The 72,089-nt window shown below is 42.7% G+C and overlaps 1 protein-coding gene across 1 annotated transcript; it reads right to left on the bottom strand.

Annotated features, from left to right (window-relative positions):
* Positions 1 to 37,567: 37,567 nt before the first annotated feature.
* Positions 37,568 to 71,752, bottom strand: LOC104268690 (dnaJ homolog subfamily B member 6; the record flags this gene model as incomplete). Its single annotated transcript, XM_009869435.1, has 5 exons — positions 37,568 to 37,650; positions 45,022 to 45,228; positions 68,458 to 68,528; positions 70,727 to 70,868; positions 71,621 to 71,752. Coding segments are annotated over 5 exons (635 nt in total), but the record flags the coding sequence as incomplete, so codon positions are not given.
* Between the last annotated feature and the right edge of the window lie 337 nt (positions 71,753 to 72,089).

The following is a 72,089-nucleotide window of genomic DNA, read 5'->3' as shown; positions in this document are numbered from 1 at the left end:
GAAGTGTAGAGCTGCTAACCTTGCCTATTTACTTCTGTCTTGGGAAATGCTGAGTGGTTCCAAAGCCGGTCCGCAGAGTTCATGGATGGCATGGTGGCAGGCAGCAGCAGCAGGAGCTCTGGGTGAGGCTGTGTGAGTCTGTCAGGGTTTGTTTTCTAAGGGGACTCATAAAATGATCCCTGCAGGTCTGTTCCCAAGAACTGGGACCACTGGGAAGTTCAGAGCTGTTCAACACCCCTCCCTAACAGCATCTGCTTAATTCTTAATGAACTCAGATCTGAACGAGGAGGATCCTGGGGGTTGTGGGGAGGAGAAGGCTGTTTTGGGGAACAGGAGAGGAAGCAGGAACAGTTAGACCCACCTCACAGCTGGGTGAGCACTCTCTGCCCATCCCTGCTGAAGTTCACAAAGTGCCAAATCTTGAACCCGAGGCCGTGCCAGAGCGGGTTTGAGCATCCAGGTGAACATTTCGTGCACAGCCCTGGTTCACATCTCTTGGCTGTTGAGGGGCAGTAGGTAAACCACATGGACTCGGCCTCTCCCCTCCCTCTTCAAGGAGTTTTAAATGTCTCTCAGATGCACTCGGGGTGAGTTGGGGAGGGAGGGAATGACCTTTGGATTCTCCCTCCAGAGGGAACCTGAGAAAATGACCTTTTGGTCCTTAGCTCTGCAGGGGCTCGGGAGAGGTCGAGAGGAATGACTCTTGGTCCAATCTCACTCTCTACAGGGGCTGGAGAGGGGCAGGGGGAAGAGAAAGAACTCCAGGAATATGTGATCACGGGAGTTTTTGTCTTCTTCTGAAAAAAGGGCATGTTTACTTCATAGCCCCTCTAAGAAAAATAACCTGCCAATGAAAAACAAGCAAGTCCATTTAAAGCAAGAAAGAGCCTCAACTCGGTGACCTAGAAATCACGGCAGAAAGTAAAAGGTAATAAATAAATAAATAAATAAGTAAATAAAATAATCAGGGATGTCGCACAAAATCAAGGGGTGCCCTCTGAAGAGGTGCAATCAAGGCTCTGAGCCATCAGTTGTAATGGTTTTGATTAAAGAAAACTGTGCAGAAGTAATCTATTTTATTTTTAAATGGCCTGATTTTCCCTCACTACTCTCTTCAAGGCTGAACCTAGAACAACTTGAAGAAGAACATGCAACGTTCAGTGAAAAAAGGCGAGTGAACAGGCATGCATTTAATAAAAAAATAAACCCTACATCTATTTAAGTTGTTTTGGGGTTTTGATGGCACATGTTAAAATTGGCTGAAACCAGCAACACTTTAGTAAAGAGGCCGTCCAAATCCTGACTGATCAAGCCACACAGTTGCATACTTCTTCCACAAAACCTGCAGTATAATTATAGGAGCCGTTGTCACACTGCGTTGGGGATGGGGCCCATCATGTGCTGTGTACCTAGAAGCACAAGGGCTTTTATTTATTCTGTGTATTCTTCACAATGTAAAAAAAAAAACACCTTAGAATAAAAATCTCCTTCATACAAACTTCATATTTATTCACAATTTTGAACTTTTTCACTTGTTTCCATTATAGCTGAAAGCTTCTCTAAGTCTGAAAGTCTTCTGTTCTTCCATAGGGTCAAACATAGATTGTCTTTGCTTGATAAATAAAGACAAATAGTAGAAAAAAAACCTCAAAAGAATCGCAGCTGGGGTGGGAGAGGAGGGAGGTTTACATTTTCTTTCTCAAGAAAGTCAGATGTTTATTCAAGCCTGTCCAAGCCTTTTGAACAGAGCATGGGCTGTACTGGAAATCTCATGAGAGTGGTGTTTCCTCAAGGATGGATGGGAGAGCTGTTTTCAGAACAGCCAGCCACAGAGCCTGACAGTGCCAAAGGTGTGCTGAAATACAGGGTACAGAAACGTAGCCTAGTTCCAAAACAGTTATTTGGAGGAAGCGAGCTGAGTTCTTGTAATAACCTGCATTGTGGCAGCAAGAATAAAGCGTGCCTTCTCTCCTGCCCGTTCTGCTCTGCCCAGCACTGAGACCTCCTCCCAGATAATTTATGTGTTGGAAATGGGGGGAGGCTGTGCCTTTACTTAGGATTTTCCGGGTCAACATTTTTAGTCCCTGTGTTTTTAGAACTTTGAGACATTATTATCAATGCTTGGCCCTTTCCTGTTTGTTTTTTTTTTTGTTTAGTTATTTAAAATAAGCTACATAAAGTGTTAGAGCTTGGAAGAGCAAAAAAGAAGCCAAAACTTCTATGAAGTATGCAAATTTGGTTTGGTAAGTCACATGTTTCAGTGGATCCAGTCACTGCTGAAAACCAGACCTCATCTTGACTTGCCTCTGGTCACATTTTTAGGAGGATAATGCGGATGGTTTTATTTTGACCCTTCATGATGCTTTAAGCTCATGACTGTGTCATTTCCACATTCCAAGCCTGACATACAGACTACTGTACACAGAGAGAGGTATGTTTTCCGGAAGAAAAATAAAAATAATGGAATTTGGCCTATAAAAACATCAACAGCACATTTGCAACACGGCAGAGCTATTTGAAGCTGAATATCTTAACGGTGAGCACAGGCAAGATGCTGACGTCCTCTTTGCAAAGGCAAGCGACAGCGTTAGACAATGCCTGCAGCCACAGCTTCCTCTGTGAGAGCTGGGGGCTGGGAACTCTGATCGCACGATAAAATGCAAGAATCCAAAGAGACCTGCAAGGTGTGATTTCTGTGGAGGCTTGGAAATTATCTTTGGCCACAATGAATGGGCAAAAATCTTATTGTGTCCTCAAATCCCAACTCATAATTAACATTTGATTTCTAAAAGCGTGGCAATTTTGTATGTCCTTTTCAGTAACAGCATGTGCTCTCTATTCATAGGAAATCAAAGTTGTACGTTGTTTACATTTCAGCAGCATGCTTTGTAGAATGAATTAAGTCATTCAAAGCAGAGCTACTTTTAAGTAATATGAGGATAATAAGAAAGTCATGGAACAGAGGGACAAATGAAGTTAACTTTCCTCACCGACTAAAATTACTTTAACGATATGCCTTCTGTTGTTTTAGCTTCTAAGGTCTGGGGCTGAAATAAGTAACGGTCTAAAATAAAAATGCTTAACCCATTTGTGAGGAATAATGTAACGGCACTCATGGTCTTGCCTTCATCTGGACCATCGCTTTCCCAAAGTGAGGCTTGCCCTTCCTAGCTATCTGGGAGCATCCTACCCAGCAGCCATGTGGCACATCTTCTGCTGGGAGAAAATTTTAGATTCTTTCAATCAACTTTTTGCAAGATACTTATGCAATGATGTGCTGCCCGTTCTGAGTGACAGTTATGGGAAAGCACCCCAGGGGTCATTTCTAAGGCTGTAGCTTAAGGCATCTTGGTTATCTGCATAAAAGTGAACCATGCTGTTTAGGTACACTGCTGTGTTTCTCTTCAGGAGAAAATCTACTCCTTTAACCATGAGGAGAAGCTGGACAGAATTTGATTCATCCAGAAAATGTCTTTTATGGCCTCTTCAGGTAGTTCAGGTGATAGCAAGTGACCTTTTTTGCAGGGTGTACAAAGAAGGAAAACAACAGCGAGTTCTAAGATGCACACTCATTTTAAACAAAGTGGAATTCACCACCTAATTTCTCACATCAGCTTGGCGTACAAACACACCGGACAAATCCCCGTGATTATTAAGGATAGAGAGGTTGTTGTGTTGCCTGCTGGGCTGGGACCTGGCTTCAGCTGATTCTCCTCTTGGTTTGTGTCCCAGCCTTGGTCAGTATATGTGAACTCTTTGCAAGTTATGCAGGGATCCCTGGAGCTCACATTCCATATAGTTGAAATAGAGATCCACTGAGTTTTTGCCATTGACAATTGAAAAATGTGTTTAGCATGTTATTATAAAGTGGGAAAAGGCAATGTTTGACCAAAATCCATGCCTTTGGAATCAGTGAAGTCTTTCCCATTAATATTGGTGAGCTGTGGTTGTGTATGTGTAGATGTGCATTTGTGTGAACAAGACTGAAAATAATCAGAAACATGACTGGAACCACAATGGTGTAGGGATACAAATACAGCCACAACTGTTGTACAAGGACTGGTTGCTGTGCCCTTGGCATGTGTTTTCTGCCAAAATACCACCGAGCAACGTGTGTTTGCTGGGTGTGTATTACAGCGCATACTAACACAGAAAGGGGAGGGGGCATTCGGTGACACATTCTGATTAATTGGTTAACAGGAGCTTCCTCGTACTCATTACAGCTACTGAGCCATATCACTTTCTAAATCTGAAGACACAATTTTATCTCAGAGTCCATATGGCTTATCAGGAAACTGTGCATATAGAAAACTACCACAATCCTGAACCAAGATAATATTTATCTAATAGACCATAACAGCTTGGAAAGAGTCAATATGCTCTCTCATTTGAGCATGCATTTTGATATGCATTCTACCTATCCAAACACAAGTCATTTACACTGTGAGCTATCGGTCTGGCAAATCCGTGTTTAGGTAATTCTTATAACGGTGGATTTTTTTTACAAGAGAGATTATAAAGATCACTTGAACGTATTGTAGTCCGTGGACTAATTTGGAAATTACTGAGTATTTGCTGGATAGATTGTAATGGACTCTGATGGAGCTGTTGGCTTTTATCAGCTAAACCCATATTTTGATGTGTAAGCAATTTTGAAAAAGCAAAATATTTGCAGAATAATCAGCCAGGCTTCTCTGCATGACTTGCAGCATCGTGCCTGCTTTGCATCACTGGGTTGGTGAAAGGAGCGGACTATCCGCTACCAGCGCCTGGATCTGGTGGAAATGAGCCATTGCCAAAAATTCTCTCTTATCCCTTCCATTCAGAGAAGCCCAGGAGTATGAAGAGCAGATTGCTGGGCATTAATGACTGAGTAGAACATAAGGAGGTAACCCTGCTCACCCCATCCCATACAGCTCTGCAGAGAAGATCCTGTGGTGAGGCCACACTTGCCCTGAGAGTCCTGAGTGGGTCCCTGGCTGTGTGTTCACAGAGCCTTTAACAGCGTAGTTAAGTAGACTTAATCTTCCTCTCTCTCTATTTTCTGTTCTTTATTCTCTCTGGAAAAGCAAAGGGAAATAAAGAGGAAAAAATGAGAGAAAGCAGGACCATTAGAATATGGAAAAAGAAAACTAGCAACAAGTCATTGTTTAGGTTTTATTTCAGTGTTTGGACACGGTTCAGAGTGAAGGATCAGAAATTTTTCAGAGAGCCTAGGCTTTTGTGAAAAAGACACTTACAGAGAATATTTTTGTCAGGGTTGTTAGGGGTTTTTTTAAGGCAACATTTCTGGCAAACCACAGCCAAGGAAAAGTCTTCCTGAGGAGGCACTCTGCAGAATCTCTGTGCTGTGGCCCCTCAGCGTAAACGAGAGCCCACAGTGGAGGACGAAGGTGTCTCTCCACTGAATGTAGAGGGACCCCACGTGGCTGGTGAAGACTATGTGCCTTACTGTCTAAGCGATTCAAGTTAGGGCACACGAAACCTACTCAAATGCCACTTTTTTACCAAATCCTCTCATTGCAGAAAAATGGAAAGACAGTACCAACCTTTCCAGCAATTTTCTGTAAGTTATCAAAGCGAGTCTCTCCCTTTAAGTAAATTGATTTTGATGATGTGTTTATACCATCTCCAAGTCATTTGGTCGCATTTCCAGAAGAGGCAGGAGGTGCTGGTACTGAGTGGAATAGAGAGTTACTCTGTGTTGGAACCACACAGAGAGCAAGTGACCTTGTGCACTGGGATTTTGGTTGAGTTTTGGTAGAGCAGCATTGCAGTTGTTATCGTTAGGAGGCGATATAAACTAAAACTAAAATTCTGATAAATAATGTAAACCGCAATGCAAATTTTTGTCACGTCTCACTTTTCTGGAGGAGTATCAGTAAAACGGCGTTGACGTAGTGCCAATAAGATAGTGTAATGAGAGGTAGTATTTAATTTCCTTGAAAATGCATTTAGATGTGATTATTGAGGATCTGTCATCAGCTGTTAAGCCACTAGAACAGGCATCAAGACGTAATAGAATGACTACATTACTCAAATCCTTCCTACTAGCTAAATAAATAGATATAATCCATATTCCATTGAAGCTACTGAAGAAGCAAGTTGCTGTGTGGCAGAAAGGAGAGTGGCGTGAAGTAACACAGATTCTGACCATAGAGCCTGCACTTAATCACTGCAGCTTTGCCTCAGGTTTTAAGAAGAGGATTAGAAGAGAAGGTACTGAAAAGAAACGGGCCAGTTTCTGCCTCACCATGCCTTGCCCATCTTGTGAAGCGAATGAGGGGAGGAAGTGAGCTTTACCCCAGTATCCCCCATTTATGTTGCTGTAATATGAGGGTATGTAGGAAGCCCCAGGATTGTTTCTGCGTATTCTGCATGGGAAATACGCATGCTACGTTTAATCTCCATTGAAACAGCAATGCAGATTCAACAGTGCATCTCTCTGGGGCTTCTTACATACTGTTATATCTTGTCCTTCACCCACCAGCCTCAGTCTTTGCTCTTCCTGACGTCCTGCTGCCATCAAACCAGTGACAGCTGTGCCTGATATTCTCAACTGTTCTCCTGCCCCAAGCCCATCATCTCTGGCCATCTCCTGTTGTGGTCTTCAGCCATATGCATAGATTTTGTCTCAGCAAAGTAAATGTATGCATATTTCTAACTATAGGATAATTCTAAGTGCAGCCATCGCATCAGACCTGTTTTAAGGAGGAGAGATTTGAAACAGTTACTACGTTTCGTGTTTGCCATCAGTGAGAGTGGTCCATGTTTGAAACGTATTTAATTGCTTTGCAGAATCAGAGCTCAAATCATGTACGTGCCTCGGTTTCCCCATTATCACTGGGGGAGATGCCATTTACTCACTGTTGTGTGGTGAGCTTCCACTGCGCATGTGCTTGTGATGCATTTGAAAAAATGCCATTAGATTTTCCAAAGGTCTGAATTGGCTCTCTGTAACTGATTTTGTTTGTGACCTCCGATATTCTTTCCCTGTGCATTGTGTCTGTGTGTGCTTTCTTTACTGTTAAAACTGAAATGCATCAGGAAAGTTCCTGAATAACAAAATGCAGCACTCCAGCCTCCTGGAGTTTAATTACATTTGTATACCCACGCCTGTTTCAGTGACTCTTTCAGAGGTTCCTACTCACAGCTGCAACTAAGTGGGCATGTCTTAATGTGGCAGATTGAGAATGTATGTTCAAGTACACATATAAAGTGTATGTAGAGATTTCTGTTCCTCTTTTGTTTCTCCCTCCTGCTCACTGATGTTAAAATCACACACTTGCAATTTAAACCTCAACATACACTGTTATTTTGAAGGAAAAAGAGAAAGAGAAAAGGATTGTTCAGCTTCATCCCTCACCTTTCACTGAATTTCACACATTATTTCCCTGCTTGCTCACCCTCATGCCTGGTTTGACAAGGGACTCTCATAAAGCCAGTGATCCTCTTCTTTGACCATCTCCTTGTCATCCCAGCAGAAGTATTTCCCGCACCACAGCGTTCCCATCTAGGTCTAAGCTGACAGTTGACTAGGAAAGCTTCAGATCCAAATCAGGCTTTGTGACACAGCCGACATGTTCCTCCTAAGGCTCTGTGGAGTCTCATGGCTTGTATCACTTGATATGTCCCTGAAAAACTCAGAGTCAATACTGTAAAGCTCTCGAAGTTTAAGGTGCTTGCAGTGGCGAGGTGAGGGGAGGCCATGATTCTGGGCTTCTATTTCTGAATCTGCTTCAACCACACTTGTGCTGCTTTTGTGTTCGCTTTCTCTGAATATTCATGTGATTGAATACTGTGTCCATTAACATTCACAGAAAGTGAACCTCAGAGCTGCACATGTATTTGCAGAAGCAGTGGTTTACATTTGCACACTTAGGTATTCATAGCTAAAAGAACTCACTCGTGAAACAAAATCACTACTATTTAGACAGCCAGTCCCATGCAAAACTGTTTATTACTCACAAAGAACTGATTTTTGATCCTGCTATAGAATTTTTTTTGCTTACTCATAGAAAAAAAAATGTCTTTTTATAATTCAAGGCAATCACTGCTTTTTCATAGATCTGTGCAATTAGAAGAAAAACTTAGATTATGTATTATAAAATATTTGTTCAGGATTTGGATCCTTCTGCCACGACAGCATGACCTCTTGGAGATGTTAGTGGTATAGAAACTATGACACACAGCTGAGCAGATACAGGCTTTTCAGCAGAGATGTTACACATCCACCTGACACAGTTAATTAAAATGTCACTTCTATAGGAGTAAAGGGAGATGAATGTGAGCCAAACAGCTGAGCAGAAAATTTTGTTTTGCCTTTGAGCAATTCACTGCAATTTTGTTTAAACACAGGGTGGGGTGTTTTTTCCCATTGTATTGATCAATATAAATCTGCAAGATTTACCCTAAAAAAAACCCACTGGCATATTCAAACCATTTTCTTCACAGCTTACACTTAACCAGTATAAAACTTTTCAGCCTGTTTGGTGTGGTGGCCTGGCACAGTAACGTCAGTGCAAAGACCCCTTTTGATTTCAGTAGGAGTTCCAGCAATCTTGCCCGGAGGGTGTTTAGCATCAAATGTTGGACAGAGTGATGATGTGAGGTTAAGTCATCATCCACTAGGGTGCACAAAGCAGCATTGTTGCAAATGTAACTTAAATGCAAATGTTTAATTGGCACAAATGCCAGGAGCATGTTGATGATGCATGTTGATGGCACAAAGCTAGGAGTTGTTCCCAGACAGAGAAGAACCTGTACGTGCATGAGAGATTGCATAGCACTTTGTACTGAAATGATGGAAATGGTGGAATTCATTCAAGGTGCAAAATACTACCAGGTACATCTGGAACTAACATCCAAAACACCTCCTGTAAGATGGGAGCTCATCCCTGGGAAATGACTGAAAGGTCTTGAGTTGATCATCGGGCAGCTGTGAGCCACCAGTCTGGGCACTTGTTCAGTTACATCAGGAGTAATATTTCTACGAAGGCTAAGGAGGTGTTAAGCTAAGTATCAGGATCTGGTGGGCTGACCTAATGGCTCGCTACTGCCTTAAAAATGGAGCTGAGTCTTGCGTCCTTTCCTTACACTGAGCTGCTGCTGTCTCCTGAGCACCTTCTCTACTTTACTCAGACCCTTCTCATGGACTTCTGCCACCTGTCAGCCCAATCTCCTGTAATTTTTAATAGTCAATGAAAAACATGTGTTCTGCTGAGTTAATGAACTGCATCCATTTGCAGAGGGATACAGAGACACCCAGACCTGCCACATGGTAAATGACAAAGTATGTAGCTGGGAGCAGAAAGGGGGGAAAGGGAAAGACATAGGTCCTTCTGCTGGAAACTGGCTGCTAGGGCAGTGCATCTCATTCTGGGAAAACTGATGCCACAATGTCTTTGAGTAAGGCTTTTTTCTGAGTAGGAGCTCACCTGAAACATTGAGTACGCTATGACGGTCACACAGAGATGGATCTTTTGGTGGTATCCCTGCAGAGCAGCCAGAGAAAGGGTGTTCATACTGCCTTGCTGCCCTCCAGAAATGCTCTTGGGCAAGTCAGAGGTCAGGACTTGAAAAAGTATATAATGTCAGGTGGCAGCCTCTGTGAGAGATTTGTTCCTCAATCTCTAGTCTGTGATAGCAACTCGTCAACGAGAAGCAGACAGTGCCCTACCTCCAGGGACGTCTCAGTCTCCCTGGAGTCTGACATGCCAGCACACAAGTGCTGCAAACATCTTCTTGTAAACCTATCAGGGATTTTTTTCCCTCTTCTGAAAACCTTGTCTGGAACTTGATTCCTCCACTCAGTAAAAATCTACAGATTTTCAGTTAAGTGTATTTAAGACCAGTGTACACAGGGGATCAAGTAAATTCACTGGTAAATCAAGAGAGGGGGCAATTAGCAAAATATATGACCAAGCTCTTAGTTACCAGACTGAAAGCAAATGGTCACAAAGAAACAAATATAAAAGGCAAATCTACTCAGGGATGGCAACCAACCTCCAGGACCTAGACTCCCCAAGAGCCTTTTCAGCTACCAGACCTCGGAATCGAGATCTCCTATAGACACCCTGCACTTCAGATGACTCCCTTGTTTCCATTTCTACTTCTGTTCCTGGTGTTTTCCCAGCTTCGGGAGCTGCTGACCTGGTTTTCATCCAATAATCCCTTCCTGGGCATCCCTTCAACATCAAGATCTTTCACCATAGCTGCTTGTGCTGGTTTTAGCTTGGGGTAGAGTTAATTTTCTTCACAGCAGCTAGTATGGGACTGTGTTTCAGATTTGTGGTGGAAAGTGTTGATCATTCAGGGATGGTTTAGCTGTTGCTGAGCAGGGCTTACACAGGGTAAAGGCCTTTTCTGCTTTTCACCCCCCCACACCAGTGAGTGGGCTGAGGGTGCACAAGAAATGGGGTATCCCACACCATATGATGTCATGTAAAGCTGAGGAGAAAGAAGGAAGAAGGGAATGTTTGGAGTGATGATGTTTGTTTTCCCAAGTTACCATTATGCGGATGGAACCCTGCTTTCCCTGAGATGGCTTAACACCTTCCTGTCCATGGGAAGTGGTGAATGAATTCCTTGTTTTGAATTGCTTGTGCACACAACTTCTGCTTTACCTATTGAACTGTCTTCATCTCAGCCCACAAGTTTCCTCACTTTTACTCCTCCAGTTCTCTCCCTCATCCTACGGGACGTGAGCGAGTGAGCAGCTGTGTGGTGCTTAGTTGCCGTCTGGGGTTAAACCACGACAAGTCACTTACTCACCTTTGTCTGAGAGGCTTTGGCAGATGTTTCACAAGTATAAACAACCTCGATGACTTTTTCAGGACCCAAATTTGGGGTGGTGAGAGTCATCCTTTCATGCTTTCCTGTGTAACGACTGTGCAGTAGCTGTGCCGTGCAGCGCTCTCTCCCCCTGCAGATACTCCTTGATTGCTGTTCCCAGATCTGCAGGTCTCAGCATCCTTTAAGTGATGCCTAAGTGGATCCAGCCCGGGGATGAGGAGTGCCAGGGACCAGCGCAGCGCTCAGGAGAGCAGTAGCAAGAGGAGGCTGGGGAAAACACAAAGTATGAGATATTTTCTGTCTTTCAGGAAGAGAACAGGCAAATAGATATGGAAAATAGAGCAGGAGGTGTAAGAGGAAAGATGCGAGAACTGGTTGATTATGTGTATGTACAGATGAGAGAATGAGAAGCCAAGTTTCAAACTGTCAATTGTTTTTTTATTGATTTTAAACTGAAACACCAAGCTATAATTAATAACCTGAGTTTAGGCTGTACCTGTTACATAGAGTTGCTAACACATCTCTATAAAATGTGTTGCAAGGCAGTAGCTGGACATAAATACTGTGAAGCTTATGATTTCCAGCATGTTACCAACTTTCTGTCAAGACGGTCCATTGTATAAAACATGGCAGCAGACATGGCCATGAAGTGCTGCCTGGAAACATCTTTTCCAGTAACCATTTTCACTTTTTGTGTAACATTTTTAAGGTGTCAGTGGCCCATTTCCCCATCTTCTCTTTTATTCTTGACTAAAATAAATGCAACCTATGAAAGTATGTTCAAAGACCGTTAATGCTATTTTCATTTCTGTGTTTGTGGCGTAATTCCCATTTTTGCTTTGGAGAGAGTGATTTATACCCATGATTGTAAATTCAGATTTGGGCCTGGGGCTGTGTGATTTGGGCTGAGTTGGCATCGCCTTGTTTTGACTATGTGGATGGATTTTTTTTTTAATACAAAATTCTTTTGGCTTAACAGGCCTAAAAAGGGGGCAAAAGTACCCAAATGCTTTTCTCTCTTCTTTTACACGTGACTTCAACAATAATAAAAAAAATCATTTTAAAGTGCACTAATGCCATTTTAATCATTTATTGAGCAACTAACGTAATACAAAGGAGAGGATGAAATGGAATATTTGTGGCTGCAGAGACAGATATCATTATTCAAGGGTCGAAGCATGTGAAAGGGTAAAGGGGGTCTAAAGAGATACTCTTTTGTTGTACTTAACACTGATAAATGACATACAAGTCAGGATAACAGGGCAGAGCTCCTGTCAGGGAGACAATGATAAATGTGGAGGCTGGGACAGAAAGGTCCACTACACAGGAATCTGTATATGACACGTTGTACATTTGATAGACTTGTCTGCGTGGTCTGACTAAGCCACGAAGTGTTCCTCTTGGCTCAAATTATGGCCCTCCAGCACATCTTATACAATCACTGAGCTCGTGTTTGTTTTCCCATTTTTGTATGGCAGCAAAGATCAATTCCCCTTAATCAGAGCAATACACAGGGCTAAAAAGCGCGAGGAAAAATGTTCTTATACAAATATAATTGATATCTCTTTCAGGCTAATCATTGTATACTATGAAACAAAAAGCAGACAGACATTTTTATTATTACTGCTGTCTCAAAAAATACTCCTTTTTAAAAAAAAAGCTCAGCATCAGCCTGTTAATCAACAGATTCATTTAAGAGAAAACAAAATCCCCAGTTATTTCCTCATTATGAATAAAACAGAATGTCTGTGATTCATGCATTAAGCTTCCTACGTTCCATGCTCCCATGCAACATGACCTGTACTTCTCAAATGTCCTCATTGTCAAAGACGAGGACAGGGGAGTGAAGAGAGCCAGAAAAGGCATTCATGTCCTCCAGAAACAACTTTAACAGTTCACAAAGAAAAAAAATCTAAGAATACACTCATGAAACATTCACGGTACCCTTTTAACAGGTGACTAAGGCTTGTGCTTTCGATAGGAGCAACGTGCATGAAGGGATAAGTGTGATACTGGGTAAGAACACAAAGGAAGATTGAATGAAAGTAATTCGGCAAGACTGGTGGAAGATTAGAGGCTGGTGGTCAGTTCCTTTTAAGCGCACAGACATTTTTACTGGCATATACCGCCAGTGTCGCTGAGTGCTGTGAATCTGATGGTGTAGTGGAGAATTGCCAAGTTTTAGGTGGAAAAGCAGGTTATGAACATAACGAGTATCATCTCATACCTGAGGTGAAGCTACCGTACGTATGCCTGTGGGTACCAATATGTGCTGACGTGGTCTGACAAAGATGAGTCACAAGGGCAGCGCTGAAACAACTTCAAAGTGATCCAGCTTCGTATCTGCAAGTGCTGGCACCTGAGCAGCAGTTCAGAGCCCCCTGGGGTACCCTGGCTGCTTTTGTCCCTCCCCATCATCTCCAGCACAGTGCCAGGGACGTGATGCACCAAGTGCTGAGACACGTCTGTGCTCCGACCATGATCACCTCTCGCTTAGTGAATTTAGGGGTGGCAGAGCAGATGGGACAGAGCCTGGTCCCCCTCTCCAGTGCTGTGCAAAGGAGACAGAAACAGGAGCACAGGAATCTGTGTTCAGTTTTCTGCTGAAAACTCCCTTCTTCCAAAGTTTACCAGGACTGTGGGAGGGACCAGCAATGGCACTGTCAAAATGTTTTATAGGGAAAAAAAATGTTGGATGCCTTCTACATAAGTGACTTTTTGCTTTCCAAGCATTCATTAAGTTAATGGATGGGTTCTCCAGCCTGTTCTGCAGAGAAGAGGGGCAGAGACCATCTCTACAACCAAGGAGAAATCCCAGGGGGCAGTCCCTGTGAGGGTGGCCAGCCCCAAGCTCTTACCACTTACCAGGGTAGGAAGTGTAAGAGACACAGATTTGGACACAGTGAGGGCCAGGCAGGTGGGCACCCACAAAAAAGCTGCAGATTTGGGGGCAATCTTAGGGAGAAACAAGCCCCTTAAATAAATTCTGACACGTTTGCGACCATTGCTTCACAGAAGCTATGTTCAACGTTAGTATAATACAACCTCAACACTGTGCTGACATGCTAACTGCCTTTGCTGCTATCCACTCCTGTCCTTTGCCTCTGCAGCTGATGTGTCCTTCACACACCAGAAGCAGAGGGAGGAGCGGGTGTGCTTGTTTTTAATGTGACTTTCCTCCTCACTGCAGCTCAGTAACACCAGCTCTTGCAGCGAGAAGGGCTTGTTTACCTGCCGTATTTGCAAACATGTGGTGGCATGTTCTGCATCGTGGCAAAGTCAGGAAGCAACAAAGGTCCGTATGTTCCCAAAACGGCTTACAAAATATCCCCAAAAATGGATAGGAGTCCCTTCAGAGCATCCCTTTTCGTAATGTGTTGCCTGAAAGCCGCAGCTAAAACTAGTTCTGTCTAAACACTGATTTGGGGAGGAAAGGGGGGAGAAGGGAGGAAAATAATACGCTATCCCAACATGCTGCTTTCTGTCTTAATTTCTTTATCATTTGTAATGTGGGTAAGAGTTAGCATCCCGGTACAAAAATCTGTGAGTCCTTAAAATCAAATAGTGCATGAAAATAACAGACCTCACATTCATGATTTTAAAACTATAGTACAAGAGTTTCTCCAGCTAAAATGCATTTCTGCTGCTGAGTCTAAATATTGATTGCAGGCTGGAAAAGTTATCACTGTGGGATGGAAAGAGAGAAATATGCTGCATTTATTAAATCTTAGCTGTTTGTTATGTATATCTTGGGGTTTTCCATTTTATTCCTGTAAATTTTTGACAAAAACGGAAATAAACTCTAGAGGCATATTTTTTGAAGAAGAAAAGTCTATTCAATAGTAATGTAAAATGCAAATTAAATATTTGTTCGGTGTTTTGTCATTCTTCAGAGATTAAAAGAAATCCTTCATCACGACCTCTGTGTTGACCTTCACATCAAATTAGAAAGTTTTAGTGTTTATGTGTAACCATATACATGGTCCCTATAAGCAACTGCAAAGAAGAAATTAATACTTCACAGCAATTGCAATTAGTTTCAAGAATTATTTTGTGAGATATCTGCTTGCCAAAGACTACAATTTACATTTTTTACAATTTCATTTGATGGCCTGACATTTGAGACACTTCTTAATTAATTCTGTCCCTGCCTAAGCCAGCTGTAATAAATATAACACGTGCATACAGGATTACACTGTCGCTCTTAGGAAATACATCCAACAAGAAAAGGTGATGCTGCTGTGATAGGGCATTCATATTAACCATGCTGTAAATGACAAAATTTAAGGTTAATCTGGAATAGCTCCTCTACTAAATAGTTAATAATACCAAATAAGGGGTGGAACATAAACAGCTTAATACATTATAAAACTTTTTTCATGGTAAAAGTTGTTTTTTAGTGTGGCTGTTTCAGAGCTTGGCATCTGTAGGATGCTTGCTCCTAAAAATTTTATTAACTGAAGTCATTCCCATATGGAGCCCATGGGCAGCGGTCAGCATGAGGCAATGGGGCAGGAACGCGGCGGGAGCAATCCCCGGCTTTGTGAGCCAGCGAGGGCAGAGCGTGGGCTGCAGCTCACCAGGGAGGGGGAGATGCTGTGGTTAAAGCAGTCAGAAACGGTCTCCTGTGAATCAGTGATGGATTCTTTTCTAAAATGGCTTTATAAGCAGTAGCTGTGACAACTGTTGACGCGATTTAGAGAGGCTGCTGGACCAGCAGGTAGGGTAGACTCTTCGTTAACTGTGTACAGTTAGTCGTGGAGCTTGCTTATTAACCAATGAATAAGAAAGCATTTTTAAATCTGACAAACCCTCCTGGATACTGCCTTTAAATTATGCACTGCAAGGGTAAACTCATTCCTTGCATCTTCCCAGTAAATATTCCGAGTTCTTTTTTTTTCTCTTTTTGTTCCTCACATCAAAGCAGGGATGTGAAAGGGTACTTTTTCATGCCATAAAAGTTGGGGGTTTTTCCATCAAAGAGCAAAAATCTCTAGAATAAGAGTATTACAGATCTTCAGCTGTTCGTTATTTGCTATATAACAGATCATGCTGTGGAGGAAATAGTAATTGTAACAACTGGAATAAGTCTAATACTTCTAAATTTCTGTTTCTATGGCAACTTTAATAAATATTCTTTTCAAGATAAATTTAGATACTCAGGAACATAAATGTTTCCTGCCTTCTGTTTTAGACCAAAATAGAATCATATCTGCACAGAGATATGTTTTAGACACATTTGGCATGTCTTCCCGAGATTGCCTCTTTCTCTGTGACTATTATGTTTTATGGTGAAGTAGTTGGTAGTCATAAATAGCTTATAAAAAATTGTGGTTTGGCAAGAATCAGCTTGCAGTAACAGAAGTAGACGATGTGAAAAAGGGAAATTCTACAGCTCCTGGGGACTCACTATGAGACAATTCCAGCTTTGCTATGGCCATCACTCCTGAAAAACCTGCAGGAGTAAGAGGAACTGCTTGGCCATCAGAGAGGACTGGGTTACCTAAATGTGTCTGGTGGCTGCAAACTTGTGCTACGGCTGTTTCTGGTGTGTTTTTGCAGCCTTTGCCTGTGTGAGGCGGTCTCTGTTCAGCACAGGGTGCTCTGCAAGTTGAGCTTTGCAGAGACCTCTGATGTCCCCGCCACGAAGTTCTGAGCTTAACATTGGTCCAAAGTGACATGAGCATTTTTTCCTCTCTTTCTTTTCCTCTTATGTCTATAGAGCCAGTAACTGTAGATCATGTTAGGTCTTTGATTTAAAACGAGAAATAACTTGTGACCTGCAAAATAACGCCCGCATTTGGAGTTTTCGACCTGAGTGGGAGCAGGCGCTGGTGAGGCTGGAAGCCCTGCAAGAGGTTGCGGCTGGTTTTGGTTTTGTAGTGGAGGTGTCCCTCCAGTGGCCTCTTAAAAAAATGCAGCATTGAAGAAGAACCTGGTGGTTTATATTGCTGACTGAAATGAGGTGTAATCACGTCTCGCAGAGCTAACAACATGCCTTATTACCTTTGAAAAAATGTCACTGAATTAGGCAAACTTACGTGAACACTTACAGCTCCTCATGGAGTTCACATCCAACCAAGAGGAATTTTAACCATGTCATTCTGCTGCGTGAGAAATGGTTGTTGCCTTCCTTTATTTATTCTCATGATGTATTTATGTCTTCTCTAATAACAAACCGCTGAATGCAGTTCTTGCCCCAAAGAGCTTATAATCACAGGGTAAGGAAAAAACACACAGGAAATATGGGAAATCACAAATAAATATATTATTTAGCATAATATATTCTTGTAGTCTGTCTACTGTCAAAGGTGTTGTTTGGTTTTTTTTTCTTAAGCCTTATGGCAAAGGAGAATTCAAATAAAAGCTTTGAAGGCAGGTAATGATGTAGGTTTGCAGCTGTTTGCAAGATGTCTCTCCCAAGCCCGAGGGCCTGATGGAAGAAAGGAGACAGGTTCTTGTTGGAAAATTTAACAACGGAATGATGGCACCCCAGCAGGGAGTAACCACCTCGACAAACAGTGAAAACTGATGTGGAAGGTAGGGAAGTGGCCAGGCTGTGCCCAGAGAGCCAAGGCAAGGAGCTTATGTTCGGTTTATTTAAGAAAAAAATGTCAGTGTGGAAAAAGAAATGTGAGAGGCGATCCAGGCTAGAAAATTAACTTTGATAGTTAATTGTTTCTCGAGGAAAGATTTACCTGCGTGCATTGCTGGGAAGGATTAGCTGTTAGAGGAGTCAGAAATTGAGAACCACAGAGATTTCGGTAATCACAGCTCAGCCAAATCACAGCTAATGTGATGGCCAGGTTGGGGACCTTAGTGACAGGTAGAACAACATTATCACCTGCAGTGATTAGGAACGGATGTAGAAAGGAGGGAACATGGGAAGGAAAGATTAAAAACTGAACCAAAACCATCTGGACACTCACAAAGATGTGCCAGGTTTTTAGTCTGGACAGCAAAGGTAGGATTCAGGTGGTGCTTAAGACACAGAAGCTGAGGTGTCTGCCAGGGTGGCTGGTGTGTAGGTTACAGTCGATGTCAGTCTGGCCACTGGGGTCCAGGGGACAAGTCAGCTGGCCAAAGGTGGGTCAGTGCTCTAGGATGAGCTCAAATATTCCTGAGAGTCAACAGATTGCATTGACTAGAGCTCCGCTGTCTGCAGTACCTGCTTAGACAGCAGGTCCCTTGGAGAGAGCTCCCTACAGATGCTTGCCACCCAAGGGATCCAGTAATGCAGAGCTGTCAGCACGGAGAGAACACTGGACCTGGGGATCAAGGCCAATGATGCCCCAGAGAGGGATGGAAAAAGAGCTGAGAAAGGAGCGAATGGGCATATAAGAGGAGAATCAGTAGAGGATGATGTCATTCATGGAGCAGGACCAATTTAATATTTAAATATTTGATTCTAGGTCAGCAGAGCTTTGACTGTCAGAAGTATTGACTATTTGTTTACTTTTATAATTTTATGAAGCCTAAGTTGGGATTTTTTGAATCTTAGGTGTTTATCTATGTATTAAATTTAAATCAGACACTATGTTCTCATCACACCATGACCCATCACTGGCCAGGTCAGAGAAACTTTGTCCACAGTTTAGCAAAGCATGCTGTATGTAACTTAAAGATTAGTTCCACATAAAGGTGGGACACAATTCATGCACTTAAATGCATCTAAATACTTCTTCTTTTTTTTTTTTAACCAGAATCACAGAAAAAAACTCATTTAAATATTACCAGGGATCACTCTTACTTTTACAGCACTTGAAATTTTAGCACTTAACATAAATATATAAGCATGGCGATCTTTATTTTCGGATGTGGTTTTACTTTCTTATAGAGCTGCTTAAATCTCTGCCATATTGAGAGTGACATTTGCTATGGATGTCAGCCAATAAGTTCATGAAAGTTTTTCTGGTTCCCTGGAAACCTTCCCTAACATCCCACCCTGTCCAAAGCTTAGACAATGACACATCTCAGCGTTACATACTTCCCATGCCTGAGTCCTGAAAAGATTTTTTCCCCTTAGCTTATGAAGAAGAGCTGACATAGCCTAGATCGGCTTTTGAGACATTCTTGGAATAGTCAAGATGCTCTGTGTTTAAGAGAAATATTTATTTTAGAGTTCACAGCCAAGGGCAGCTGGCCTGGCTCAGAACCCATTGACTCCACTGGGAATTGTCTGAGGCTGACAGAAGCTGCTCCCAGCCAGCCAACACAGACACGACCAACCGAAAGCGCAGACCTGAGAACTGGAGGAATTGTGCTACCAGCTAATAAAAAAAAAATATAAAAAAGAGCTTATGTAGATAACGCGAAGTGAATGATGTTTGGCCTGCAATTTGAAGAGGATTTACCTTCGCCCAAGCCTTGAACAGTTTAGAGAGCCACTGAAATGCAGATCTGGGCCCCAGAGCAGAGGAAGAGACACGTATCAGTACCATCGAGTACCAGACTCCAACCTAAGAGACCCGAGCAGTGGATAAGCAGCCTCCTCCCTGGCAACATCTTCAAAGGGAGTGCACTCAAAACAAAAGGAATTAAAATCAGAATACACATTGGTACTGTTAAAAAAAAAAAACACAACAACCTACAGTATAATGACTACTTTATAATAATATTCTTCAGGCTTTTTCTTCATCTGGACAAGTCCTCCAGTGTTTCCTCAGACAATCACAGAGATTTCCATCAGATTTCCTCACTTCCAGACTTTTTGCACTGTCTCCTGTTTGCAGAGCGTTTGTTTCTTCCAAAATAAGCAGGACTTACTCCTGCTGGCATTATCCGTTTTACACATAAAATAAAAGGGGTAGAACAATAACAAACAGATGTGATGTATGATATATCATAAACTATAACAGCAACATCTCTCTCTAGCCCAGGAGAGTTATTTAATTAATCAGGTTTAACGAGTGTTCAAGCAGTTTATGGCACGTACTGATTCATGCAATCTAAATGCAGCTATGTCGTTAATATCAGATAAATCTTTCTGAGCAAGAATCTGTTCTTTCACACCAAAAATAAATGGTACCTGTGCTGCACCAAGAGCTCATGTTTCAGCAAGTAAATTCAATTGGGATTTAGGCTAGTGGTTTTAAATAAAATTATTCTACACACTAACAGTGTGCTTTCTAATACTAGTTCTGCTCCTGTGCTGGGTCAGTAGAAAGGTGCTGAGATTGTACAGAGAGTAACTAGCTCCCATGAGAATCCCAGCAGATAGATTGGGTTTTGGGAGTGTCATTCTAATAGCGTGAGTTTATTCCCAGTTTGAGAAATCAGTAACCCATACTTAGCAATAAAGCCTGCACAGAGCACATGTTACAAGTAAAGAGACAACATGAGACTTGAATTAATAATACAGTGCTTTCCATCCAGGGGTCAGGGTCAAAGAGCATACTGATAGCAAAATCAGCCGCTGTTATTTTCGTGTGCCCGTGTCTTGTCCACAGCCATACGTTATGCTGAAAGAGCCATGTATACATCACAGGCGGACTGATAAGAGCTCCAGGCAGTGCTCCATGAATAGGCTATAAGGGGCAAACGACAGTTGGGAACTGGCAAATTTCTGTTTTTCTTCTAAGTTTTTTTAAATAGGAATGGATTTTCCGGGGGATTAGGGAGGTACCAGCAAAATATTTCCCTGGCATCAGAATTATTCATTTGAAATAATTCAAGGAAGGCAGTACTGGTCTACCAAATCCTGGTTAGAGGAATTTTTAAAACAGGAAAACTAGGCAGATTAGGGATCACTTTACTAAGAATATAGAACAATGCACTTCTGGATTTTTTTTGAAAGCTTATTATTAGTGCCAGTCATAATAAAATGCTTGAAGCTAAATGTATAAACTTGTAAAGATATGGAATCCATTATAACTAGATATTGAGCAATGAATTCCTTACTACAGCTAGCCTTGCTACAGCCATATGTAGAGCAACAACGTCCTTGAATACTATTTGATAACATAATATTCATATACGGAGGCAAGTGGATTTAGATCTCTTGAGGTTAAAAAGGGACAATGTAAATTCAAGCTGGAGTGATAGCTTCAGAATAAACTATTTTAGCTTGAGTGAGTTACTTGGATTTATAAGCAGAACTTGGGCGCTCTGACACCTAAAAAGAGCACCATTGCAAGTCACGTGCCTCAGAGACTGACATCAAGATAAGGTAAACTGACCTCACAAAGTGTTGTAGGGCAGGGCACTAAGAAAACCCACTTCCATATGAAGCTCTCCTTTGGAGAGGACTCTACTGATAGTAGACATTAAGGTCAAGCCTATTGTTTTTTACAAGATGGGACATCTCAGGGGCAAGAAAATTGCTGGAGACCTATGGAACCCATTACATGGTGCTCACAGGCTGTAGGAGTCTTGCTCACCAAGTCTGGCATTGGGTATATTCTTGTGCGGAAGATTTCCCACACTGCATGAAGTCCTCGAATGGCTGTTTTAAAAATGCCCAATTATTCTCCTCCCTCCAAGAGAAGAGCCTTGTGTACAGAAGCCTTCAAGCAGTTGAGGGATGTGAACCTGCAACTACTCCAACCCAGCAGAAGGTTTCACCTGCTGAGCATGAACTGAGACCATCTTTACGCTCATGGCCCCTTCCAGGGTAGGCTCTCAAGGTGAAAATGGGCACAGAGCACCTCGTTGGTGACTACCAGCAGGAGGGCAGGTTGCTGCATGGACTTAGTGGCTGTGTCAGGCAGAACATGCAGGGTGGTTTAGGGAAATCTCCAAGGAGAACCTGAGGAGGCTTCAGGCTTAGCACACCATCAGGTTTAGACAAGGAAGGGTGGTGGCTGAAGGCTGGGCAGCTAGGCTTTGAGATTTGGCATTGGAATTGCTTTTTTATCTCTTCATGCCCTGCCTGTAGGGAGAAGATAATAGTTTTTCTGCAGCTGGCGATAGAGTGGCAAGGAAAATTAAAAAAGAAAAAAAAAGAAAACGAAAAAGAAAGGGAAACAGTTATACAGTGGCAAAGACTGTAACTAAAAGCTAGGCAGACAGAGACACATTACCTCAACAGCACTAGAATCTGAGGTGGAAGAAGAGAGAGAAAATTGTGTCTGTCCTGGAATTAATAACTTTTAGAAGAGTGAGTTTAAAGCCCAGAAGTAGACTCTAAATTAAAAGCATATCTGTTTTCTCTTCAGGGGAAAACTGGTTAAAGACACAGAGCAGATGTTGGGAGCGGGGCTGAATCACAGTGTGACAGCGAAGGACCAGTCACAGAACACACAGAGCACCAGCTGGTCTGAAGATAGGCAAGAGAAGATGCCCAGTTATGCTGCCCTGGCATAGTTTGCTATAAAATTACTGTGAGAGTCATATAATAAGAAAGACAAGGGATAGAATGGAGGCGAGCTTGTCGGTGCCCCCTGAAAGCTGCCACCAGCCCAATCTGAGAAGCTGTAAGAGCGAAGAGAGGGCTGCAGCTGGACTGAGCCTAGAGGAGACAGTACCTGGAAGGACCTTGTAAAGAACGTGGAAGGAACTTGTAAAGAAGAGGACCAGAGCAACAAGGTGACTTGTGGCAGAGCTGAGGACTACACAGCAGTCATGTAATCGGTCCCCTCCCCTCAATGCTGTGTTGTCTACACACTTGAGCTAAGGCACAGTCTGAAAAGCTGAAGTCCCAGTGAAAAAAAATGAGGAATAAGGAATCATTTGCTCACACTCCAGTAATAATTTGCCCCATTTCTGCTACTTGTAAATACAGTCACATCGTCCTGCGGCAGCGGGCGAGCGCGGTGCTCCTAGCATGGAGCAAACTCACTTGTACCATGTTCTCACAGCGGAGGTCGTGCTAATGTGAGTATGCTCAGGGCATGCCTGGTATTTTTGGAAGCCTGAGCAGATTCAAAATAGCTGAGTGCTGATGTGTCTGGGATCAGGAGCCCAGGTCAGAGGGGATTAGGAGGCAGGATTTGTGGTAGTGTAGGTGCTTCCAGCTCTCCTGCATCATCCAGGAGCCTTCATCACCAGCTATCTCCTTTCCTTCTCACAGCACAGTCACCTCGTTCTCGTGTTCAGCACCATGGAGCATGGGTCTTATAGATTTAACCAAAGGTATAAATGTCTCATGTTGCCTTTGGGGTCACAACAAGCAGAGCAGTTTTATGATTGTTTAAGCTGATGGATCTAGAAGGAGGATGTAGGCACTGGTCCCACTGGAAAGACATTGCCTTAGAGACTGTGTTGTGTACATTCTTTCTTCCAGTCTTTGCCACAGCTGGAAAAAAAATGAAAAAAAACCCCAAAAACCAACAAACCAAACCCACAAAACAAAACTCCAAACCACACCACTTTCTGTTTAAGTTGCTGTAAAAATCCAGCCCATATGTGCTTTGATAAGAGATAGCCTAATCCTCTTCTTGCTTGAGTGAGCTCTCCAATTGCTGCCATAGAGCTGACAAGTCTCTTTGGGTTTATGGTGAAGGAATTTTTTTAGACTTATTTTTTTTTTCTTTTCTCTACGGATTTTACCTCAGGGGAAATCACTGAGATTTTTTTCCACAAGCAAGAGCTTCTTATTTATTTAACTAAGCTATTTAGTTCCATTAAAGGTAGCTGTTTTGGGGGTCTTTTTAAACATTTCTCCTTTTGCTTTGGCTTCCTGATATGTTTGCCTGATATGGCATCTTTTTACCATACTAGTTGGCTTGGACAGCTCGGGTTACAGTAAGTTTGTCTAACAAGGAGGAAAATACATTTAAACATCTCAAAGAGGACAGTTACAGGGTCTGTTCCACTCCAGTGGGACTCACGTCCAGCATGCTGGGGGCAGAGCTGACGCACAGCCAGAAGAGAACAAGTTACATTGCTCCTGCACTATCCCGCTCCCCAAAAATGTGAGTACCTACAAAAGGGCAGGTTATGAATGGAGAAGATAAGTAACAGAAGGAGTTTAATAACTTCTCCTGTGATGGATGGGCTGAAATTTTCTTCTAAATCAAGAAGGAATGTTGCTATAGCTGCTCTGTCACATCCCAGAGCGATGGACATCTCATAGCTCGGGAACAGCTGGATAAAGAGTTATGGGCTGAATTATGCCAAAGGGCAGGAATATGTTGTTCTTCCAAATACCATTTAAGCCGTTCGTTTTTGTTTTCTCTTGGCAAACATGGGATAAACTAATTACATCGGTTTGCAGATAATGGACGGAAGTGAAATAAAACCCCTTATCTCTGGGAAAGCCCTCGGATATGACTGTGGTTGTGCAAATACTTGCACTGTAAATACACTTAGGCAGAGTGAGAGGCGATGCAATGAGAGCCATGGGCAGAGCGGGGCACTTACAGACCTCACCCATCGCCATCTCTGGTGTGCCTAGATGTCAGGGAGAGGGAGAAATGTGTTGTCTCAGTATTAGAACTAAGGGGGAGCACTCTGTAGGGTTGAATTTAATTTTTGTAAGCTACAGTACTGTTTAATCTGTATTGCTCCATTTCTCTGTGTGCTTGCCTTGTGAAATAGCATGACTGAGTTCCTGGTCTGAAGAATTAAAGAGCTAAATGGATTGAATGAAGTGCAAGAGAAAGGGCTTAAATTACCTTATTTTATACGTGGGGAACAGAGAGATAGTAACCATTGACTGGTATCCATTTCAAGACTGACTCAAGAAAGCAGAAGCAAAGAACTGTGTGCAGATCTTCTAAGTCCCGGGCTACTCTCATAACCTTGAAGGCCACCTTCTCAAGCAGAGTTATGTTTGTAATGTGGCCATGCATCATACATCAAATCACTTTCTGCCTCCAGCCCACCTTCATTCCAGCAAATTTCCTACTTCGAACTTCGTATCTGTAAAGACTGATTCCTCCAGCAAAAATTATGCTTCCATATTAATATTCTTTGCAGCCCCAAATTCTCAGGAATCATAGAAAACCAGAAGGGCTCTACGGAAGAAAGTGTAACAGATTTTTTTACAGAGCTGATAAAATAGGCAAGTGTGCTAGGAAGTTCAGCTGTATCAAAAATGAGGATGGGGTAGCTTACAAAATAAAAAGCTCTTGACTGATGCAAAAAAGCTGTTTTGGTAACGGTTTCAATTTGATGAGAGAGTCAGGAACACAGCCACCTCTTCCTAGGGCGAAAGCAGAGCACTGCTTTATTTATGAAGTCAGGAACTCGATGGGAGTACATTAAGCTTTGTGGAGCAAAGCTCCTTCTAGGCTTATAAATGATAACAGCTTTTGGGGGTTTACTGTGTAAGTATTGGAGTTAACTCATCACAGTAAACTGTTCCATGTTTGGAGCCATACAGATTAGTTGGTAAAGGTAATGTGGGTTGATAGTTCTTCACCACTGCACTTGGAAGGAGGCATCATCATTTAATTCACTGAATATTGGTATATATTAGTGCAAATAGCACAGCAGCTGCCAGCGCTAAATTAAAGAATGATTATTTCCATTCAGAAAAGCATTGTACACTCCAGAAGATTTAATTTAAATAGGAAGACCTTTTCGAGATCTTTTATATAGGACACATCCTGGTAGTGTCATCAAATTAGGGCCAGATTCTGAGGTAGCAACATGGTGCTTCTGTTACTGGGCTAGTCTGTTTCGTGATCAAAATAAAATAGCCTTTAAGAGTGAGATTCAGTGTAATGATACATGTAGCAGTGGCTTCCTTAATGTTACATATGTGAAGCCTTAAATATATCCAGAATTTTACCACAGACTCTCTGTGTTGCTGTAACTAATGTATAACACCTCTTCAAGTCCATGTGTCATTATCCCAGTAAAGTAGTTATCACTAGAAATACAGAGCTAAAACACACAGGGCTGAATCCTGCACCCATAGCCAGTTGAGTACACACAGATACGTCCCCTGCAAAGTGGGGCAGCAGGAAAAGCTGCACCTGCAATAAGTACATCCATGTGTCCGAAATCCCAGACAGACAGAAAGAGTCTGATATAAAAAGACTGGTATTTATTTTAAATCAATCTTCAAAGTATGAGAATACACCTGTGTCCTGGGGCTCTAATTTCAGATAAGGAAACAAAACTGTGGACTCCCTTAGACAGCTCCCTATCTCTATCCAGCTCTTGCAATTCAAAGAAATAAACTACACCAGAAGTCCCTTTAACAACAGTGTAATTATATTTATCAAAGTCTGTGTAACTATAGCTACCCTGGCAACTGTATCTGTGCTATTTTACCCCACTGAAACCCATTCCTTGTAGCCAACTCAGCACAAACCCTACATTTAGTCCTGGCCAGAGACAGTCCTACCTGTGTAAAGATGTTGCAGCCAGGCAGTTGCTTGGAAGAAGCAGTTGTTTGAGGAGCTGAGTAAACTGAAGTATCTTCTGTAAGAGTTGATGCCTAAAAGAGATAATTATTCCAGTTGTGGCTGTCTCGCTACGAGATGCACTCTGGATTTGCCATGAGATCATAACTTTAATGCAGGCATCATTAAAGTGACGTTATATGGCCTCATGTAATATTAGAAGATCAGATTTTCATAATAATTAAATCATAGAATTATTAATCAACAAGTTAAAATGCAAGGTCCTTCACCTGGGCCGGGCTAATCCCAGGCACAAATACAAACTGGGCATAGGCTGGGTTGAGAGTAGCCCTGAAGGATTTAGGAGTGTTGGTAGACGAGAAGCTCAACATGAGCCAGCAGTGCGCTCATGCAGGCTGGAAGGCCAACCGTATCCTGGGATGTATCAAGAGAAGCGTGGTCAGCAGGTCGAGAGAGGTGATTCTCCCTCTATACTCTGCTCTTGTGAGACCCCACCTCAAATACTGCGTCCAGTTTTGGCGCCCCCACCATAAGAGGGACCGTGGATCTGTTGGAGCATCTTCAGAGGAGGCCACAAGGATGATCCAGGGGCTGGAGCACCTCTGCTACAAGGACAGGCTGCGGGAGCTGGGATTGTTCAGTCTGAAAAAGAGAAGACTTTGGGGGGACCTAATAGCTGCCTTCCAATACCGGAAGGGAACCTACAGGAAGGCTGGGGAGGCACTTTTTACAAGAGTGTCCACTGATAGGATAAGGGGAAATGGGTTTAAGTTGAAGGAGAATAGATTTAGATTGGACCTTAGGAGGAAATTCTTCAGTACGTGTTCAAGGCCAAGTTGGATGGAGCCTTGAGTAGCCTGATCTAGTTGAGAGGCGTCCCTGCCCATGACAGGGAGGTTGGACTAGATAATCTCTAAAGTCCCTTCCAGCCTAGGCCATTCTATGATTCTAAGATTAAAGTTGGAAAAGGCCTCTAAGATCATCTAGTCCAACCATCAACCCCTCTTGACCACAAAACAAGAGAGTTCCACTGAGAAGAGCCAAATCAGGCTTTGATCACCCCAGTGTTTGCTGCTGCCTGATCATAGTACTGAGAGGCCTGAGAAATAAAGGCATTTCACAAAGATAATCAGAAAACTGCTGACTCCATTCTGACAAAGGCAATTCTGGTCTGCTTTATCCTCCTAGCTGCTAGTGCAGTATCTGTCCTCTTGGTCAGAGTAGTTGAAAAATATCCAGAAGGGTGCTTAAGGTACATATACGTATGAATATTTATTCATATATATTTATTTCTATGGAGAAAGAAGCAACTTTCAGGTGTTCACTTAAGCTTCACCAGAAATCAGCCCCAAAGCAGAGCAAGAAGGCTGGCAGGAATGGATAGTACAATATCTCCAAAATAAAATTTTACCTGACAGAAAACTGACTCTTTAAAATTAATGATCAACCTCTTCCTGTCTGATGTACCTGCTTCCTAAGGAAACATTCATCTTTGTCAGAATACCTTAATGAATATTTCTTGGGTAACTATTTTTTGAGCAGCTTAGTTGTGCACAGAGAAACAATTTGGGCCCCGTATCTTTGTCCCTTTGTGCAGCATTAGTAGGTACATTCAATAATTCTGTGCTCAGTCTTCCCTGTGCCAACATGCAAATGTACCACTTTAGACACAGGGCTTCTTTCAACAGTAATTTTGCAAAAAGTGTGGCCCCTTAGGCACCACACTGTAGGATGGAATTATTTGCTCAGGTTCAATTTGATTCCTAGGAGGTGAAAATTTCCACCCTGGACTGGAATCACTTGGGCGGCTCTCCAACGTTTAGGGGTTTGGGGCATCGTAGCTCTCCCAGAGCATTCATCCTTGGAGGTGTGGAGTCCTTGTGCCCAGCTGAGTTGACCCACAGCTCTGCTTCCCTCTGTGTCTCCTCTTCCTTGGCACGTGAGACACAATGATGAAGAAGAGCTCAGGGTTTGACTTCAACTGCAATTGCTTGCAGAAGTACTGATATATGCACTCAGCCAGACAATGTCCTCTTCCTGCATAAATACACCAGAACTGGAATTCAAATCCCTGTTGAGCCTGGAATAAGCCAAAGAGTTGAGGGGACTTGGAGACTGTGTCTATTTTTAATTAATAATAAAAAAAAAAAGCGATGAGGAGCTCCTTTAGATCCCTTGCCCTAAAAGAGGCATAAAAAGTGTCCCCAAATAGGCAAGCTCTTTATTTACTCTTTCTACGAGAAGCACAAAATGTTTCCGGCAGAGGCATCCGAGGAAGAGGAGCTGTCTTGGAGCAGAGCTATCCCACAAGAGCTAAGGCCAACTAGTAGGCAGCAGAGAAGTTGCTGCCAAAGAGCAAGAGTGAACATTAAAAACAGGAACAGCCTCATAGGCCTCTTCAGCCGTCTCCAGGTAATGCCTTGCACAGCTATCGGGTGAAGTGGTTCTGCTTCCCTGCAGTTAAATTGGTCCAGTTGTTGTTATCAGTGTTGTGGGATTTTAATAATAAATCCTCAGTGCTGACCATCATCTCTCCAGTGAGCGAAGGGAAGGGATCGCAGGTGCTCTCCTCTTCCTCCTCCTCCCTCCAGCATTTCCAGCATCCACAACACGTCTTTCCCTGCCAGCATGCTTAACTTCACACCTACAGAACTGCTTTCCAAATAGGTATCAAACCCTTTAAAAAGACAACAGATGTTTTCTTCAGCATCGTCTTTTAAAAAAGCTTAATAAAGGCTGGGATTAAAAATATACATATCATAGATTGCTCTGCAGCACTAGATAAGCAGCCTTTACACTCTAAAGGTGAAAGTCTTATTTCAAGAGAGCAAGTGTTCTGATGGCGAGATGCAGACCACTATTGATTGCTGCTACCATAAATCACATTTATTTTCCAAATAATAGGAAGATTCATTGTTTTCTGCTAAGAAGTGTCACCTGGTAATAGGAGCCAGTCAAAGCAACAGCAATTTTCACACCATAAAAACAGTATCAAGCCTGTTCACTGAGCAGGATGAATGCTATTGATCGGGGCGAGGGAGGGGGGGAAACCTATAAAAACAGGAGTCAAAAGCAAAGAAATTAAGTAATGATGTATTGAGTGTGTAATGAAAGATCTGTTAACGTTTCCATTATTCTGTTTCCCTCCCCAGATGCCACCTCTCAAGCGTTTACAACCCTGCTAGGAAACCGTCTCCTCAGACCAGGGCTGCAAGGGGTTAATGGTGTGAGACTGACACTTAGAGAAGGGGAGTTCAAACCCTGGTACAAAAATGAAAGGAAAGGTCCTACCCTGGTCTCTTCTCATTGACGCAGCAAAAGCCCAGCACATTTCATGGAATTTACTTTTTCTGCTGCAGAAGGGACGGGGACTGCTGGAGAGCTGCGGTCAGGAGAAGCCGTGGAGCTGGGGGAGGGGGGACATCATACCTGTCCCAAATCTGTCCCCATATGAGGGGCTAGAAACTACAGCCCCATTGCCTAGTCCACTCGTAGTCAAAATAAATAGCACAAGAAGAGAAGTTGAATGAGTAAATACTTACTCTGAAAATTTACCTAAATTTTGCCAGAAAAAACCCATTCCTCATCCACCATCACCGCAGCAGGTCATGTACCCCAGACACTTCCAGACTGCCCAGCTGAGCAGCTCTTTGCTTGTGCAGCCTTGGCAAATCCATGGGTATTTAAGCAGGAGGCAAAGCAGTCTCACTGGACCAGTGGTGAAGAGAGACTGAGACCCTTTGGTCTCCGCCATTTCTGTCACCCACATCCCGTAGACACAATTTCATACCCATGGCTGCTGCAGCATCCTGAAGGGTCCTGTGTGCTGCTTCTTAATGACCACCAGCAATGCAGCCAGCAGCAACAGAAGTGAAATCCTACCTTGGAGTTTTTCTGCCTGTGTCCAGACATCTGTCACTCTCTGGATTAAATTGAGAAGTATATGGCCAGTCTCTAACCTCCTGAATTTCCAAATCATGCCTTCATATTCTCAGTTCTACAGCAGTGATGGGCAATGGCATCATCATCCTCTTCTAGTCAATACCTGCAGAAAGCAGCCCTGAAATAAAGGCAGTCTCACAAGCTTTCACCTCTGGCAACAGAGACAGTCTTGTCCTGATGACTGGAGTTTTTGAGCGAGTTTAACCCTTGCTAACGAGAGACTGATGACTTTTCTGGGTGGAAAATAAATTGTGAGGCAGCTCATTGTTAGCACCTTAAGCAAAACATTGCTAAACCACAGACCTAAACCTATCTGCTAACTAGCCTAGGAAAAACTTAGTAATCTCTGCATGAACCAGCGGTTGTTTCATAATTGGGCTAGCAGAAACACCTATAGCTTTCTCAGCTGACACATCACAATAAAACATGATATGAGGTGAGTCATTACCATCGTGTTCTATCACATCCCATCTCCTAATGCAACCTGAGATTTGCATTACACATGAGCTGAATAATATTTTCCTAATTATCCATGAGAGAAAAATCTGTGGTTCCAAGGGAAGTCATTTTGTTGATTAAAAAAACGTCACCACCAAATGTGAATCCTGATGAGAAAGAAGAGGCTGTGGGCTCAGGTGCACCCAAAAATCCCTTCCTGCAAACTGCAGCAGGGCTGTCTGCTGGAGCAGAGGCACAGCAAGCAAGGGTTACCTAGCACTCAAGCCTGTGTCTGCATTCAGATCAAAAACCTATTGGGCAAAATCATATTTAAAGTGGAACTGGATCTGAACCAGAACTGCAGAGCCAGACTCACTCCGAGATTTGACCTTTCTTCTTTTTTTTCGGGGGGGAAAGGGATCAGATCAATGGACCCATTTTGACTTTGCACTTTAAGAATCAGTGTTTGATGTCCTACACTCTCCTTCTCTCTGGATCCTCCCTACCATCACTGATGTTTCCTCATATCTAACTCCCCAGCCATTTAAGATTTCCCAAATGACGTCAGTGACCTGAAAACCCAGTAAGCGAACACATGCATACAGCTGTCCCTGCACCAAAGATGCTGAGGGGAATAGGGAAAACACAGCCCAGGGTGCTACAGATGGGGAATATCAACCTCACATTGGACAACAAGGGGTTGGAACTGGAAAAGCTGTCATGGGCAGCGCTGCAGAAATCCAGGGTGCGTGGAGTCACATCGTTCATGTCTCCAGGTGCTGCCATGGCAGGAGCGAGGTGTCTTCCCCAGGCTGTTGGGCCCATCTCCCCAGCTGGTGGGGATCGTACAGCCAGTGCTGGTTCTGCATGGGAGCAGGCGAACTGGCAGTGGCAGCACCAGCTGCTTCTTAACGCTTGTAGACAGAGGAACAACGAGTGGCGGCAGGAGCTGTGCCTGAGTCAGAAGGTGTGTGTCCTGTCAGCCACCAAGGAATGCCCCGCGACGTGATTTCAGCTGAGGGGGCGGGAAGGAGGGTGAAGGTGTGTGCAACCACACTCTGGAGATACCATCGCTGCCATGAGCTCACGCGTTCTCATTCCAGAGCCCGTGAGAGCCTGGTGAGACTGAGGGCATCAGACACAGGTCTCTAGCTTTGGTCTGCTCTTCCTGCATCATAGGCTTTCCGTGGCCATTTTTCTCTTTCTGTCAGACTGATAGCAGGGTATTAGCAAGCTGCTGAAGTGCTGGTCATGCTTGTCCAGGCAGTCATCACAATTTACACAGCTGAGAAACAGCTGCTGTTTAATGAACTTTCCTGTAACTGAAAGGGTGACCAAAGGTAGGAAGAGGCTTTTCAGCAAGTAATGGCTGAATATGTTGGACCCCTTGAGCCATGAAAGAGTTAACCAGGGGCTGTCATGAGTGAAATGTGTAAAATCATGAGTGGAAATCGAAAAGGTGAACAAGGATGTGGTGTTTGGTATCTCCCAGTATTTGGATGAAGGTGGGGAGGAAACCAAAGGAAGCTGTAGCAGAAAGGTTTAAAACAGAGGGGTTACCTCATTATCCAACAGTCAGATGAGGCGTCTCTTACTATTGAGCAGTTTTCTAGGTTAAGAGGCAATTGAACAAGTTGATGGGGAAAAAAAAAAAGTACTGGGCCAATTTCTGGATCCAGGAGCCTCTGACCCACAGAGTGCCACAGCTGGGAAAACATTTTGATGAGCTATAATTACATGCTTAGCCTGTTCCTGTGCTCTCCCCTAGGCAGCCACCATTAGTCACTATCAAAGACAGGACAGCGGGCCAGGTAGCTGACAAATCATTTTTATGGGTATAAAGCGTGACTCACAGCACTGGGAATGCTCTAAGACTGATTCCCTCCTCACCTTGAATCCCAAAGTGGTAAAACCCATGTTGTCACAACCCCACCAGTAGGGCAGGTTGTAGCTTGCATCTGCTGCCAAGATCAAGTCATGCACCTTTGATGAGTGTCCCTTCCAGGTGCCGTGGGAAGCATGTGCTTTGTGCAGCTTAATGCCTCCTTAGAGCTCCTTCCCTTCCTCAGCTCTGAGCATGCAGTCTGTTAAAGAAGCTTCAAACTGTCTCTTGGTCTCCCACAGCAATATGCAACCAGCACTGCTCAGCTTAACATATTGAACCATCCAAAGATGTCACACATTGGCACTCCAGAAATCAGGGAAAAAATATATTTCATAAGTTTTAACCTTTAACATTTAAGACGCATATTTGCATACTGGCAAATACTGAAAAACCTGGAAGTAAATTTTGCTTTTTCAGTTAAAGGAACTTCCCAAATGCAACCTTCTAATATTGAGATACTGTAAAAAAAAAAAAATCTGCCATATCATAAGACTTCATTAAACTACAACCACCGGCAGCCTAAAGAAATGCAAGCCACTCTGCACTGACCAAAGGATGAGCACTTTCCAGAAAAGACAAAGAAAAAATCCTGTATGCTGTTTAAGTAGAAGGGTGCATGTGCCAATGGATACAGGCATTGCAGAGATGCAGTTACACATCCAGTGCAGTGAGGTCCTGTGCCCTCCATGGGGACATCCTAGGAAATCTGTGACCACTTTCTGGGCAGACACGGAGGCATTTTCCTAAAATCAAAGCACTAAAAAACAAAGCTTAAAAAATAAAAAATCCCAACTCACGACAAGCACCGGTGTTTTGATCTTCCTCTCACACTCACTTCTTGCTTTCTGGGCTGGTTTTGAGTGATAACATGAGGTCTTCTGGGAGAGGCAGAAGGAAAGTCTGAGATACTTGATGCTGTAGGTCAAGATGTGGCAGATGACATGAGCAGTCTCTGCTTGTGATGAAAGCAGCAAGGTGACCTACCCCACGCTTGGGTCAGCTCAGCCTCTTTGGAAGTGCTTCTCTGGATGTCAGTAGTTAACAGCTGGGGGCTAAGAGGGCACCAACAAGGTGCTTAACAAACCTGACACTTCCCAACACCCCACCTAACCCTTTTTGGCTAGAGAAACTTGCGAGAAGTCAAAGCGTGCTGACACAAGGCAGGTGAATCGATCATAGTTTCAAAAATGACCATTTGTTAAAATTGAGATCTGTATGTGGCTATAAGTGCCCTGCTCTAATTCTCATCAGTGGAGGGGAAAGCTGCCTTGTCTAGAGTTTTCAGTGCTACAGGTAGCAGTCAGCAGTTTTTCAGGTAGTAATAAAAAGGCTCTTAAGACCAGATTCCAACTTGCTTGTTGGGAAGAGAATATACCCAGTAGTGGGCAGTTGTACACACACACACAGGCACCAGCATGGTAGTTACAGGGGAGTAAGGTGCTCCCCAGGCAAGGTAACGTGAGAGAGCACTAAAACGTGAGCTAAGTTTGCATATAAAGGAGCAGGACTGCACATCAAAGAAAATAACTGAGATCTGACATACAGGAAGGACTAACCTGTGCATCCCAGGAATAAACAGTCCTGCGCAACCGGCACACAAAATGAAGGAAGAAACAGGGAAATTAATGCATTTCTGTAAAGGCAGAATAACAACAGTAACATTCAATATAGTAACAAGCTAATCCCACCGACAGGCACCAGTTTGGTGGCACACATCTAGTAACATTCCTGAAGAACAAGTGGGTAGCAGTCACGCATTCCAGCTGTGGTTGGGAGAACAGGCAGTTTAGTACTTCCCGAATGATTACTGCACATTTTCTGGGTGCCTGACTCTTCAAAAGAAGCATCTTTTCCGTGTGTTATTTCAACAAATATGTACAAAGGCTCATGAGGTGATTCTGAAATTTGGGGAAAGCAAGTGTCTGTAAAGGCAGCCAAGCTGATAGAGAAAAACAATTCTGCATTGCCTCTAGAAGCAGGATTTACAGGTCTGCCCATGGAGATGGGCAGCAGCACAGAGCAAAGACTGGGCAAAAACTTGAAAAACACATTTTTATCATTTTGACACCTACACTCTCTGAGATCATTTGTTTAAGATCAAAGTCTTGCCAAATCTTAGTTCAAAGAGCAGGCTGTGCACATCTCTAAAAGGTGTGGAAAAACAACTGAATTTAAGACATTTTCTTAGTGGCAGCTTCCCAGTGAGGAGCAGGAACCCGTATCTGTCAGCATTTTGTTTGTTTGTGATTGTGGCCCACTATCTTAAGGTAAAATTATTTTGCTTTCAGTGTAGCATTTTAATTATGCTGTTACTCAACTCATTCTCTACCCTAATAATTTAATTTCCCCATGGGATACTAAGGGGATTGAAAACATTTTGGTTCTTTGGGCCCCAGTGTTTGCTCTGTATCATTTTGCAATACGTTTTCTAAAACACATCAGAGCTGTATTTAAACTAGCTCTGCTTCTGTCCTCAGCTTTTCCACAGAAGTATTGTAGGATGGTCAGGAATCTTTTTCCAACTTTCACAACACATTTATTCACAGCCACTCGTAGGCCAGCACCTTCTGTTATCAGCTGCGGTGCCTCACACCCACCTGCATTTTTCCTGCCCCAGCACATACCTTAAGGAACCACATCATCACGCAGCCTTCACCTCTGGCAGATGGGCGCACTGGGACACAGGGACCTCCCATACGTGCCTGCTCAGACATACGTGGCAGACGTGGACACCAGGTCCAGGCTGTCCTGCAAGCAGCACAACCCGTGGGCACCGTGCTACACCCAGGACAACCCTGCTTCACGGTGCTCAGTTAAGCAGTTACCCTCCAGTGAAAATCCAGAAATAAGCAGGCTGAGAAGGAAGGAATTGGGATCAATGGCCATGAGCCCACATTTCTTAATTTCTGGGCAAGTTTGGGCAGACCCTTGGTAGCTGTAGGAAAGATGGTCTCCTCCTCTGAAGACTCGTGTTTCCCAGAGTTTCTCCCCACGGGAGGCACAGGGTGTAGGAGTGCAGCGGCAAACCAGCACCTTCCCGGTGGGATGGGGATGCCCTCGCCAGGCTCCCTAACTAATTTAGAGCCTACCTTCAGGTCTCCTAATTAATTAATGCTGTGTCCTCCTTCTTCAGGCCTAACACAGGAATCAGAGTCAAGAAGGTATTTACATGCCAAATCCTGGTCTGCTTTAACTCTGCAAAGCACATTCCTGACCTGGAGCCACTCTGCCCTGCGATGCGAGGCTGCTCAGAGCACTGGGACAGCCTGGGGAGATCAGCCCTATGCCAGTGTCACCTCTCCCTCCCTCCACCTCTCCTGCTCTTCCATAGCACACACCATTTTCCCAGCAAATGAGGAGCACTAATAGCTTAAGTTTGGCATACGTTCTGGGGAGGAGGGTCTTCTCCCAGCATATGCAAATGGGATGCAATGCAAAATGTTGGTGATCCAGGATGAACAGACGATCCAGGATGAGCGCCCCTTGCACAGAAAACGGGCGAGCTCCGTTTGAGGTGTACGCTCCTTACAGCGATGTTTCCAGGCAGAAAGAAGCCTCATTTTCCAGCCATTTGACACAGGGACTGTATCGACTTGCTCGTTGATTTAGCAAAAGGAATAACTTGGTATGCTTGTGGGCGTTTTGTGAATGCAGACTCTCTCCCTTGTGCTTACAGCCTAAACTTTAATGGAAACTAAACATGAAAAACTGATGACAGCTGTAGTCTACAGTATGGTGCAAGAGGACAAAGTATAAAGGAGAATTTTCTTTATTTTTAAATACTAGTAACACTGCACAAAACAAAAGAAGTGGTACTTAAGTGACAGAAGAATGGTCTTATTTCATTTAACCACAATTTAAATACCCTAACAGAGTTCATGTATGGTTATATGTTTGCATAGGGTTACACTGGGTAACATAAGCATTTGAAGCTAAACCGTTCAGATACCAGAGATACCAGAATTTGTTACCTCAAACCATGCTACAATGCACACTTGATTTTTCTGTTTAGCTTCTTCCTTACACCGTTACGTGCTTTCCTACATCTTTTAGATGTTGGGATGAGCAAGTTTCTCCAGGAACTGTGGACTTCCAATATTGCCAGGTTTAAGTCTGTTACATTGACACCGTATTGGCAAGAGGGAGACAAAAGAAACAAAACAAACCCATAAGCTGCTAACTCCTACCTGGAGGTTAAAAAGAGGAGGCAACGTACTGACAGGAAACATGCAGGTAAATGCTTAAGGCAACGGAAGGGCCCTGTACAAACTAAAAGGTTAGGGGAAGCAATGTGTCATGCACATGAGATAAGTATGAGAAGTAAGGAAGTAATCTTGCCAGAAAATACATATTTTTTTTCAGTTGAAGACATCTTTTCAAGCTAAAAAAAATTTGTCCTGCAATAAAACTCATGCAAAATGCTTTTGCACATAAAGGTGTAATTTCTTTGCAGAAACAACTTGATACAGATGCTGAAAAAATGTTTGTTATCTAAAACATATTCAGCAGAAATAAAAAGCACTTTTAAAGTAGCACTTAGGTCATTTGTCTCTAGGTTCTGAAAATAAACTTTTAAAATAAGGAATGATTTCACTAAATGATTCATCGGGAGTCAACTATGCTTATGGAAATCAGGAGTGCTTACAAGGGACCAGCTTTACACTAAGTTCCTTAAAATCAGGCTATAACTTCATGATACAATTTAAAATGAAGGAACATTTTAACCATGGGAACAGACCTTCGCTGCCCAGCTCAGGGAATAAAAACAACCAGAGAAGTCACTTATTAAACTTGCATTATTAAGAACTCATGTCTCAACCCCATTCCCAATGACATGAGTGAAAAGGACTCTTCTTTCAACAGGCCTGATGTTGATGCCAGAGTGACCAAACAAACAGGCACTGGCACAACCCTGTAGCTCCTACAAGACAAATAAACAAACACTAGACTAGAGTCCGTTTCGTCCCCGGCAAGGAAGAGGTAAGAAATTCTGTAACGCCTTCCAATCTCCAGACATAACACACTTCCAGCCAACATCTGCCTCGTTCGAATTCCCTAACTTGACTGGCAAGAAAGCCACTCCGTGAAACTAAGAAGAATAATATAGTGCAATTTTAGTACAGTTTTAAACATGAGTCACTTCCTTGCTAGCGATGTGAACAATCAAAAAATATACACAGAAGAGGTGTGCTCAAATGTAACATTATACTGTCGTTATTATAAAGGTATTGGCATAGCAGAGAAGTCCGTTTTAGTAACTCCCTTTGGTTGACTTCTTCTTCTTCTGTTCCTCTCTCTGCTTCTGCTTCCTCCTCTTGCTGCCTTCTTTGTGTCCTGAGGAAATATGGCTTGTAAAACACTATTCACAGCATTCATGGACTATTTCCCCTCTAGCAAAAGCACACGTTCTCTGAATGGTTTAAGGAATCTTAAAGAAAAGGCCTGGCTTTCTAATGTAGTTTTTTTAAATGATCATTTCTACTGTATCCCCAGTTCCACTACGTCCCTCACATAGGACAGAAAGAAAACACTATCAATCTTTGAAGTCTGAAAAGATCTGGAGAACTTTCAAAAGACTTCAAAGCCATTCAGGAAAAGCTTCAAAATTAGAGCACATGCAAACTCCGTATAATTTTCAGAACAGAAGCAATAAATAAGACTTATACAGCAGGAGCTATTTAAGTACTGGCGTTTCCTGCTCACAGTAGTCAGAGTTACCACAGTATTTGCATTTCCATTTTAACACTAGGGAATGCAGAGAATCCTGAGTAAATAAGAAGGTGCTCAGTGTTTACCAATAGGCATTTTATATGCAGGCCATCAGCCTGCTCATGCTTAACTATGCACCACAGGTTATATATTCTACTGCAGCTCCAAAGGTGCATGGAAGCATTAAGTTCAAGCAACAATTATTTGCTAGAGGTTCAGTAGGCACAAGCTCCCAGCCACGTGATCATCATCCCAATGTTTTTGCCTCCTCCCGCAAAGATGCATGAAAAAAGATTCTTGCTCTTCCTCCCACCCTTTCCTCCAAACTTGCATTAAAATGCGACTTGCTAGCAGACTTGCACGGACAGTGAGCTGTGCAGAACCAACACCGCATCTACCTCAGTGCTCTTCCGCATCTAAACTCCAAGCTAGCAAACATTTCCCTGTCACCATCATGCCTGGTTCTCCATCAGTTTAACACTCATAGCAAAATTAAGATGGGAAAAGGAAGCGGCAGGAGGTCAGAAGAGGGTGAAGTCACACTGTGGCAGAAGTTTGCTCCTCATAGAGCTCCTCCCAAGCACATTTAAGAGTTGTGCCCATGGCAGAACTGCAGTTCTTCGGTTTACATTCAAGACTTGGGGAGAACCACAAAATAGTTTTCGGGCTAGAAATCACTTGAAATGTTATCAAAAGCTTGTGCCTTAGAGGAAACACACCCCCTCACAGCAAAGGGAAGTTGTGCCTAGGTTATCATTCCAGCTCCTACACTGTACCAACAGCATGACTTCATCATTTGCAATCATGAGTCAAGAGGCAGGATATTTATTTAGAAATTCTGCCATCAGCGATTAGCCTGCACAAAGTTAGAGTGAAAACCAGTTTTATTGTTTGAGGAAGAGAAAAACTGGCAGTGCTCTGCAAAACTGCAGTGACGCTGTGTTTTCCCACACCCTGTCACCCTCCTGAGCTATGATCCTGCCCCCAGGGACACTGCGTGAACATCTCCTAACTAAGAACTCCATCCATGGAGTTTACTTCAATGTCACCTATACATTGTCAAAAATAGGATCCCTTGGCATTTAATCCACTCCTGTAAGGCACAGAGCCCAGAAGGGCTCAAGCATCTCTTTGTATCCCCACAGAGGCAGGAAAGACGTGCTGACTCTTGAAAATCAGTCATCCGAGGGGTGTTATTCAAAGGATTCTTCCCTTTACCGGAGGGAAAAACAGCATCATATCAGCTGATCAGAACTAGTTCATGTAATAACTATGAAACATTAACACAGATATTTGGGAAATGATCATTAAACCCTAACAAGTTACTAGCTTCGTAACTTTCTCATTTTTCATTCTCAAAACACTGTCAGTATTTCTAAAAGCCTTCCACGTCGAGGCATGACTGCATTTTTTATGTTTTTTTGCAACAGCCCCTTTTCTTTGAATGGTTGAGATTTTGAAAGCAATTCTAGTAATCCTTCCTTAAAAATATTGTGACTCAATGTAAATTATGACTTGAAATGAGTGCCACGTAATTCATTGTCTTATAAATGAAACAACACAAATGTTAAAATAATGTGGTATGAAGATATTTAGGCATTTGACAACATGGTCTCCTATCAGTCCCAGGAATGATAAGGGTGAAAAGTGGAAATCTTTCAAGTGTTATCTCTGACACACAGAAACAGATTGGCCAAAGTAAAAGATAATGCACAAATACAGCATATTCCTCTGGAGAAAAACTGTCAGATCTTTTCTGCTGTGATAAAGAATTTCACCATTTCCTTTTCTCCCTCCACCAAAAGAGAAAGGATGGGTTGAACTTTGCCAATCTGTTAGCTCCAGTGATGCTGTGCTGGGTGATAAGAGTCAAAAACCCGACCCCAACACGTGAAGCAGCTCCTACCAAAAGTAAAAATCACACACTAAAGACGTAACCCTTCGGTACTTATTTCACTCAAATACTTCAACCGGCACTAATTAAAAGCATATTTAGCTGCCTTGGTTACAAGACTAGCCCCAAAGTAGTGACAAAAAATGTGAATTAGGAAGTAGCAGTCCCGTTACTACTTGATGAGTTTGCAGTGAACCAGTGTCCTGGTTCACATCACAAACTGTCACGGAGCCTCCCTGTACTTAGTGCCTGGCTGAACTGGCTTCCACCTGGGAGATGGGCTTTTCAAATTTCCACCCTTAAAAGCAACTGTTAGCCCTCTAAACTCTATAAATGCATTACAAGGTGGAGGGAGAACCAAGCTTTGATATTTGGAAAACACATTTGTTCAGATGCAGACAGATACCAGCCTAACTTGGTACGTTCTTGCTTTTGTCAGCTGCCAGGAGCAGAGATGGATGAAGCAAGAATCTACCCCATTCGGAATTACACCTGGTTTGCAACCTGGATAATCCTTGTCTAAAACAAACAGCGTCTGCGCTTCCCATTTCATCTCCTTCTACTTCCAGAACAACCATAAAGAGCACAGAAGCTATTCCATTTCTCATACAGCTGCTGAAGGCTGAAACCAACACTCAGCAGAAACTCCCTTGACCACTCAGCAAGGACCAAAACAAAGAGGGAAGCTTCTCTGCTGTGTCCTAGATTGACTTTTCTTCTGGCTTTCTACTTCCCTGCCACCTGTACCTCCCAAAGACTTGGGTTTATTAAATCACTGACCATGAAACTCATCACATGCTCGGGCGGCAGCTGCAAGGGAAGTATGCACATCGAGTGAGTGATCCAAAGGGACAAGCGTCCTGAGGAAAACACTCCTAACCCAACCCATTTGTGGTATCCTACTTCTTCCTACCCTGCCTGACATCTGCCTACTCTACCAGGACGCAGAGAGCAGCCACAGGTCTCCTCCACCGTCCTTCTGCCAGTGCAGGAGAGCGTAGGAGTCAGCAGAAGGAAACAAGGTGTTCAGTCACGACTGACAACTAACGCGCAGCATTGCTGCTTCTTGACACACATCAGGCAATAATCAAGGCCTGATTTTTATAGATCTCCTGCAAAGGGGACGACTTTGGAGGAACCTCCTTCCACTTGGACAATCTGAAGCACTGAGGCTGGGAGTAGGAGGGATTCGTGCTTTCTGCTCAAGCCTCAGAAAAAAATCAATTACCTCTAGTCAAAACAATAAATTACTATTTCCGAGGTAGCTAGCTTACTTCTGAGTTGCTAGCTTTCCGAGTTCTGTTATTTTGGACTGACCACGCTTGCATATGCCATTATAAAACTTCAGCTCGGATCACAGCTTCAGTATAATTTCACATGTGTGACTCAATTTACAATTACAGTTTTTCACTACACTTTCACATTCCCTCCTTTCAGCCCAAGCCACTGCCCAACACGCACCACAATTTGACCTACTAATTCTATCACCACATCCACAGCTCCTGCCCATGCCACAGAGCATCGCCGAGAGAGCACCCACCTCTACGTAAAAACCTGAGGTGACAAAACATCCCACCCCGTCTAGGTATGCTGCTCCACTATTTAATTATCCTCACTGTTAAGGGGCGAGTTCTCCAGTTTCACTGGCCAACCCAGTGATGTAATTCCAACTTTGATGTTTCAGGGGACTGAAAAAGCTTTAGCAACTAACTGGGGCCTTCCTCCATGCTTGCTCACCATACTATTTTCATTACCAATTCTGTCAAGAATTGCTACAAGAATATACCAAGCCAGATGCAACCTGCTTGCCTGCTATTAATTAAGGTAATACTATTACCCACTGGAGTCCAAGGTTTTACTCCCACATGGCAAGAAAAAGCTTGCAAGGCGCTGCAGCCTTGAAAGCCCTTCCATGTGCAACCCAGCCGCCTTTTAGGGGAAGCAAACGGGTAACGGGATGCTCTCGTACTAGCAGCCAAAAAAAAACCACGTGTGAAGGCAGCTCTGGCAACCAACCAGCCTCCGAATCCACCAGCCAGTCTTGCCTCCCTCTGCCCGCAGGAGAGTAGGGCTGTTGGTCCAGCCAGGGGATGTAGAGCAACAGGAGAGCAAACTCCCTCCTATCTCCGCACCTCCAGATTCCTCGTGTATTAGATTTCCACAGAACAGCGGCTTTGCTTTCCTTTCTCTTTGCATCACATGCCCAAATACAAGTACGTGAGGGAATTATAAAGTAATTAGTTCAGATAACCAAGCGTATCAATTTTACTAGTTAGTAAAATGTTATTCAGGAAACTGCATGTCAGAAAAAAAAGAATGGAGAGTGAATTAAAGATGAAATAAAGTAGAAATAGTTCAACTTTCCAGCAGAGCAATCCATGCCAGGAAAGAATCAAGATTAGTTAAGCAAGTTATTTTAAAGTGGTTTCCTCTTCAGGGATGCCAGTGGATGGAAATGCAGGGAAAATGAATGATTAATATTGTAAGTTTAAGTTAATGCAAGCTATTTCATTCAAAAGGAAGAGCAAACCTTGCAATATTATGTTCCAAATAATGATCTTTCATATCATGTATTTTTCAGTATTTTAACAATTAAACATTTCAACCATTCTTGCTAGACAAAGGTCAAAACTCTCAAATCCAGAGAAGTACGTTTTTTAGGGGTAGCTACCACTACCTCTACCCTTTATTGCTGCAACCCCCAGGTCTCTGCTGGCTTTAACACCACTTACACACAGCTCGGATACCACCAGTCAGCCACACATCATACGATCAGGGAGCACATTCCTTGCAGTATCGGAATTCTTATTACAAAAAAAATTACTTGTTTGGAGCTAAAGAACTATTTGAGATACACGGTGAGCACAAGAGGTGAAGTTTTATTCTAAAAGGCCATTATGAAACTAGGAACAGTAGGAAACCCAGAGCAATTTCTACTAAAATGCAGTGTTAGATGAAGGATCAAATTAAAGTCTTTTTTTTTTTTTTTATTTAAATACCTACTGTAATGACTGGAAATCCTGACTAAGGGCAGGATTCACCTCGCCTCTGGGTATCGGTTGTCAGTCTAAAGGGCTTGGCCAGCCTTGCCCTCCTTGGGCGCTAGAGAGAGATGGCCACTTCCAGAGGGATTCCCACCATGTTGTCAAGACGAAACTCTGTCCCCTTTGTCCTTCATTTAAACTTGCAACAGGCTTACAGAGTAAAACTCAAAGACTCCTGCTCTTAGAGCTGGGGAAAGAAAAACATTTCACTGCAGAGGAATCACTAACGACCGAGAATTTGATCGAGGAGCCCTGACTCGGACGACTATGACTGCCATGCAGCGTCACTGCTGAGGGCCACACGCCGGCACCGGCAAAAATTTCTGATTCGAGGTGCCACAGCGCCTGGTTTGAGGCCATCAAGCTTCACTATTTTCCACTGAATTGAGCAGGCTTTGGACCAAGGCAGAAAAAGATGCTGTTTCTTTCCCAGCACTGGCTTGTGTAAGCACAGCAGATGTTGCAGTGACCAACGAGAAGCCAAGCGGGAGCAATTAAGTGGTCAATATAATTACAGAGCTGCGCTGGTGAAGCCTGCTTGCCGGGCAAGGCAGTCGGCAGAGGTGAACACCCATGAAGGAGAACAGCGTTACTGGCCAGGGTTTGTGCACAAACTTCCCAGGGAGGGATTAAGACACTCACGTAGGTTTTTATGACTGACTCGACCAGTCCTTCAGCAGCCCTGTCCATCAGAGGAACAGCAGGCAAAATATTTAAAGCAACAGTAAAATCTTAGTCTTACTGCAAGCAAGTTTTCACCCTGAATCTTCTATGGCAATTCACAATCTACTGGCAGGAGAGAGGATTTTGTGATTGCACAAATACTTCTAGAAATTCATCTTAACTGCAAACTTGTGCATCTCAGAGCATAAACAGATTCACAGCAAAAGGTCCTAAGCAATCTTAAAAATCTCTCCAAAACCTGCAAGGTGCGTATCAAACTCAGACGCTCTCTGGAAACCATTATCAAGTATTGTTAAGATTCCAGAGAACCTCTAAATGCAGAGTCAAGGTTTTGTTTTGCCGCCTACTGACACGGGAGACAAAACCTGTAATCCTTGCATGGGAGATCTCAGAACATCAGCCCAGAGTTTACATTCAGGCTTCTGTAATTTTTTTTTTCTTCTTGTTCTTTAAAAGAAAAGATTTGACTAAGCCATCCCTAAAGAGACAAGACTTCCAGCAACTGATCAGCAAGATATTTACGTGAATGTTTCTATTTTTTCAAGCTGTCATCTCACATCTTCCATACAGAAGACAGTGTTAGATTTAAAGGCTCACAAATGCAGCAGAAGGGAGTACGGCACTGGGAGTATGTGAGCACATATCTTGGGGTACAGGGCTTGTTTTTCAAGCCTCATACACTCCCCAGCACTTCATCTAATTCAGTGCTAATGGGAAGGCCCCTTGGTTTGGGCATCCAGGTAGAAAGGCATCTTCATGTGTCAGAAAAACCTGTCCTGGCAGTTCTGGATGATCTTCGACCACAGGTTCAAAGCAAATCAAGTAGTTACGAGGACTTAGTTGTCCAAGATAGCCTCTGGACTGTATTGCCAAAGCATTACAGACGGGAAATATATCAAAGGACTAATTACTTTCAAAAATTACTGGGATGATCACTGCACTTCAGCATTCACCTGAATGGGTCTCAGCCTTCTGCATTAGGATTTAGGTGCCTAAAATTGCAGCTTCCAGAAATAATACCAAGTTGGTGAACTTAAGCCAAGCACAGTTTAACTAAATGAATGTGCAACATATTGTGATTAGTTAACCTCTAAAAGGCCTTCACTTTTAGGAACAAAGAGCACAGGCACTTCAGCAGCATAACAATATTTGCCCTCGATCCTTGAATATCCACAGGTGTTTGTGAATCTAGACTACCTTGAAGAGCAGAGCTAATGCAGCATGAACACACACAAGCTCTTGTTTATTATCTGCCAGGGACCTAACATTATGTCAACACACAGCAACAAACTCTTGCTTGGCTTTTTGGTTTTGGCTTCTGACTAGCTGGTGGATCCTTTTCTGCGCATTTCTCATCAACACGCTTGTGCACACCTGATAAATAAAAAGGGGTCTCCAAGCTGCTTGTAACCCGGCTTCTATCTTGCTCTTCCACCTCATCGCTGTTGTAATGATAGGCATATCTGGGGGAGCTGGCGGGCTTGTGAGACTTCAGCAGGCGAGGGTTGGTCGGCTGGAAGGGCAGGGCATGCTGTCCTCTCCGTCTGCACTCCTCAGCGAAGGCTTCTTCATCTGCCTCACCTGAAAAAACAAAGAGCGCAAAAAAAGTGAACTGCAGCCAAAATGCTGAAGTTAAGCCTGGAAAAAAACAACCTCTGAACAGGGCTGGAAATTGGGTGTCTCAAAAGTACTGGCTCAGCTGTGGTTAGCTCACACATAGTCCTGTCTATCTGCCCATCGGGGAGTGTCTAGAGCAGAAAGCTCCATCAATGGCCTCTCACCACACTGAAGCCACCCAAAAAAGTCATCTAGATATGACAGCTCTGGGGCCACTGTTTCCTTTCTCCCAAAAGGCTGGGTCAGCGAGCCAGGCACACGGCCCTGGATGGTATTTGTCCTGTGCAGAGCATGTTGTCTCATCCCACCTGACCTGGACTGTCTGCCTAGGAAGGGTTGGCCCTGCTCAGAGGAAAGGTATAGGAAAAGGAGGGAGAAATTACCAAGTTGGCTACAGGGATGGTGGGAGAAAAACAAAGCCAACGTGTGTTCAGAGGGGCTGGAGGTTGGACATCCACAGCTGGAGGGGTAGTAGAGAAGTGTGAGGGATCACATGAGGATGGGAAATGGGGTTGAAGATGTAAGCACAGTCCATGGGGCAAGGCAGGCACGCACAGCAAAGGTGAATGAACATGATGAAAATAAAACCCCAGTGTTTGCAAAAATATGAAAGATGAGGTATTCCAGTCATACTCATGCTGTTTTGTAGATGACACTTTCCTTTCCTGCAGAGACTGTAACAGTACGAATGCTGCAAAGGAGAGAAATCGGCTACCATAACACAAAATAAAACCCAGCAAAACCACACATCAAAAAGTAAACAGTAAGATAACAAATAAAACATCGAAAGACATTAAACAGGGAAATATTTAAAAAAAGGGGAAAAAAAAAGGAGTGAGAAGAAAGGTGTGTACCACATTTGTCTCTTAAAGGCTTTTTAAAGTTTCATTAATTCAATTACTTAAATACTTTTAATAGAGCTGATGAAACACGGCGTCATTTTCTCTGCATCAAAAGTAGTGTGTCACATTCTGGAAGATTTTCCTGGGATGTGCCCGGCATCAGCTTCTTAGGGAGGGGTGTGTGCTCCAGCTAATGCGTGTGCTCTTAGTTCATGGCTGGAAAATGCTTTGAAGATGGAAAAAGCACCACGTATGCAGTAAGGAACAAGAGCAGTAAAACCCACTTTGTTGTGTGCACCAAACCACTGACACTTTCAAACAAAACAGCTTGCATTGTCTTTACCTTGTGACCACACACGGGGAGATGCTTCTGAGGGCATGAGGAAAAGGAGGCAAGGTATGTTTAAAAAGTCATTTCACAGCGCAACGAGGCACCCGAGGCCTCGCAGGAGGACTCCAAGACGTGCCTCACACCACCCCAACATGCACTTGAGCACCTGATGTGCACAGATATTATGCAGAGGACCCTTTTTCCTGGGCGATTTTTTTTCCCCTTTTCCCCCATCTCACATGCAACATTCACGCCTCTTTACCCTGGTCTCCTGCACTTCCAAAGGCACAAGCAAACAAGACCAAAACACAAGTGATGGTAACACCAAGCATTTCCACATTTAGACACCGCCTGCCTGCATCACACCAGTGTAAGACTCCAGGTTTCCTTGCAGGAGGAGAGAGCTGCAGGATGGCTTTCTTCCCCTTTTTTCCCCAGCACTTCGGCTACGAGAGGCAGTGGTGGGCAAGGAAAAGCTCAGAAAACAGCAGCAGCAGAACGGCCAGCACTTCCCATAACAGGCTACGTGATTGTACACGCTATAAAACAGCACTGAGGCTTGTATCAGTCTGGTGATACCAGGTCTATGAAGATGAAGCCTATAAAATGCCAGGCGTAAGAAAAAACCCAGGAAACCCACGTACACCATTTGCACATACAAAAACCAGAGGAGAGAGTTCACTTTCTAACAAATTACAGCGCACAAGTAGAAGATCCCTCCCCTCCCATGAAAACACAGTCTGCATGGCTTGCTTTTGATATGCAAAGCCTTGCATGATGTAGGTTTAAAATTTATATCAGCAAGCAGATGAAGGAATGAGAAATGTGCCGAGGTTGTTCTTGAAGCTCTGTGCGTGCACATCACAGAGACACTCTGATCAGACACACTAACACTTAATGCAGTTAAGCATTAAACAAGATGCTCTGCACACCCCCTAATAAACAACTCCAAACTACGCTAGACGTCAGTCTTGACACCTTTAGTCCAATTCAGCTGGTGTGAAAGGCACAGCTTAACACCGAAAGAAGACAAAATAATCTTGGTCCTCCCTGGTGAGGTACCTGCAGCATCCTTGCATGCTGGCCCTCTCGCACCCTGACACCTCCTTGATCTGCTGCCTGCAGCGAAGGCTCCCGCAGAGCTCCCCTGCCCGGGAGCTGAGCTGTGCCAGCAGCCCCACAGCACTGAGCGCCTCACGAACTCACAGAAAGACCTTTCAGTGAGCACTCGCTGCTTGGGTCCAACTTAAAATGAAATACAAAAATGCGAAAGACATTCCATACTCCAATCTTTCCAATAAAATCAATTGCCATCTAGAGAAGAGGCAGGAGAGCTTGTTCAGCTTTAATAAATCCTGTGAGAACTGCTCTCCAGAGCAGCTTTTAGCCTTCAGCTCCTGACAGTATGAGCACGGCTCTGACTCTGGGAAATAACAACACTTGTCTGTTACACACCTCCTGTGTTTTCATGGGAGGGGAGGGATCTTCTACTTGTGGTGTGCTTAATTTGTTAGAAAGTGAACTCTCTCCTCTGGTTTTTGTATGTGCAACTCTGCCACTTTTTGTCTAGAAAAAGTCATGATATGCCTCCTCCAAGGCTTTGCTGAGGTGTCCTCCACGTGCCACTCTTCCACAAATGGCCCAGAGCAAGGACTGCCCCCTCCTCCAGCAGGGTTCACAGGTAAATTGCTCCACAAAAGCTGATATACCAAGGGAGGAAAAAAAAAACTAACCACAAGCAGAAAATTGCTGGAATGCATATTTCTCTCTCCTTCAAAAACGATCCAAAACTAACCCCCAGAGTTGGACTTTGCACTGCATGATCATGTCAGTTGAAGATGCTGCAGCAGCCCAATGAACCTGGGAGAGCCCCAGCTGTGCCTGGTTCTGCCAGCAGCAGTCTGACACCCAGGACGGGGCTGCTGCTGCTTGGGGTCTATCTGTGCAATGCAGCGGTGGCTGAAGCACAAGGAAAATGCACGTGGCTGAGGGTGGGAATTAGTATGAAGTGCTAAGAGACCATCCACTTAGTTGAGGGGCTTCAAAACCCACTGCTTGTCCCAAAGGAGGTGGCAATCTATGTTAAAAGCTAGAGCTCAACCCCTCAGTATTGAGCACAGGGAACCAGCATCCCTTTGCAAGTTTGTGTTAAACCTTTCCTTATAAGCTCCCTAACTTTCTGTCATCAAGCATCTGTAATTAGCATTTTTGCTAAGCTGAACTAAGCTGTGTTACACAGCAAGAAGATTCTCTCTGAAGCTGCCGTCGGCACTCTTCTGCTGTCAGGGGCACGCTGGGAGAGCATCGGCACACCACAGAGGCTGCATCTGCACGCCACAAAACATAACACGGTGGCAGTTGAAGTAAAATACTTTATTTCCTTTGAATAGGCTATAAAGTTACCCTGTTTTCCTCCAGAAGAATAATCCGTGCTTCCTAATTCTGGGCTGCCCTTGCCTGTCTCCACATCTGTCCTTCGCCCCACAGCAGCGCCCTGGGGGGATGCAGAGCTGCTCCCCAGCACTGTGCAGGCAGCACATTTGCAGCTAAATCACAGAATCATGGAATAAGTTTGAGATGCAGGGGACCTTTAAAGGTCATCTAGAGTCCAACTTCCCTGCAGTGAGTAGGAACATCTTCAAGTAGATCAGCTTGCTCAGAGCCCCATCCAAGCTGACCTTGGATGTTTCCAGCGATGGGGCATCTACCACCTCTCTGGGCAACCTGTGCCAGTGTCTCACCACCTGCATCATAAACAATATCCTCCTTATTATCTAGTCTGAATCTACTCTCCTTTACATCAAAACCACTACCCTTGTCCTATCACTACAGGCCATGCTAAAAGTCTGTCTCCATCTTTTATTGTAAGCCCCTTTCAAGTTGCTTATTGAACTATTGCTTATGAAAGGACTAAATCCATCTTGATCACCCAACAGAGTCATCCAGTGTTCCATCCTCCCCAAAGTGAAGCCAAGTTTTAGTTCAACAAACGGACCCCCAAAAATTGCCCAAACATCTTCCCTTTTATGAGTTGTAGGAGAGCAGGACAGCACCACAAATGAGTTAAATGCTGTAGCTGTGATTCAAATATTGAACCGACCACAGTGCTAAGCATGGCATGAGCAGCCAGTTCTTTCCACTCATCATCTATCTTTAGCACACCTTGCAGAGCAATACTGAAGTGTAATGTGCCCCAACTATTTTCTCTTGTTCTACATGTTTAAACATATTCAAAACATCGGAGCCAGACTCTGAATAACGCCAGCTGCACCGTTTGCAAATATGAGACTTGAAAAGAATTTCCCCTGGGAAAGGTCAGCCACACAGGGCATCACCACCAAAAAGTGCTTAAACATTACTGGAACTTTGTCAACAGTGATGGTTGCCCTGGAAAAGGCTTTTAGGAAGACAGCTGGTATGGAGGAGTCCATGGCTGAGTTCAGAGCTGGAATTATCTACGTGAGAAGCAGCTTTCAGGGGCACTCCTCCAGCTTTAAACAGCCCTTGGTTCCCCCCACAGCTCCTTCTTGCCACCTCCCGTGCCCCCGAGCCAGAACACCCACGTGAGAGTCTGGGCAGCCGCGCCGAGAACCCAAGCATGGACTGACCCAGGTTAAAAATAACACTATTTTTGTGAGCTTATTTTTAACCCAGCTCAGTGCCTGGATCCAGCTCACCGTGCAGTCACCCCACCTGGGGCAGGGAAGGGGGCAATTATCGGGGGCTGCTGGAAGTATCCAGATTACAATGTTAAAGGTCTTATTCTACTAAGGCAAGTAATAATTAAAAACCTTGCAGTTATTCCACTTGCAAAACCAGTCTGGAGAAGTTACATTTCTAAGGGTTATTTCTGAAAATAAGGGATTCAGCATTACTAGTAACATTTAAAAACAATAATTGAAGTTTGGCTTTCTGGTGCACAAAGTTCTCCCAAATGAAAACCAGCTTCTGGGGATATTAACTTCTGGGGAAAAAAAAAAAAAAAAAAAAAAAAAAAAAAAATCAAACACAAGCTGTAGCTGCATTAGGACCAAAACCTGTCTCCTGCTCCAAGCAGCGATATAGGACCCGTAGGCTGAAAAAATCATTTTTCACTGTGAAGTGCTGCTATACAAAAGGGGAAAATATGGATCCTTTAACCTGTAATTAACCAGTAGAGGGCAATATTGCCTATCCACATTATCAGAAAAGCCACTGCGAACAAGTATTTTTTCGGCAATGCATCAATTTTATGTGTCTATGGCAAACGGTGAGTACAATTCTTGGAAGAGGCAGGTGCTTTGGGGAAACCACCAGCTACACCAGAGGGCCCATGTGTGCTCCTGGAAAATGGAGATAACACACAGGAATAAAAACACCAAGGCAGAGGATAATCCAGGTGAGGTGGGTCAGATAAGTCACGGAGCATTTCACACAAAAGCATCCCTGCACGGGCTAACATTCTTATTTGGTGTTACATTTAAGTAACATCCACGTATGTCCTGGAATTGAACTGAATTGTACCAGGAATCAGTAGTAATTAATGGCAAGATAGTAATTAACAGAACCATGTCCAACAAACCAGGTAAACATCCTGAGGCTATCAAACCACTTATTTACATTTACTAGGTCACTCCCCACACAAGAGGAAGTGAAGCAGCCCTACCGCTCGCATGCTATTTCCTTACACATCTAACCAAGAAGGAAAAAAAAAAAAATCAATTATGGTTTTCCCCTGCATTAAGAAACAAAAAGTAGGCACACTGGTTTGATCAGTCCAAAGGACGACTTGCCCAAGGCTGCAAACACCTCACAGTCCTTCCTGTAACCAGCATCAGAAGATGCCACCGGTGAGGGACACGTGGCTTTATCTAATGACACGAGGTGGCTCCAAGCTAAGCCCCAGCGAGCTGGTTGTGCCAGGATGGCTTGCAGGAAACTCAGTTCGCTCCAATCTTTCCTGAATGACAGCAAAGCGTCTTCCTAATACTCTAAGTCTTGAAAGTTAAGAGGTGGCCTATTTTTTGGAGCTCAGAGCAGGACATGGCTTTGCTGCTCCTAGAGAAGGCTCAGCTGGAAGACTGATGTTCGTCTGAGCTGCTGCCAATGCTGACTGACAACAGGAGCGGAAAAGAAAAAAAAATAAAATAAAAACCCCTTTGCTTGACTTCTTTCCCCCCACCTCCTTATTACAAGGGCTTGGAATTTACCCCGTGCCCATGGAGCACGCTGGAGTTTCTCATGACTCAGCTCCGTCTGCTGCTGCTAGGGAGAGCTGCGACTGAAGAGGCAACCAAAAGAGAAAGAAAAAAGATAATCCCCATTTAAACACACTTATCTGCAGGTGATAATGCTACGATCTTTGTAATCTGTTGATGTGATTTTTGTGCTGATAAAATTTTTCTGCTGTTACAGCAGCTCTGGTATTAATATTTACCTTAGCAGAAGATACCGGGGTTCTTCTGAGACTCAAGTCCAACATTTGCTGGGAAATCTCATAGTTTAGAGGAGTCAGTTGGAACCAAGAACTTCTGGAAAGGACCTGTCTACAGGCCTGGATTACCCTGGGCTGAAAAATTCCTGAAGATTAACTGGTTCTTTTGTTTCTTCTCTTAAAAGCTCCATATCTAATGTATTATAGCACAGAGAAAACATCAGGAGACCATGAAACTCTAAAAACTGGTCAAACTCAGGGGCCCAAACTAGAAAGTTGTTTTCAGAACGTTGCCAAATCCCCACAGTTTCTTTGAATTTCTGTCTAGGAGCAAGGGATGCTCATTGTAAGGTAGGAAGGCCAGGGTATTTCCCAAAACTGCATGTGCACACACACACCTCTCCCGAAACACTCAGCCAAGAAAATCATCCCTCCCCACTACTGGAGGCTATGTTGAGCAAATCCTTCTGATTAATCGTCCTTAAACTTGTTTCTAAATGCCAGGAAACACAAATACTGTGACGCTTAACAGGAGGAGTTATAAAAGCCACTTTCAGCCTGTGCTCTCTCAGGTTTGTCAGACTCCACAGAAACTAAAATTTGCATCAAGTTCTCGCTGGGAAATGTTGCTGTCTGATTTTGACAGTGACAGCCTTTACAAATCTCTCCCTCTCTATCTGATGTGATACTCATGAGAAAGAGCAGCCATTTTAAAATCCAATGATTAAAAAGAAAATTAAAAAATGCAAGTAGTCTTGAAAACCGAAAGAGCCTGAAATCACTCAGAAACCATGCGGGGAATGCCGGAGCAGCTGCCCCGTCTGCAGCACCACTCCTAGGGGCAGAGCTTTTGCAAACCGTAAAGGGAGTTGATTTCGACGCTGAGGTTTATCAGCTGAAGCGCAGGATGAAGGACAACATTTTGAGTCAACTCCCAGGCACCAGCCTTCTCACACAAACCAATCGTTTTTCCTCCGGAGCAACTGGACATTCCACAGTGCTACTGAGAGCACGAGGAGATTCAGGGTTTCCTCTCAGCAAACAGATGTCCGAGACATTCCTCCTGCAAAATCCTGGGAAATACTCAGCCGAAAGGGGTGCCCGCAGAGCTCAGCTTTAGAAACTAAAAAGGCAAACATCACCATCGCTCAATCTGCGTCCTCTGCAGAAACCTGCCGCCGTGTCCCATCTCGTCTCCTCCCCATCTCCCACCCCGCGCTGGCTCTGACGGCACAGCTCTGCCATCACCAGCGTTACGTGTCCCTGCTCCAATTCTAAACCTCGTATTGAGTATGTAACTCGGGGGATTTGGGCTGGGCTTTCCCAGGCCAGGACCAGCACTATTATTTCCTCTGCTGTGGGAGCCAGGCATTCCCCGTAAGCGGGAAAAACACTCCACGAGTGGCAGAAGACGGGAGGGGAGGTGGTGGTGAACTCCTGGGATGTGATGGCAGGGGGAAAGGGGTGGTGGAGGTGAGATTTGGGAAAAGGGACAGAGACCGACGGAGCAGCTCTCTCAGCGCTATTTCTGTCCCACAAGAGCCAAGGCTGCAGCACATCCAGCGTCCGGGAAAGGGCAGGGCTCAATACCTTTTGCTCAATGCACATAGCAATCCTCTGCCCTTCTGGCTTTAGAAGCTGGCAATGGACTTGTTCCTTTTATTTTTGTCCTTGCATCCAGTTGCTACGGTGTCACCTCAATCTGTTTCTACCTCATCCTTACGCAGGGGCAGGGAAAGCCCCAAGCTGGGTCTGTTCACCCTCGTCACCCCTAGCACCTCCCTTAGAAACCTCAACCTTTTGATTTTTTTTTTTTCGTTTTTTTAGCTGTGTGGATTTTAACTACCACCCCCTCACATGCCTGAGAACCCCATTATATCCTGCATTCAGCCCAGCATGTACAAACACGAATCCTGCATTCCCAGCACACCAAGCTACTCGAGACCAGGATACTTCGCCACAAAGATAGCCCAATCCACAACAAATTGGGAAAATTCAATGAGTATAAACCATACACTAACTACAGTGACACTGCAAACAGGTGAAGGGAAATGTCATTAGGCTGTTCCCCTGAGCAGCTAACGGGGATCGATGGCCAAAGCCACCCCTATCTGACAGTACTGGGTGGCACCAAGCTCTCAAGCTTGACATATAGATAGCAGAGAGCCTAGATTTCCTTCCTTGCTGCCACAACTTTCTCATTGAAATATCTTCTAAAGCCCAATGAATTGTCCTACATTAAATCTGAGGTCAGGCAGAAGTACTGCTTTTGCAGTAATTTTGCTTTTGTCAAAGCACTCCAGTGCATCCACATAAATTACACCAACTGCTCTCATCTTAAAGACTTGGGATGTGAGAAATGCAAATGGCAGGAGGTAACATGAATACCTGAGTTTCAGGCAAGCAGAGAGATGGCCCCATTTACATGCTGCTTCTCAAAGCGAATTTCGTTAAAAGATTTTATCACACAGGGGTCTTTCAGTTCTGCATGAATTTTGAACGGAAGCAAAGAACAAGGAATGTATTTCACAGCTTGACATACATAAATACGAATTAGCAAGGCTTCAAGCTCAGAGTTTGAACAAATGGACCTGATTTTTAAACAGCAATTCAGATTACTTAAAAGATGATGCTTTCTATACTTTTCTGGGTCATATGTCAGATCTCTACCATAGTGTCCCGCAAGTCACCTTGTATGTCACTACGCTGCAGTACTGCCTGACAGATCCCCTTAAGAAGTTACACCCGGGGCTCCTACTCTTGGGGCTTCCCTCCCTACATCACACATAGGTGAGACGGGGCTCAGTCCTCTGTAACTGGCTCCCTGGCTTACATGGTTCCCTCTTCCTCCAGAATTAGTATTGCTAATGTCAAAACACTTAACTGGGTTCAATATTCAGAGTTGTTTCTTTTCGTCTCACGTATATTTCAACCTCAGGCAAAAATCCCTGCAGGTTTCATCTCTACCATGTGGAAGCCTCGCAGCTCACGTTTTGCTTTGAAATTGGATTTGAAAATTGTACTGAGGGGAAAAAAAAAAAAAAAAAAGAACCAGCCCTTACAATGCAACTTAATTATTGCTACTACAGGAAAACAAATAAATCAACAAAAAAATCCATATCGCAGCTACATGCAGCCTGGCCAGGTCCTCCATTGCGGTCCCAGACACAAGGTGCCTTCCAGTGGTGTCTCCTCTCTCCTTATGCCCTGGCAGAGCCCCGGGGACCTTCACACCTCTCACCCTCGTGCTCCAGAACCTCCCAGTGCCAGATGGAACGGCCCCTTCGCTGCCCCAAAAGACCAAGCTTTGCTCTTTCCCGTCAACCCTCCTCCGAGTTAACCCCACAAGCTCAAGCAAAACTGGCTTCTAATCAGAAAAGCCTCCAGAGAACAAGCAGAGGAAACATGCTCTTCTACTTTTGCAATGAACAGAGCTTTATAACTCTTAAAAGCCTACAAGTTGAAGTATCAAGATGTCATCTTACATTTCCATTAGTGGCCCTCACTAGAAGAAGCATCTCCAGAGTAGTTCTGAACAAGCCCTGATTCGCAAACGATACTGTTCTGTCACACGTTTTTCCATGAATTATCAGCTTTAAACCACTCTCCAAACTGTTAATGTACAACAAACCCAGATTATCGTCAGAGAAAAAAAAAAAACATATATAAAGCAAAAAGCCATGCAGTTAAATTTAAAAAGAATCTCATGAGTGACTTCAGAAAAATGTGATGAATGACTTTCCCAGCTGTTTTGTCAACAGTTCCATAGTAATTTGGCAAAAGCACAAAATCACCAAGTTTATATTTTCATCAAATAGCTATTAGTGCTGTTGAAATCTCACAGGCACAAGACAGTAAGAGCCAGCTCCACTTTTGACACTGCGTCGTCCGTGCTCAGTAGGTAAGCTCTCATCTTTCCAGGTTAATAATTTGAAAAACATTCTCCCTTCTGCCCTGAGCCTTAAATACGACACTAAGGGCTTCACATATTAATTACACACAAAAAAAAATAAGAGATTTGCCCTCTCCAATTATACCCCCCAACATGTAATTCATTCCTCATCCATCCCTGCATTACTGGGACTAAGACAAGCAAATCCCAGCTCCCAGTGCCCGCAAACATCCCTGAATTACAGAGCTCTGAAGACCATCACCTTTTAATTGACCCTGAAAACAACACAAGCTGTTGTAAGAGGGTGTCTCTTCTGACAGCTCAACATATTCCAAAGTGTTTTATGAACCTTCACCACCAAACCCAGTCCTGTTTTTGACATCTTCCTGACAGCAAAGAGCACTAAGCCATTGGTGTTCAGTTTGATAAAACTGACACTAATAAAAAGTGTGAATTTAAAAAAATCCCAGTGTTTCAAGTTGACATTCAATAATAATTTAAACTAAATATTGTATTTAATTCGGAACTTGTCCACGGCCTTTAGAGGGGCCATAACTCCCAAGCTGCACCACTTTTTGTTGTTTGGCATCTCCAAACCACCGGGGAACTCTGTTTCCAAACAATCTTTCTCTCCCACCTATAATGAAACTCTTCAGCTTGTGCTTTAATTTAAAACCCACCATAGTTTAGGAATTTTTCAAATTCAAGACCTACCAATAATGAAATGTTTATACAAGCAGGCATATACACACAAATATATACATGCATTTATGCACACAAAAATAAATTGCTCCATGTATATGGCTCAAACTGAAGTTCTGACCAAAACAACCAATGAATGGAAAGCATAGAAATTAAAATTTTCTCAAAAAAAACACCCCAAAAACACCACCAAACCAAAAACACAACTACCATCCAACAACAGTACTTACAATTGTCTTTTGTGCCTGGGAACAGTATCGTCAGTCAGTTTATACGCTCCTTCTGCAGAAATCCAGTGGGAACAGGGAATTTTTTACTGAGAGAGCTTTCTGAGTTTTGGAAACTGAAGAAGAACTTGAACAGCGACATCAGGACCTGCTTGGCGTACCCGACACGGCCACACATCTCCTGGGAAGGCCACCCCGGAGCTGCCCGTGCCCACAGTGACGGCTGTTCCCATCCTACGTTGCTGCAGCAGCACCAGCCCACCTTCTCCTTTAACACATCTGAGATCTGTGGGATGAAGCACTAAGGACAGTAACACCTGTTTCCAAGGACACTCTCTGGGGTCAAAGCAAAAAAATGGGAGGGAGGACCAGTACTTAAGAGCTACCACAACGGCAGAGACATTGGAGAGGGCTACATTCCAGCAGAGAGCAAAGAGCACCCCAATGCCCACTGGCTCTCGGTGAGGAGGGGGGATGCGCCCACGGAAGGGATGCACCCACCGACCTAGTGCAATAGCACAACTACTCAACACCTGGGGTTGCCATAATGAGCTTCTGCTCAAAATCACCCAGCATAGGGACATAACCACATCTCCTGTAGTTCTGTAATGGCAGTGAAAGCTTTTCCAAATATTTAAGTGACTACTTGTCAGTGGACTCATTATACCACGGTATAAATATTTGAAAAACTTTAAACAGAAATAATCAAAACTGCAGAGGTTTGAACTGTTTAACTACAAAGGCAATTCTCTACTACTAGCAGCCCAAAGCACAGGATCCAGTAAAGTCTCCCCACTTTCCTCCTGAACACCAGCAAACTCAAAAATCTGCTCAGAAACACCTGCCAAGAGTTCTGCTACACTGAAGATGTCGAACTTCATTTACACTGCAGCCTTGCAAGTTCATTACTGCTCTCTTTGCAGGGTTGAAAATGCCCTGCAGTGAGCACTGTGATATTGAAAGGAAACCTAGAACGGAGGCACAACAGGTAAGACTGATGTTCACCTACATCTGTTATCTACCATGCAAGTCAGCAACTGATACAAAAAGTCCCAGCCTTTGTACTTTCGAGAACATTTCATCACTTCCCAATTAAAACTGTGACCTTGTCTGAACTCCCAATATTGGACATAGCCTAGCATCCCTGTAGAAAACATCTCCTTTTACAGTAATTTTTAAAAATACTAAGTAAAAGAATTAACAGCTGGGGGTTTTTTAAAGAAAAAGTAGCTTACTCAAGACTGAATAGGTGACTGGAAATAAAATTACAGCAGACAAGGCAGTAATTTCACCTTCCAGGACGTAGAATCTGCTTGTGAAAGCCTTCAGAGAAGTGAATTTCTATTGAGAAGATAAACTTATGCATAAAATCGTGCTCTTGGAACACTAATACAAAGGACATTGATGACAGTTCAGCAAGGACCTCAGAGTGTCCACCTCTACCAAAACTTCCACTGAAAATGTGGAGGACCTGTATTTTAAGGGAAGATTAACCAGAACTGTCACAAAAATAGAAAACCTGAGAGGCTTTGACCTCTGTTAGCAATAGATCATTTAACCTACATTAAAGCTGCACTTCAAGCTGCTAGTTTGGCTCTGGGCCCCTTATGGATCCATACTCAACACCAGAGACACTGGTAATTTGGGAAACTTCATCACCACACCCAGAAAACACAAGTTTGCTGAATCTGGAGCCCAGCAAGAACAAAGGGTTGACTTTTCGCTTCAGGAGAAGCTGAGAGGCAAAAGCCCCTCCTCCCCGCAAACAGCTCCTGTAAAAAAAGGTTTTCCACTGCTGGAAAGTATTCTGTCCAGGGCAACAAGCACCTCCCCTGCAACAGAGCACAGGCACGCGCTCGGCGTCATGATTTATTCTACGAAAAGGGTTACCAGGGATGGAGTCGTCATCTTCTATAAACATTTTGGGAGCAAAGTGAACATGTGATCTCAGAGCAAGTGCTACAGGAGAGGGAAGAGTGGAAACCAGAGAAGAGTAATCATTTAATCTTTTCTTCTTGATTTTGTTCATCAAGAAGAGCAGAGAGGCTTAAACATGTCTTCTCAAAAAAATGCTTTATTTCCCTGAGTTGAGTTTCTTGTTGTAAGCAGTGATTATAAGAAGCATCTTCTTGATTACTCATTGCATTAGAAAGCACTTAAAATTCACCTTCTGTTCTATGACACTTTTCAAGATAGAGTTCTATTTGTTAATTAAAAAAAATATTAATGGCTACAAAACTGCTATGGGTAGGATTCAGGACAAATTAATCAACTTTCCCTTTTAACCTTTCAAACAGGACTATCTCCAATTCCTTCAGGTTAATACTTTCAAAGTGGATCAAACTAAGCCAATACCAATGTTTCAGAAATATTTTAGAAATTATTTAGGCAGCCCCCCCTTGCAACAGATACTACAAATTGTACATTGTATACCACTAGCCAGCATTGATGTAACATCTCAGAAATATAAACAGGCATAGTAAATTCCACATTGTTTTAACTACTGTTAACTAAAAAGAAAATTATCATCTACCTTGTCATTTTCTACCTGATTCTCTAGAGAAATCGCCATGTTTCAACTAAAAACACATGGTGATGCCTCCTCCAGCAACGTAACAGGAGACTTGACTTGTACAGGGAACAGAATTGCACCTCCTAACTCTGAAATAGCTTCCACATGGGCTCTGACTCAAAAACTTTGAAGCTCCTTGGAAAATATGGATAGAATTCATGTCATTCTTTTGCCTTGACAAGTTACAGCTCTAATACATTTAACAACAACTAGTTCTGAAGTAGTTTACTGCTAACAAAGTCAACAAATACAAGGGGTACACTGGCTATATACTTTGCCAGCTACAGAAAGATTTCTGTCCAAGAATCCTTTAAAGCCAGAAAAGGGCAGAGTCGTACAGCACGTACACTTGTTTGCTTTTCCATTAACAAGTTCCCGTGTCACTACAGCTGGCTGTGCCTGTGCTGGTGAAGCTGTACTCCTCTATGCGGCTGTAAGGCAAAAGCCTTACCAGGTTTATTATTTGCACAGAAAGAAGACTGCATAAAAGCTAGTTTAAAGGCTGAATATCTAGATCTCGGAAGTATGGTTAATTTGACCATAGAACAACTAGGAGAGTGCTGGAACTCCAGAACTAAGTCTAAGTGGGATGCCTTCCCCAGAAAAAAATTAGGAAGGACCTTAGAGACATAAGGGCTTTGCCAGATAAAAGTTTATGTTTTGGTTTTGTTCCCAACTATGTTTAATTGTTATATGACCCAAATGCTGCTGAGTTGTAATTCCAGGAATTTGCCTTTCCTCAAGATTCTCTTAACAACAAACTTGATTACCAAACGCAGCTCTGTGTATAGACAAAACCCTAATAAGCATCCACAGACAGTTTTTTCATGCACGTAAGCCCTGTAGGAGACACTTCTCTGGCTGTTCCCTACAGAAATATTTTGCTGACATATTGCAGTCTTAGGCATTTAGCACATTATGAAAACGATCCAATCAACAAAAAGCCAGTTTTTTTCATCGTAGTCACTCAAAATTCAAAACATGCATATTGCTATCCACATAAGATTTAACACACACTAACATTAAAACCTTCACATCGTTAAAACATTGCCCACATTTAAGAAAACAAACAGCTCTTTCTGCTAAATGAATCTTTGTCATAACATCACATTCATTAACAAGAGACCTACTAATCTTCGTCTCAGGAGCTGAAATTAAGCTCTCTCAAGCTCTGCAGTTTGTTGCTGGTGAGAAGACAGGAGATGCACAAGGGCTCACTGCAATGCAAATTCCAAATCAAGTTCCCTGGGACAGTCATCACAGCTCTCGCCCTGGTTCCTCCTCATCACCCAACACTCGATTGGTCCACTACAATAAAGCAACTACTTACCTTGATAGATCCAGAACGTCTTCTCCCACAAGAAGTCCACTCTCAGCACCTACACATCCCAGCCTGGATGCTCTAGGGCAACAGTCATCAGGCAATAACACTTGTGTCCTAGACGCACGCGTTGCCTCCTCTCTTGCCAGCTTCTCCAGCACCTCCCAAAGACAAGGCAGCCCCTACCCATGGCCCCAACCACCCCTCAAACTCCTGCCTCACAACAGCAGCCTCCCCAGGCTCAAAATCACAGCAAGAGAATGAGTCGTGTGCATTAATGCAAACACATCGGGAGAGGGATGGAAGAAGCTAAGACACAGACTATGAAGAAAGCCCTGAAGGAACACTGAGCTCTGTGCTGCATCTCCATCTCTGCCCCAGGCTCCCAAGTTTCTGATACTTCTCTGTAAAACCCAAACACTCACTTCTCACTGAAATATATTTTTCAGAAAGCTGGTCTCTTAAGACACTGAAAGCCAGAGAAACTACTTCTCTTGGCAGGTTCTCCCAACAGTTAATCATCCATGTGTTAAAAATGTATGTTTATCTTCTCATTCAAATTTGTCTAGCCTTATACAAATGTTTATCCCCTTCTTCCAGACAAGGCGACTTTTAATTGCACAGTTTTATCTTACTGGCGTACGCATTTTTTAGACTCAAACTGGAACTTGGCACACCACTCTCAGGCTGATGAAGCACCTCCCTTGCCTGTGCTGGCAGGGAAAAGAGCCTCCAGAGCAGCACAGACCTTGGGCAGGCAGAGCACGGGCAAGCACCCACCACTCCGGCATTCACTGCGGTAACTCTCTATCAGGTTTTCCGGATGAGAAAGGCAAAGGTCAAATAAGGAAGAAAAGTCCCTGAAATTTATGTCAACAGCACAAAACAGGCTGTGTTGGTCTCCTGCTTCTTCCTTACTGGTTTCATGCCCTGCAAGTTACGTTGAGGAGTAGCATTGTACCACTCAAGGATGCTAAGATTTGCCTTTCTTCTTGGGGTTAAATCATCCAAGCCCAGAAAGGATCGAAGTAGCACTAGAGGTATTTAACAAAAGAAACATTTAGGTGGTTGTTCTAACTCAGAAGGTGAAATCTCGCCAAGTAGACTTCTACTGCTTTGCATTCATTCAGCCAAAACCTGGGGATTTCAGCCAAAAACTGAGGGCAGGAGGTTCACGAACATAACCCACACTTCCAGGCAACACCAGACGCACCCAAAACAGCTTAAGTGAATTCCTAGCTCTCTGCTGCTCTCCTGAACATCCAACTCCTGGTTTGTACGGAAGAGCTGAATAATGCCCTTTTGTTACTGAAGTACAGCACATCGGTGATAAGGACCTGGCTGTATTTCCCGTAAGCATCCAGCAGTAAGAAATGTATACGCAGAGATTAGCAAACTAATTCTGGGAGGCGTCTTGCATGACAACAGGGCCCGTCCAAGTAAATCAAAGTACCAGCGTGCCTTCTGCTGAGAGGCAGTAAAGCCCGTTCAAAGTCCTCTGAAGACAAAAGGCTTCATCCTCTGACTCTGGCTAAGAGTGACTCAAGCAAAGCCATGTGAATTCTTTCCATTTTCCCCCAGAAATACTTTCACAGAGAAGTCCAAAGCAATTTTAAAACAGCCATGGTCTAGTTCCCTTTGGAAGAAGAATGACAGAGACCAATACTACAGAATATGCCCTTTCACAGATGCAAAACACAGTTCACTGTTGCTGAGTAAGACAAATATTGCAACAGGATGACAAATTCAGACTTAGTTTCTGTAAAGAGTAAAAGGCAGCCTCCAACTACATGCCTAGGAGAAAAGTTTGACAGAGGTGGCTATGGTGACAGTTACACAAGTGTGTGATAAATAACCAAGCTGATCTTACTCTATTTACCAGGTACAAAGATTAACGCAGACATGACATGTAGTTCTGGCAAAAAAACAGAAGGCTGTTGGATCTGCCCGGCTTCTCTGCAGGATTATGGAAATTTTTCCAGGTAAACTCCCCTCCTGGACCACAACTCAATCCAGCTTGTGACTGCAATCAAGGCAGAAGATCCTATTCCAGAGCTGCTGCTTTGCATTTTTAGCTTTTCTAGTAACAGTTTCAAGTATTTCCATTATAGACACAGCCAAAATAATTCTCTCTTCAGGAAGGTGTGTTCCACAACCCGAATTCTATGACCAGTAACCCAGGCTGGGTTCCTCTCCCATACTGGCAACTCATTCAAATGAATTTACAAATAAGAAACAATGCAGATTTCATATTTGATTTTTAACAATCAATAAAAGGAGAAACTGAACCCTTCTCAATGCACTATGTCGATTGTTGTATCCCTCAAAAGACTGGCATCCTTACTGTAGGATACCAGTGTTAACTAGGTGTTAACATTTAATCTCTCTCAGAATTAACACTTGGGAGTACGAAAGAATTGTTTTATTTTGACTGCTGACAAACCAGCAGCCATAGGGTTTGGGAGTTGTTTTTTTTCCTATTTTTATTAAGTTCATTTGAAGTTGGCTGCACTGAAAATAGCTGAAAGAGCTCATCTGTGATTCAGTACAAAGGACAAGCCATAGGGCAAAGCAAAGTTTTAAGAGTTATTACCGTAAGCCGCTAAAAAACTATTTTCTTGATTGTGAATTTTAAGTCAAGCTCAAAAATGATCTATTTTTAGTGATTTTAAAATGAACCCACTGTGCTGCAAAAGCTAGCATTATTTAAAGCCAGAGAACTGAAGAGGCAATTCTATTTAATAGCAACCTTTTAATAAAACTTTTTAGTTATCTTTTGAATTAAATATACTTTAATGCCCACCATTACATTTTGAAGGTCACATCTCCAGCAGAAATCTTCAGCTTTCTTTATTTGGAAGATAATTAGCACTCAGGCCTGCAGTGCAATCTACCTCATATCAGGGCTTCAAGGCTTTCAGAAGTGGGCAAGCAGCACATCTAAACTACTGCCTGTATTTCAGCACGGCAGGGGATGCTGGGCTCAGGTGAGGTTTCAATTAACTTTCTATCAGCTCTTGTGAGATAACACCTAAGCCAGAGCTATGTCTGCCAGAACATAGTTTTCAGAGAAGTTTCAGTAAGTTGGAATCAGCAGTCAGCTTGCATAGATTCGGGGTTATGGCTCAGATGATCGCAGCATTTTAATTTATTTTACTTTTTTTTTTTTAATCTGACAGCAGCATCTTGAATGTGAGGCTTACTGTTTTGTAAATGCATGAGCGATGTGGCAGACTATAAATCAACTATAAACGTCTTCAGCTATCATTTTTCAGAAGTGTACTTCACTCAACCAGCTCTACTCGAGGTATTTTTTCCAAAACCAAGGCAGATCAAGCAGTAAACTGAAATTATAAATTCAGAAGGTATAGTTTGTAACACTAGCGAAGGAAATACGCGTAATTCTGAAACTATTGCAACATAATGACCATTTCTGCATTTCAGGTGGAATATAAAAAGCTTTTTACTTAAGACAATCACTTGACTTCAAGCAGTAACAAGGAAACCCAAACTGTCTACGTTGAGTACTACACAAAACAAGTCTGTGGTCACGATTCAGTCTCAAAGTAAACAAGACCAGAGGGAGCAGGCAATGGAAACATGCTTCCTTATGTTAAAATTTTTTCCGAAGCTCGGGTTTACTGCAAATTACTGAAATCTCTATTGCAACTGTGAGAACACTGTGACTTTAAAAAAGGTTCAACACCAAGACATTCAAAAACCAAGACCGAAGAGACAGGTCTTCCAAAAGTACTAGGAAATGCTTCCACAACAAGGCTAACAACAACCCTAACACTAAATTATGGCGTTACGCTGAGCATTTTTCAAAAGTTCTCTGACCACAAGCATCGTACAGCTCTAGCACACATTTCACAATGCAACAGTCCTTAGAGGTAACCAGTACCCTGCTACAATCACAGATACAACTAAGGTGAAGTAGGAAACACGGTCAAGTAGGAAACATGGTCAACTTCTCAAATAGAAGCAAATTCAGGAACACAACTCAGATTTCCAAAAGTAAAGAATAAAATCTAACTTTACCACTGGACCATCCCAGAGATGGTCTGAAACACAGAAACACACTTAACGCACAAAAGGCACAGCTCCGCTTACACCTGACACCGACACGCTGACAGAGGCAAGTAAACAGGATGGCTGAACACAAATCTGGCAGAGATAAAACCCTTGGGCTTAAGAGATGATGTGGTTTAAGTCTTTTATAACCTTATTTTCAGCATTCTAGGACTCAGTCCATCAAGCAATCACAAGTTGATACAACACACATCTTACAAAAGCTACTTACTCTGCAGAGCAGCTTTGTCACTTGTACCGCAAACCAGTGCCTGTCATTCTCAATGGAGAAGGAATTGTGAAGAACCGACAACTACAAGAGGTGCAGCGATTTTGAAATACGAAACTTTCTAAGGCAAAATCCCAAACCTCTTCAGCAGAGCCAAAGGAAAGGGCTAGGTGCCATGCAATCTAAAGAGAAACTTGTGTTACGGTGTATTGAAATTATGCCATGCACGAGAGACCAAGAAGAAGTTGCACCATGAGAAAGCACAGCAAAGTTATTGTGTTCTACCAATGAACTTTGAAGCAGAGCATGAAAGAGTAAGTGATTTGGCAGGTTCAAAAAACTCCATCTTAACTTTTTCCAGACCTCTGGAGGAAGCTTAATTTAAATACAATGGTGTCCCTAAACACTGTAAATTAATCCCTTCTGTCTGAAGAGATGGTACCTTTAATCTAGAAGTTTTTGAACATCACCTCATCCCACTGCACATTCAATGCCTAGCATTTGCTTGAATTACAAACCTCTTCTGTTATTATTTTGTGCTATATTGGCCAAAATTGAAGTTTAAGGAATTCTGCTGCCCTTAAGGATTCATTACTTCTGGCAAGTAGGTTTTGTACATCCATGCAAACTACTTATTAGTAAGGAATGACATAAATTTTTTCAGTGCAATCTAGTAAGTGGTTTTTCAAACTTAGAATAAGGATTAATTTTATGTATTGAAAATGAAGTTGGATGCAAGAAGTTACATTAAGAAAGAAGTTGTACGCAGCGTTATTTCAAGTAAAAAAGAAAAAACAACCAAAGAACAACCAAGACCAAAATTGTGTTCCACATATTAAAAAAACGTGGAGACTTAGGCTTAGGTCAAGTGTAAGAAGGTGACAATTGTTTAGATCTGGAACTGCCAGTCCAAACATGTACTTGAACCAAGACCATGCATCCACCCAGTTTAACCACCAGCCTGTTCAAACACTGGTGTGTACGTATCTGCTTACTACTGCAGAAATTAATTTACTGATAATTTCTGCCTTCTGACAACTTACTCATCTTTTCTTGTCTGTTTTTTGTGCTGCCAAGAAAGCGAAGCACTGGCATTTAATGCTGCATTTTGTCCAGCTCTTCAATAACCAACCTCAGGGATCTGAAGGCAGATAAGAGACTGTCCAAAAACCTGGATTTTCGGCAAATTTACATTAAAATATTTCGTTACAGAACCTTGGAGTGAACTGTTTGTATATAACACTACGAGAAGGACCATGGTTTTCTGGATAAGAAGATCTAAGGCAAGTGTGTGGGTACTAATCTGCCACTAGCAGCGATGCTGGTATACCTGTGTTCTTCACTTGGGCTAGGTAGTTTTAATGTTAAAGAAGATCACCTGGGATTAAAACAGTGAAGTCTGGCAGCTCAGTGTAAAACCTACGGGTATCCACGGGAAGGAATTAAAACTCAACTCCAGATTGTCCTAATTTTATTTGACTTGGTTAACCAATTTTGAAGTACTGTTTACAGTTTACATAACTTAAAGGAGCACACTATGTCCTATAAATATAAATTAACATTCAAGACATTACAACAAAGCCAGATTTTGAAATAAAATGTCTGTTTAGTTATCTGAATCAAGAAGCAACATACATGGGGAAGGGAAAATAACATTAACAAGAAAACATTGTTCAGCTCTAAACTGAGTTTGTGCTTCTACACCAAAACCACAACACTGAAGTAACGAGAACTCTGCAAAGAACTTGAAAAGGTATGTAACTACTATAGTCCCAAAACCAAAGTACGTATTTATTTCGTCTTCTACCTGTTATTTTGTTTGGTTCTGTGAAATTAGCATTAATGGCAGAGGGACAAGTGTACAATAGACTAACTTTGCTGCAAATACGAATTCTGCTGTAGCGGTTTGTTAGAGTGTTGGTTTGGATTAAGTCGAACTAGTTTTCCTGCATGATAAAAAAGAGCAAATCTTCCAAGTATTTAATAATCGACACATTTGTTAGTACAAAGCAGATGGTGTTCAGCAAGAAGGCATGAAGTGATTATTTGAAAACACCATGCTTTTTTTTTTTCCTTTTTCTTTTCTTTTTTTTAAACCACTAAGCCACCCTGAAGAACTCTGGCAAGGCCAGATGTTCAAAGCTGGTGCACAGATAAAAACTGCACATCCATGATTTATGCATGAAATTACCCAGAGCCTGGCAGGTGTCAACATATGCCAATAGTTATTTGCATGCTTTCTCTATGACACAGAGAAACCACAAGTCATCTTTCACCAAACTTTGAAAATCTGGTCTTAGCTACATATTAATAGTTGGCTTCACACTCCATTAATTTAGCAAAAGGCATTAATCGATCTTTTAATTTTTGGTTGATGACTAAAAATAAGAGATGTTTTAGTGCTAATAATTTTGTACAGATCTTCTTAAAAGCAATTATATTTGTTCTCAAAATAAGCAAAAAAAATCTTACAGTTCAGAAAGCCTTTTTTAATTATTAAATATTTTCCTGTATATTTATGTTCGCTACAGATTATTTTTTGAAGCAATCTCAGAACTTAAAAGTTTTCTAGAGTTTTTCTATTTTTAAACAGAGCTAATTACTTTAGGCCTAAACAAAAAAAATATGTACTAGGGCAAAAGATGGAGTTAAGAGAGTCGGCTTCTGAATGCTTCTTACAAATAGGTGCTTCAAATACAGGTTTAGAAAAGAAATTAAGTATCATGTTTTCAGTCAAATCGAAGAAAACATCTGCAAAGAACAGGCCCTCATCCTTAAGACTGAAGGAGAAGGTGGTAGGAAAAAAAAAAAAAAAAGGCAGCACTGTTTTCCCAAGTTGCCCAAATCACACACAGACACAGGAAGGTTACAAATGCCATTCATGAAAGAATGCACCACAAACATCAGCATTTATTCATTTTGAATTATTTTTTTTTTTTTTAGCAAATGACAAAAGACTGAGCTCACTGGCTTCACTTTTGTTTACCTTTTGCTTACATTACACATTTAAACATTTGTCAAAACTTACTAAGTTGCCTGCATTCATGCACAACTAGAAAACATTCTTAATTTATTTAAACCAGAAATGCATTACCAGAAATGTATTAACATTGTTCACTACTAAACATTTAAAAAAAAAAAAAAGTTGAAATTATTAAAAAGGTTATCCTGGAAATGTTAACTTCACAGCAGACTTAAACTACTAATTGGCTCACATTTCAAATTGGAAAAAGATTCATGCTAGTGTTAGTGTACATCTCGCCCTAGCACTACTGAAGGATCATGGTTCACTTTGATCATGTATAATAAAAAGAAAAGTGCATACAGAAATTTACAACAATTTTAAGGACAACAAAAAATGGTCCAATTGATGTGGTCCCAACAATTAACTCAAGAGTCTATGACAAATACGAGCTTCGGTGAGCTATTTATACTACTTAAGATTAAGTACGGATATACAGAAAGTTGAGTTCGTTTGAAATCTTCAAAAAATGTTCCTGTCAATCCTCAAATGGTGGCTGTTATAGCTTAAAATTTCTGTTAAATGCGTGCGTTGAATTACTTGTTATCCAAGCGTAGCAGCTGCTCCTTACCATTTATTGTTAGCGACCTTAACTGGCCATCTTCTTCAACTTCTACTCTCTCTTGCCCATTCTCAACAATTCTGTTGGACAAAAACAGAGTTAGCCATGTTAAAGTGCCATAAGCAGTTTGAAAATACACACCAGAGCCAAGTTTTTAGGTAACGAACTCTAACGGAGCACTGCCTGCTTAATGTGGCTCAAGTTGGCAAGCTGTTGTACTCCACAGCAGAGAAGCTGTAACTAGTAACCGTCTGCATTTCCCCACTGATACTGCTTATTTGGAGCAGGCAAATTGTTTACTCAAAGTCTGAATCCTCTAGCTTGTAGAGTTTGCAGTTACAGGGATCATCTCCTACTCTGTCACAGCTCTACTGACACCGCACGCTATTCTCTAGAACTAAAAGTCTTTTGACAGATCAACCATACCATCTTGACATTGCATTTAGTAGCTATCCATTTGTTAAAGGCGTAATATTCTAGACCCTATCACAATTTGCATTACGTAAAGCACACATGTCAGTCTCTAATCCATTTTAATTCGATCAGAGCAATTAATCTGGTGATGTACTGTATAGCAAGTTCATGACCGGCATGAACATTGCAAAATTTAAACATCTCTGACTGAAAGGAGAGATTACTACAGAGCTCTGTGGTTTGGGCTTTTTTTTTTCCTTCTATTTGTTTTAGAAACAGGACAATAAGAAGCACTTACATTATTTTTAGAACTAATCTAATTTATGCCTAGATTTTAACTACCTGGGAATTGTCTCTTCATGATTCAAATGAGACAACCACATGGTTGAATACACATTTTTATGGAGATCAGACTTACTGAAGAGAATACACCCATATTAAGAACAGAGTGAACAGCTTCTTATCTGAAGCGAAACACCACTCAGTGGAGATTTTCACTGGGTATGCTGGGATATGAATCTTCTTGAGACTTAACTACCCGGGGGGCAGACATTCTACAAACAGCACTTCTCCAAGACAGTAAATGTGTCTTCCCAGACCTGGTTAACCACATTTCTTGCCTCCCACTCCCCTTTCTAAATATGGTAGCAAAAAGATATCACAGCAGCATACCTGATCAAGCCTATTTTTTAAGAAATTGCTACAAACATGGTGTCTTATCTTTTTTTACACAAAACCTTTCTTTGGTTTCTCTCATCTGGCACAATTCCCTCAAAAGTGGGCAGTTTTCAGATGTTTCTGGATTACACTCACAGAAAAATACCACAACCACACCAGTATGTGAAGACAGAGGCTGCATTTAAGTGGTCGAGATGGCAGGATATCTCCAGTACAACTGGACACAGAAGAACCTTGTACTTTGAAGTATGGGACACAAGTTACCAAACAAATAAATTGCTTCTCCCTTGTTCTTCTGTAAATTTTTATTAAGTACTGAAAGTACATTTAACTACTTCTTCAATATTCCTAAAACTCATTGATCATATTCCACGTAGGTTACTCTATAGCTAGCTAACATCTGAGGTTCCCAAATGCAGGGATTTCCCCATCACAAGTGTAAAATAATAAGAAGGTACACTGTGTATGGTACTTGAAATTCCAACAAACAGAAGTTTTCTCCAAAGCAGGATTCAGTTGCTTATTTCACTTAACAGATAAAAGAAAATTACTTTTTACACAAAAACTTCATTCAAACGCTGCCAAGGAAAGCAAACTAGAGCAGACATCAGGGAAAACTCTTTCATGTTTCATGTTGTCTGCAGAATTAAAAGTCCTCCCAATCCTCAGTTACAAGCACCACAACCAACAGAAACCACTTTTTCCTTCCAGAAACTCAAGCTGACTTGGCAGACAGAAGTCAAGAACCAGACCAAAAGGTGCATCACTGCACAGGACGTTCTGAAGGCCTGGAAGAGTTGCATTTGCCAGGTCCCTTGCAAACAACAACCAACCTGCAACCTCCACTTTTCATCAGAGCCATTCCAAAAGCACGTCTTACACATCTGAAGCCTCCTCAAATATCAAGAGTTTACACAAAAACACCATCTTCCTCACTTTCACACACTACAGCTTTAAGTAACTTAACAATGCCAAGAAGAGCCAGAGAACCCAGTAAAACTTCCCGAATTTTTTGTAAGCATTCAGAGAAATCCACGTAATGTGACAACCACAACAGCAGAAGTAAAAATACATGTACACACATGCACCACTACTTTTATGCACGTATATATTTATATACATGTATTTATAGCTATGTATGTCTCTACGTAGAGTTTCATACAAACATATTTATATAATAACTTACCTCTTTGTAGTAATTTTTCTGCCATTAACTATTTTAGTTGAGGTTGATACTGATTTGAAGTTACCCATCCCACTGCCGCCAAACGACGTAGAGGAGAACGAAGTAAGACCTCCGTGTCCCAGTGAACCAAATGAAGTAAAACCTGTTGGGAAAGAGAATTTGACTAAAAATGAATTTTTTTTTTGCATGACCACAGGATGCAAGTTTTTCACCCACTCATCAGCTATATCCTAGTTTCGGAATGCCCTTAGTTGGTTGCATCAACACAGCATCAGCGACCAGATGGCATTCAGTACTAGTCTGAGAAGAAAAACATGGCTCCAGCCCCATCAATTTTTCCTGTATGGACTCACAGTTCAAATTCCAAGCGCAAAGCATTGTCCCAAAACTGTGCATCGTGTCCTCCCCTGAAGAAAAGGCATTCAAACCTGTCTAATGAACTCAACCGCTATATCACTATTCCCACTCAAGGTAAAGCTAGTAACTATAATGAAACTGATTTTTTGCTGTAATGTAGATGTTGGGATGCCCTGAGTTAGCAAACAGAACAAGTTTTGTATCACTAACATCTCAACTAACACCCAAAACCTACCACTTCAAAGGATGCCAACCATCAGCCACTCTCAGCAACTTCTGAGAGTGAGACACCAGCATTCAAATGCCCCAGGACTGGTGATACCGTGGGTGTTCCGCATACATTTTTCCAGTGTATTTTCAGGACCTTAAATAAAAGCCATCATACCTTCCACCACTAAAAAGCATGCTTAACTTTAAAAAAGTGGCCTCAGAATTTCTTGAACGAAGGCAACTTTTTAAAAAGTATTTATCAGGTTATTATACTGAGACCTTTTATGAACCAAAACTGCATTCTCTGCTAGATGATGTGATATTTACCTGTGTCAAATGAAGAAAAACCACTTCCAAAAGCAGGAAATCCACTGAAGGCAGAGAAAAATGATCCACCACCTCTGTTTCTGCTTCCTCTTGGACCTCGCCTGCCCCCAAAGAAGTCCTCAAAAGGGTCTTCTGTACAATAGAAGACAACATTCAAGAGGTCAATATTACTGAGCGATTATGTATTTTATCATTCGAGACTCTTAATTTAAAAAATGAAATTTTCTGTTATGGGTAAGATTGTTCATTGATATGTTCGATGCTACTGAACTGAACAGTCCAAACAAAAGGCAACTCCTACGCACCTTGTGAACTAAATTCTGTCTCAGCTTTGGACCCAAATGTAATTATAAAAAGTGGGTTTTTTTTATTTTTAGCTGTTTGCTATTAAAACCCAGTAAATTTAATGTGAACATTCTTACATTTTCCGATATAATATATGCGGCAAGAGCTATATAGAATCACAGAA

Source organism: Apaloderma vittatum, unplaced genomic scaffold (assembly GCF_000703405.1).
Source record: "Apaloderma vittatum isolate BGI_N311 unplaced genomic scaffold, ASM70340v1 scaffold40305, whole genome shotgun sequence".
Taxonomy (NCBI): Eukaryota; Metazoa; Chordata; class Aves; order Trogoniformes; family Trogonidae; genus Apaloderma; species Apaloderma vittatum.
The sequence above is the reverse complement of the archived record's forward strand: the minus strand, read 5'-3'. Positions and strand labels throughout refer to the sequence as shown.